This window comes from Physcomitrium patens, chromosome 24, assembly GCF_059467195.1.
Source record: "Physcomitrium patens ecotype Gransden chromosome 24, ASM5946719v1, whole genome shotgun sequence".
Classification (NCBI taxonomy): Eukaryota; Viridiplantae; Streptophyta; class Bryopsida; order Funariales; family Funariaceae; genus Physcomitrium; species Physcomitrium patens.
This window is the reverse complement of record NC_143433.1, coordinates 3664022-3728373: the sequence shown is the minus strand read 5'-3', so window position 1 is coordinate 3728373 and position 64352 is coordinate 3664022. Positions and strand designations below refer to the sequence as shown.

Genomic DNA, 64352 nt, shown 5'->3' with positions numbered 1-64352 from the left:
ACCATCTTTGAGTGATTTCCTAATCTATTTGAGTGAAATAAGAGTATACTGAGGATTTCTTTCTTTGAGATTCATATCTTTGATACTATTATGAGAATAACAAAAATGAACAAAACTTGCCCAATTGTGACTTAATCATAAGTGATGTAAACAAAGTGTAGCTATGTATAAGAGGATCATAAGTAGATGTTGAGATTAAAAATGGTTTCTTAATTAATTATGAATAGGAGAATGTCTTATGTATCAAGATGATAAAGCCTCCAACTATGTGCAGCATTACTTTGGTATCAAAAAATATTTCTTTTGGAGGCTTTGTCCATATAGATCTCTATAGAGTCACTACTTTTTAAGCTTTCTTGCTAATTGGTCAATAGAACCATTGTAGAAGAAACTATTTTCTCTTTGATTTTTTTGCAATTATTTCAAGTATTAATTAAAGTATAGTATTAATATATATATATATATATATATATATATATATTATTATATATATATTCAATAAAAATATTTATAAAAAAGATGTATCAAATTATTGTAAGCAAAATTTTTAAATGGCAAAAAAATTGTTGAATTACCTTGATGATAGTTAATAGTACACCTCAAATGTTGCTCTAGAACTTAATTCACCTATTTTATTTGCCTATTAGTTTGAGTATGAAAAGCCAAAGAAAGCTTTATATCCACTTTTAAAATCTTAAAAAAGATTTTTTAAAATCTTGATACAAATTGAATCCTCATATTTGATATAATAGTTTTGGACAATCTATAATAGCAATAGATGTTATCAATGAAAAGCTTAGCCATTTTTCTACTTGTGATAGATTTTATACATGGTATAAAATGTGCCATCTTGATAAAATAATTTGCTATCATAAGTGTAAAATCATATAAATTTGAAATTAAGAGATTTATAATAAAATCCATAGAAACAAAAGACTATAGTTGTTTCAGGGTAGGTAATGGCTAAAAAAGTCTATAAAGTTAATAACAAGGAGTTTTGGATCTTGAAAAAATATCACATGATTGTAAAAATTCTTTGATTGCCTTTCACATTTGAAGCCTTTTAAAAATCTTTAGATATTAGCTTTAAAGTCTTGTTATATCTAAAATGCCCAGCTACTTAAAAGACATGATGAGCTTGAAAATTATATAATCATACTTTGCTTTCTAAAATGTATAATTATCTTTTACAATGGAATAGATTATTTTTGAACTCAAACTTAAAAGTATCATAAGACTTGGAAGAATTATTTTTGATATCATAAATAAAAAAATCAAAGAACATATTTGATTCAGGTTGCTTGAAAAAGGTTGAATCAACAATTAATATTGATTTTATTTCTCAAAGATAAAAATGCTCTAACTTCAGAAGTAATATTTTTTATTGATAAAAAAATTGCATCTCTTTCTTTTGATGCACGATATGAACATCTAAAAGGACCATTTGATAAATTTTGTTGTTTTTTGAGTTGATAAGAGATCTAAAAATCAAATTTTACTAAGGATATACTCCAATGGACTTGGCAACAATTCAAAATGCATGTTGACATAAAATACTCGAGGTTTTTGTGATCCACATATACGGTGATTGGATTATAGGCGCCTTCTAGATAATGATATCATTCTTGAAATGATTCCACAATTACAAGAAGTTATTTGTCATGGATCTTGTAATTAATCTTGGTTCCTGAAAATTTGTTAGAATAAAAAGCTTTTAGATAGAGCTTGTCATTTTCTCCTATTTGTGACAAAACAACACCAATAGAAAAAATTGATGTATTTTTTTCCATGAAAAATACCTTAATAAAGTCAACATGTTACAAGATTGGAACACAAATAAATGTTGTCTTCAAGGCTTCAAAAGATGGTTTAACTTTTGTATTTCACTCAAGTTTGTCTTTATATATCTAGCCTGAAAGCAAAGCTGCAACTTAAAAAAAGTTCTTGATAAAAATTTCAAAATAATTTGTAAATTTTAAAAAACATTATACATCTCTAATTATTTTTGAAATCTTTCAATCAATGATAGTTTGGACCTTCTTAAGGTCTATTATAAGACCATTGTTTGAAATGATATATCCTAAGAAGTCAACTTAAATAGTATAAAATATACACTTTTTCATCTTTACATATAATCTTATATCTCTAAGTTTTTGTAACACACAACAAACATGAAGTTCATATTTTCTTATATTTTTAGTATAGATTATAATATCATTTAAATAACAAATAATAAAATTATTAAGAAACTCGTGAAAAACATCATTTATGACATGTTGAAAAGCATCTGGTGCATTCATGAGTCTAAAAGGCATGACATTATATTCAAAATATTTATACTTAGTTTGAAAAGTTGTCTTTTATTCGTCTCCTTCTTTAATGTAGAGAAGATTATATCCTCCTAATATATCTATTTTTGTGTAGATCTTTAATTGATTGAATTGGTCAAGAAGTCTTAAAATTAAAAGTAAGAAATATCTATTATTGATAGCAATCTTATTAAGACTTTGATAGTCTATACACATCCATAGAGATCTATCATTTTTCTTCACAAATAAGTTAGAAACTCCTACTAGAGATTTTGAAGGACATATGAAGTTCTTAGCTAAGTTCTCATCAATGTACTCTTCAAGTGCATCGAATTCATTTTGTAATAAGCTATAGATCCATCCAAATAGTAGTTGAACTTCTTCTTGCAAATAAATTGAGTAATCATAAGATCAATGCTTTAGAGGAATATTAATATTTTTTTTCATAAATATCTTAAAAATCTTGATACTGGCTAAGAATACTACTTGATGTCTTTCTACCATCAAAAATAGATATAGCATATACAACAAAAGATAATCCTTCTTTTGTCACATATATAAAAACTCTTGCATCTATCAGTAAGGATTTTGATATACTAGACTTATGTATTTCTACTTAACTAACAAAATTTTGGATCAAACTATAAAAAAAATTAAATTATAAAAAATCCAATTTATTTGAAGGTTATAATTTATTAACTATAATAATTCTAAAATAACTAGATTGAAAGGAGATCTTATCATATTAAATATTATTATGCTATTATAATCTTTAATTACTACATCTTAAGGAAGAATTTCATGTATAACATCTCTAGAAGACAATAAATGATCATCCATGACTTCTATATGTATGGATTTAGTTTTCTTAACTAAAAATATTTCTTATTTTTTTGACAAAATTTATGTCTATAAAACTAGCTGAGGTTCTTAAATCTAACAATGCAAAGACTTTGTGATTTTTAGGTTCTAAAATCACAACTATTGTAAAATAAGATGAGAGATTTGAGAAAAAAAATAGGACCTTTATTTAGTATTGTATATGATTTCAACTACAAAGTCTTTATTGTAGCTGAAGAAATTTATTTTTTGATGTTGTATTTTGTGAAGTTTCACATGACAATAGATCAAGCAATTGGGTATAGAAAGTAAAAGAAAATTGCAATGATAAGTTTAACAACTCTATTAGAATCTAATTTTAATTAAAATTAATAAATATATTAAAATATTGAATAAATTTAATTAAATTTTCAAATAAATTATGAAAAAAATACAAAAAAATCTTAAATAAATCCTAATTGAATCCTAATTGAATTCTAATTAATCTTAAAAAAACATTAATTAAATTCAAAACAAATCCTAATTAAATTCTTAACATATCTTATACAAATTTTAAACAAATCCTAATCAAATCTCAGATGATTTCTAATCAAATCCTAAATAAATCCTAATCAAATCTTAAATCTTGAATAAATTTTCAAACAAATCCTATGGTAGATTGAAACGTCTTTGATCAATAATCAAATCATTGATTTCAACTCAAATTTTGTATATCTTTCAATAATTAAGCTGGCAAAAAATAAAAATATTTTTAAGAAGATCAAACTTATAAATTAGAAGATAAATCCTAAAATCCATTCTAGTATTGGCTAGCCTCCTTTTTCAATCTTAATGCCAATCTCCTCGAGCCAAAATTTATTAATTTTAATATTAAATACCTCTCAAAATTCATATATATATTGAAAGTTAAGTTTATTACTTACATATATAAATTTTATCTCATCTAATTGGAAGATTACTAAAGATCTTAAAAATCCTCATTGATCCTTAAAATCCCATTTTTGAGACCTCAATCCACTTGAACTTCAATAACCTTCAATCTAGCTATTTCATCATACTAAAATTTATAACACAAAATAAGTTTAATAATGATTACAAACCTAAAATTTTTTATTTATAGATCTACTATTAAATTCATTTTTTTTTTAAATATAAATATTTTTTTTATTTTATGAGATAAGATTCATCAAAAATAATCTTGTCTTTGTAAAGCTCTTACAAAGCTATTACAAATCCAAATTATAAAAATCTAATATTCAAATATATCCTATCAAGTCTTCTCTCAAACTCTATTTTTAAATTTGTAAACAAATTCCAAAGTTATTGTAAGTATACAATTTTGTACCTCTGGATCTGATTTCAACCTTAGTTGGTAACTAGTCCTTTTTGGATATCAATTCTTATTTTTTTGAAGTAATTTTTGCTAAAACCAACTCTTTATACCCTTGTACATATACTAATATCCATTATTTTTTTAATCTATCTTATTTTATTTTATTTATGGCCCTATAAAATAAATAGAAGTCCACTTTATAAAAAGGCAACATTTGTACTTTTAGTTTTATTACTTTTTGACTATTATCTATATTTCTAAGATAATTTGCTATAATATTTTGAAAGAAGATCTTCTATAATATAATATTTTCTTTATTCTTTCACATATTAGTAATGTTATATCATGACACCAACACATTATCTTCTTTGGTAATCGTACTCCTCATTTTGTAATTATATTACTTCTTCAGATTGTGTACTTAGTATTTCCACAATATAAGCATAAATCTTCTTGATGATGTCAATTTTTTTCTTGTTTCATGAGGAATTTGAAACATATATATTAATTTATATTGATTTTGGCCTTCATGAATAAGTTTTTGAAAATTTAGAAGTTACCATCATTACTTGACTTATTCTTTTCTAACCAAATCTTTATTCTTGATGTCTTTTAAATAATCAATTGTTATATATAATGCTTGAAGAATAAATTATTTAAAAAAATCTAATTTTTATATTGCTAATAAAAAATCTTTTATATTATCCTTTAATCTATGTTGAAATTGATTGATAAGGTCTTTTTCATTTCAATCTACATCGTAAGTGAGGTTTTAGAATTTAGTAGCATATATGATAGTTGACTCTGATTCTTATTGTATAGATGACAGTTTAATCTTTACTACTTTTTCTTGATCATTTTTTTCAAATATAGCCATAAATACTTTCAAGAATGAATTCAAATCATAAAGGAATTATGAATCATTTTCTATAAATGATGCAAAGCAAAAGAGAATACTTCCCAACAAAAAACCACCTATAAATCCAACTTGAGTAAATCCATCTAAGTATTAGAAAGGATGTAACTTTAGATAGAAATTGATTTGTTGTAGAAATCCTTGAAATTTTGATCTTTTTCTATCAAACTTCTCTAGCATACTAATTCTTCTCTCTATTGTACTTGTAAAAATTAGACTTCTTAGATTTGGTTGTGAAGACGATTTAGTTGCTTCCTTCAACTACACAAATTTTTGATATAAACTCTAGACTTCTTTTATAAGCATAGGATTAGTGTTTTTGTAGTTCACACTGGTGATGCATGAAATTTCTATCCTAAGAATGTTGACAAGCTCGTGAAGATTTAGAATAGTTATAAATCTATTTTTACTTCCACCAGATGTAGGATTTATGATTTTTCCTTCAATTTCAAAATAACTTAATAAATATATAAGTCAAATTAAAAGAGATTAATTTACAATCTCTAATATCAAATGAAAATTTCTACAAAAAGAGATAATTTGCTTTCTTTAAGAAAAAAAATTAATATGAAAAAAATAAACTATTTGTTTAAAGGTGGATAATTTGGAACCTATAAAATACAATAATAGAAGTAAGGTAATCAACTCACTTCTAAAATAAGATAAAAATAATAAGTTAGCACTCTTATCAAACTATCAAAGATGACTTCAAAAAATGAAATCTTTAATATACTCTTATGTGACTTAAAAAGACTAGAAAATCACTTAAAGATGGTTATATATTAAATTAGAATGGCTATTATTAAAGACAAGAAGACTAAAAAGTATTGAAATAAGATTAAGGATTAGAAAGGCATTGATAAGAGTGAAAAAGACTTTATTTTTACCTCTATATATACTATCTAATTAGAAGTTATATAACAATGTTCTATAAGACTTCCAACTCTCAAGAATAAGAACCTAATAAAATCAAATAATCAAATAAAACTTTTTTCAAAGAAATATGATAAAATAGAAATAAAAAATATGTATATTAAAAAAAATTAGAATGGCTATTAATAAAAGACAAAAAAATTAAAATCTCTTGAATCTAAACTAGAACAAGAAAAGAATTGAAAAGAATGAAGTAGGCTTCACTCTTATATCTATATATACTATCCACCTAGGAGCTACTTGGCAAAATTCTATAAAACCTTCAACATGTATTGACTTTGTAAGTTACATGTTTTAACTTGCAAGACAATTTTTCTATGTATGTACCATATAATTAGTTTGTTCTACAAGCTATCTATACATGTGAACATGATTAACTTATTGACCAAGTTTTTAACCTAAAAGTCAATTATAAATACATATAAAGTTAAAATTATATCTATAAAACTTTTAGGAATCTTCTCTAGGAAATATTATAAAATTAATCTACTTTTAATTATTTTTACCTATTTTTATTTTATCATATAAGTAATTACTAGAATAAGTATGTATGTCCATGATATTATCTCTCTTTCTAGAAACAAATTCTATGAGACTTAGTCACTATATATTGAAAAAATCTAAGATGCAATGAATTATATTTGATACATACTTTGATCTTTGTTCTCTTCAAAAATGGTTGATAAGTATTTTTAGAAATTGATAATATTTCATACTACGATAGAAAGACCACCTTGTTATTTATTTATTATTGGGGCCTTCATAACTTCCTTCAAATAAAATATTTAGAATATTATGAAGAGTTATTTTTATTTTTAATAAAATCACTAAATATTGAAAGTCTCTTCTAAGGTTGTAATATCAAATATGTTGTATTCTGCCATCTATTCAAGGAAGAACATGTCATTCTTGAAGATTTTCATCTCAATTATATTGTCTTAAAGGTTGACACAATTTTAATGTCTTATCTAATAAGTTAGTAAATTATGGCTCTTAAATTGAATTTGCTAGTTGTTGGTTCTATATCTCTTTAGCACCACAAATTATTCAAAAGATACAAACAAGAACAAAAGATAGAATATAAACTTTTCTTGATCTTATTTCTTTTATATAAAAGATTTTCTATTCTTGTCACGGATACAGAAATACAGACTCGAGATCTAACAAGAAGTTCAAGAAGAACTGACAAGAGCTAGATTAATCAGATGAATACAAGAACAACACCAGAGACGTGAGCTAGAGCTCCAAGAGATGTGTTGTTGAGACTGAAGAAGTCTTCAACCTCGTTTCCAATATATACTCCTATTTAGGAAGCTTCTCAGGTAACTTCTATCAACTAGGAAGCTTCTAGAAGGTTCCAAAGACTTGCTTCTAGAAGGTTCTAGAAACTTGTGTCTAGAAGGTTCTAAGGACTATGTCCCTAACATCTTCTATCAAGTAAGAAGCTTCTAGAAGGTTCCAGAGACTTGCTTCTAGAAGATTCTAGAAACTTGTCTCTAGAAGGTTCTAAGGACTATGTCCCTAACATCACCCCCTCCTTTAGCTTCGAGGTCTCTGAGAAGCAATGTTGTTAATTAGTACTAATACAAGAAAATGAAGATCTATCGCATAACGTCTGCTATGAACTCCAACTATTGTTCACGAGGTAAGTGGTTCATCGGCCCTTGAAGCCAACGATAGTGGCCCACTCCTTCAACTTCTGACCAAGCATGAACTTTCGTATCTTCATTGTGAAATTGTCCTGTAAATATGCCTTCTGGCTGACCATCGTAAATGAGCTCAAACTCGAATACAATCACTAGTGATCGGTTATTCGGTATCCTCCGTCGTCATGGTGGTGTAGGCGGTTCTTCATCTTGGAGTCGCCTTCGTGAGCTAGTCGATTGAGATAATCTGACTGGCATAGTATCTATCTCTTGGCTATCCATATCAAAAGACCAAACTATGGCTATTGAAGACTTCTGGTGCTTGAAAAGATTCAAGTATGGTATAAACCTCTCTTGAATGAATCTCAATAATCTTATCATTGACCCTAACCCAATAAATGTAATCAATTCCATTGAATCTTCCAGTCCATTTTCTTCATAAACACCTAAAATCCTCTCATCATCTTGCAATGTACCTAATTCTCCTTTAATATCATATAATCTTTTTCTTTCTTTTCTTTTAAAATCATCAACTTTTTTATACATAATATTTCCATTCTCTAAAATACCAATAAAACTTGCATCAAAGGCACCTTCATCTCGCAAGAGTACCTCCTCTTTTGTACCTCCATAATCTCGCTTTACAGTGGTACCTCCCCAAAATCCTTAAATCCTTCAACAATCTTTGGCAATGGTTTCTCCCTCAACTTATCTCGATTCTGTTCATGGTTAGGAGGTACTGTTAGAAATTGTACAGCTTTCCTCCCATCTTCGCTACGTATCCTTGCATAAGCAGAACCATCGTCAAGTACTTTTGTTTCCATCCGTGTTGTCATAATATAAGGTTGTCCTAACATCAACGGATAAGACGTTGTATCTTGAACAAAGAAATGTTGCTCCATCGCAACATCCCCAATCCAAATTTTGACATCTAGACAAGCTCCATATAATTCGTCTGTGTGTTATTAGATGCTCGTATTGCCCATCCATGTTCCATATTAATTGGCTATTTTTGCTTCTTATAAAGATCTTTAGACATGAGATTTATTTCAGAACCATGGTCGACTAAAGCAACAATTGGTTCTTCTATATCTCCTACTTTCACCAATATCTCAGTAGTTGCCCTTGCCCAATGCTTTCGAGTATAATGGCTCAAGGTTTCTATTTCCTTATCACTAAAATCTTCAAAACATACTCGTTGATTATATCTATTCTTTTCATTTGTTGGTTGCTTGTAACCAATATCAACCTCTTCTTCATCTTTATATATTCTAGCATCAATAGCATGACTCATTCCAGTTTCGCCCATTAATTACCTCTTTCGCTTAATGTTGTCAATGATAACATCATGAAACTCCTTCTTTGCAATCTCCAAGACTTCTTTCAATGTGAATTCCACCTTAGCATTTAATATACGTTCTTCCAACACCCCTTTCAAATTTGTTGCCGCTTCAATGTCAGAAAGTAGCTTATAAGCAATTGATTTGCCCTTATCTTTTGTCTCCCTTGTTTTTTCTTCCAATGATGCTGAGGTATCTTTTACAGGTAATTCTTGTGAAGCTGCCTCCTGAGCCTTGTCTCCTCGAGTTTCCCTCTTAGAAGAATTTCCTTCTCTCGTATCATCAAAATTTCCTCATCTCTTTTCTTCCATCAAAGCTTCATGTTGGCTCTTAGCAATATATGCATGAACTGAAAGAGACTCAACAGGATCCTCCCAACCTGTTCTTCCTCGTATTATAGCTGCAGTTCTCAATAACGCTTCTCGAGGTAATTTCCCTTCTTGCATTGTAGAAACGGCAGAAGCCCAAAATTCACTAGTTTCCGTACTTCCACCAATTTCATCATCTACTCTAGCACCATAACTTGCACTTTCTCGTACTACTGTTTCATGCTCTTTTAAGTAATCTTGAACCAATGCTCTCATTCCTCCCTTGCCAAAATTGGTTTGAAGAAGATCTTTCCTATCTTTTAATGCTATCTTCCCATCTTTCCAGCAAATAATTCATTGCCGTATCATATTATTAAATTCATTGCAATCTTTTTTAGTGTATGAAGCGTCATCACACCAAATGCATCTTTGTACATATCTTTGTTTTGAAATATTCTTCAAATTATTTGTAGAAGTATTCTCTTCAAGTCTTGCCAATTTGATTTGAAGATCTCGCATTCCTCGTATAATTTCTTCCATCTCCATATCTACTTTCTTTGATAAGGATGTCGAAGGTTGAAGTGTAGGCATTGTTGGTGGTGTTGTACGTACTGGAGCTTTGGGTGCTTGTATTGTTTTCAAAATATTGCTCATATCCTTCTTCTTTTCTCTTTTTGTAAGCAACTCCACTGCATCTTCAATGTTCTTCCACTTTGTAACATTCATTCTCCCCCCCCCCATTTTTTAACATATCCTCCCTTTTAACCCTAATTCCTCTTCTTTCAAATCTTAGCCTCTGAATTTCTTCAATCTTCCGTCTTGGATCCGGAATTGGCTCCGCCATCAGAGCTTTCTCCTCCATTTTTACCTTTAAGAGATCTTTTTATCGAAAGGACGTTCCCTGAATGGCACAAAGGACGAAACAACCTAAAACGAAATCGGAGCCCCGTAATTGGGACCACATTGAGTCGCCTAACCAATTCAGGTTTCATATTGGCTAAGAGGCCCGTAATAAGACCTGGATGTTCTCGTAATTGGACCGCATTGGATTGCCCAACCAAGTCAATTTTCATATTGGATAAGAGGCCCGTAATAGGACCTGGATTGGATGTCTTGAAATTGGATCCAATTGGCTCTTCAAACTAGGCTCACCCATCGTTGAATTGGTCCTTTCCCTTTCTGGTGACTCCCGCTATTGGAATCGAACGGAGCATTTCAGTATGTCCCGGCTGACTGTAACGGGGTGATTGAACCTAGCCTCTCAATATTTGCACTGGAATTGGTCGTTGCTCCCAATATTCGAGATAACTGAACATTAATAAAAGTCTTCTTTTTTTATATTTTTACAGTATAGTCGTGTTACAATACGACAACGTACTACATCAATTTGCATGTCTTCTATCTTTGAATGTGAATTCATGCTGCTTGTTGACATAGTTGGCGCGTGGTGAATGATATGTTATCTTGAACGTTGGTCTTGGCAGTGTTGGAATAGGCGATTATTGTACTTCACAGCTTGGCTAATAGCTTCATTGAGCGTTTGCAGATCAAGAAGAGTTAACAGCAAATCCTTCACATCGTCCCTTAAACCCCAATAGAATTGACTCATCAACGCTTCTTCATGCCAATTGATGTCGCATGCTAATTGCCTAAAGTCCGATGCATAGACTGATGTAGAGCTCATCTCTTGTCGTAGTGATCGGATCTTTGTTGTAGCCCATCGAGCCTTATCGTGTTCACCAAATGCTTTCCCAAACACCTCCAAAAAGGTTTCAAAGTTGTTTAGTATGGACGATCGTTTCTTAAACAAAGGAGCAAACCATGATAGAGCTTGTCCTATAAATAAGGTTCCAACAAGCCCAACACGTGACTCCTGCGTTCGATAGCGTTCAGGCTGTAAAACTGTTATCAACCTAATTTGGTTGACGAATCCTCAAAACTTGGAACGTGTACCATCAAACTTGTCTGAAAGACTAATTCGGGGCTCCTTATGTTGTAGAATCAGCGGTACATGTCGAACCTGAGGTAAAGTTGCTTCTCCAAGTGCAGAAGTTGGAGACTAGTGCAACCTTGATTGTACCATCCCAGATGCTCCATCATTATGAAGCCTTGCCACAATTCCTTTAATCTCTGCAATTCTTTGCGATAACGTAGCGAGGGCATTCATGATAGCATGCAACTTGGACTCCGAACTTTCTGTCATACTAATGTCTTGGCCTCCGGCCATTCTAAGAGAAGGACACAAATGACTGTACAAAAAGACAATATTGGTTTAGAGGAGGGTACTCCGCATCCTCTAAAATTCCTTAAGAGCTTCAAGAAAAAGAGTAATCCACTCTCTCCAAGAAGAATAAGACTCCAATTTTGTAACAAAAGAAGTATGAGTTTAGAGGAGGGTATTTGCAACCTCTAAAATGCTAGTACACTTTCAAGCAGAGGAATAATCCACACTCTAACGAAGAATAAACTAGCTCTGATATCTGAGGTGAGTGAAGTCTCGACAAACTGTCACGGACATAGAAATACAGACTCGAGATCTAACAAGAAGTTCAAGAAGAACTGACAAGAGCTAGATTAATCAGATGAATACAAGAACAATACCAGAGAGGTGAGCTAGAGCTCCAAGAGATGTGTTGTCGAGACTGAAGAATTCTTCAGCCTCGATTCCAATATATACTCCTATTTAGGAAGCTTCTCAAGTAACTTCTACCAACTAAGAAGCTTCTAGAAGGTTCCAGAGATTTGTTTCTAGAAGATTCTAGGAACTTGTCTCTAGAAGGTTCTAAGGACTATGTCCCTAAAAATTCTTCATCTAGTTTTTGATGGATGTTGTTGATGAAAAGCCTCTACCTTCTTTGCTGTATTTACAAGTTTCTTTCTTTGCTCTTATGTGCATTCACTAATATCATATCCATACAAATCAAAAAGATATTCTAACCTATTTTGGTATCACTTTGAGTCTAAGACTTCTTCCACTTCAAATTCTTCATTATTGTCTATTTCAATAGAAAAAAGTGACACCTATTTTTTCTTTAGTATATTCATTATCTAATATGGTTTAAGAAAAAATATATGGAATACGAGATAGATCTTCTTTGACTCTGGTAGATATAATGAATAAAAATCTAAATTGATTTCTTCACAAATAGGAAAAGGTCTAACCTTATGATTGTCACAAGGGCAAGTAGTCTTAATATTACGACAAAGTAATCATACCTTGTTCCTCATGTTGAATTGTGATTGTTCCTTGCAATATACATCTACATTTATCTTTTTTTATTCTTAACATTCTTTAAATTGTCCCTTCATTGTTGAATATAACTCTAATAAATTATTTACAAAATCTTTTATTGCATGATTATCAATTCTTGAAAAGTCAAAAGCATCAAGTTATAGATAATCATAATTAGAAAAAAAAAGATGTTTAGTGAATAGAAAAATATATCATGTTATTATCAGCAAATTTTGCTTATAGCAAAAGAATTATCCAATTACCTTGTTAGTAGTTGATGGTATATTTCAAATACTGCTTCAAAACTTGATTAACATGCTTCATCTATCCGTCGGTTTAAAGATTAAAAACCAAAGATAACTTTATAACTACTTTTAAAATTTAGAAAAGAAGTTTCTTAAATCTAAGTATAAATTGAATCCTTCTATCTGATATAATATCTTTGAATAATCTATAATAATAATAGATGTTTTTAAGAAAAAGCTTAGTTGTTTTTTCACCTATTATAGATTTTGTATATGATACAAAATATGCCATCTTGGTAAAAATAATTTACTATTACAAATATAAAATCATACAAATCTAAGACGAAAAGCTCGATGATGAAATCTATAGAAGTAGAAGATTATGCTTATTTAAATATGAACAATGGTTGAAAAAGTCGATAAGGTCAATGATAAAGAGTTTTTGTCCTTAAACAAATATCACATGATTAGACAAAGTCTTTCAATTCCTTCTACATTTGCGGCCACTAAAAATCTCTAGATATAAGCTCCAAAGTCTTATTGTATCCAAAATGTCTGACTGTTGGAAAGTCATGATGTGCTTGAAAAATATGTGAATGTGCTTCTCTTTCTGAAATATATAGGTGTTCTTTGAAATAAAGTAGACTGTTTTTAAACTTGAACTTAGAAGCATCATAAGTATAATAAGGTATAAATAAGATATTTATATTGTTAATACATAGAGATAGATAATTGAAGCCATATTTGAAAAGTTTATAGAAGTTTTAAAAATTGGTGCTAAGTTAATGGATTCTATAGAATCTACTGTGGAACTTTCTAAAAAGAGCTTATAGCACTTATCTACATAAAATCTATCATTAAGAATATTCTAAAAAGTTCCAAAATGGTTGAACAAAGAATAAAAAATATTGGCTAGGGCCATTTAGATATCTGGTCAAGTATAGCTTTAAATCTTTTTTTTTTAAAGTTTGATTTTACATCTTTTTATTCAATTTTGTTCTATTTTCTTTTATTGTTGTCTATTTTGTCCTATGTTGAGATAAAATTCATTTTATTATAGATTAGAAGGATCTTAGATTTTTAAGATAATTTGATCATATTTCATTGATATCAAATCAAATGTTAGATTGTTCTTTGATAGCATGTCGATAGCCACTTTTTAATTCAAAGTCCATTGCTGTGATTACACTGAATACTATATTGATGTTATCATGAGCTATTTCAAAGAAATTAGTTAAAATGAGAGAAGGCATTACAATAGTAGAGTCCATCAAGAAAATTGCAGCATGAGAGATATATAAAGCAATCTTGGATGGAGGCTCAAATATAATACCTCCTTAATCAAATAGCTATTCTTTAAAAGCAAATAGAAGTCTCTAAAACAATAGAATCGACATTTGATAGACTAAAATTAAGTAAGCTTGATACATACTTTGAAATTTTAAGGCAAGAAGATGTATGCCAACGTTTCTTTAGTATAGAACAATATTTCTAAATATTTGAGGCAAATACCATCAAAAAAATAATGTATATAGTCAGTTATTTGAAAGATGCAGTAGCTATTTGGTAGTGACATTGAATTCAAAGCTAAGGAATTCAAGGTGGATTTTATAATTACAAGGAATTTTAAACCAAGTTTAGGAATCAATTTTGGCCTAACAATGCGAAGAAGATAGCATGTAATCAATTGACAAATTTTACACAATGCAAGTCAATACAAAATTATGTCTCTTAATTCAAGTCTTTATGTTTTCAAATTAGCAACATTTTAGAGGCAAAGATGATAGATTGGTTTCTACAAGGATTGAAACTTGTGGTCGAGTGAGAGGTGGAACTAAATGAACTATAAACATTTGAAGAAGCAATTATGATTACAAAGAAGATCAATGCTATAGATTTCAAAAATCATAGAATATGACCTATAGCACGAAGTTTTATGCTGCTATCTTATACTATGATACAAAAACCTATGGTAATTGAGATTGATGCTATATAAGGATCATTGACACCAAAAAAGACAACAAATATTGTTGCAGAAAGAATTATATTTCTATTATTGAGAGCTAGGCCATCCGATTGAAGGTTGTTTGAAACATTAAAATTCAAGCACCAACAAATCAAAGTGGGTTTACAATCTCAAGACTCATTAAGTCGATAATGAGATAGAATAAGAAAATGGGACTCTCTAGTAAAGGCACCAAAAATCAATACTAGAGATAGCTGCTATTTCTTAGAGACAAATGGCATAGCCTTGAACAACTATAAAAAAGGTCAATTAGTATATCTAATAAAGCAACTAAAAAGATAGCCATGAGAAATGCTTGTGAATTATGGATCCACAAAAAATTGTATCATAATTAAAATTATCGACAAATTTGGAATTAAAACTAAAGTAATAAAAAAAGGAAGTATATAACTTGCAAATGACCGAAAAAATATATTGAATGAAATATATAAAGAAGAAATCTTGAAATTTAGTGACACCTACATGTAAAGAAAGAAGTTCAAGGTGACAAAGCTAAGATATTATATTATCCTTGGTATGTATTGAGGATATGAATCTCAAAGAAGAAATCCTCAATATATTCTTATTTCACTAAATAAAACTAAAAAATCATTAAAAGATGATATAATATTAAACTAGAATGGCTATTGCCGAAAATAAAAAGACTAAAAAGTCTTGAAATAAGACTAAGGACTAAAAAGGTGTTGACAAGAGAAAAGAAGGCTTCATTCTTACTTTTCCAAGTTGGTAAGTGATCTTGAAATCAAATCTTAACAAAGACTTATTCCAATAGACTTGGCAATAATTTAAATTATATAATAATATAAAATATTTAAGGTTCTTGTGTTTTGAATAAATAGTGATTGGATTAAAAGTACCTTCTAGATAATGGTGCCATTCTTGAAACAAATCTACAATTGTAAAAAATTCTTTATTGTGAATCTTGTACTTAATCTTGGCTATTAAAATATTACTTGAATTAAAAGCTACTAGGTGAAGTTTATCATGTGTTTTCATTTATAATAATACAACATTCAAAGAAAATTCCAATGCATCTATTTTTATAAAAAAATGATTTAAAAAAGTCAACACAATATAAGATTGGTGCAAAAATAAAGATTATCTTTAAAGCTTTAAATGTTGCTTCGACTTCTTGATTCTATTGAAGTTTGTCTTTAAAAGTCAAACATATAAGTGGAATTGCAATTTAGAAAAAGTCTTTGATGAAGATTCAATAGTAGTTGGTAAATTCCAAAAAGCATTAGATATCTCCTATTGTTTTTGGAATCTTCCAATCTATAATAGTTTGAACTTTCTAAGAATCTATCATACGTCCATCATTTGAAATTATATATCCTAAGAATTTGACTTGAGTAGTGTAGAATATACACTTTTCTATCTTGGCATAAAATCTAATATCTCTTAGTTTTTGTAATACAAAACAAACATGAAGTTCATGTTCTTCTATATTCTTAGAATAGATTAAGATGTTGTCTATGTAAAAAATAAAAAAATCATCTAAAATTCTAAAAATACATCATTCATTAGATGTTGGAAAGTTATTAGTACATTTGTAAGTCGAAAAGGTATGACATTGTATTCAAAATATCCATACCTTGTTTGAAACATAGTCTTCCATTCATCTCTTTTTTTGATGCATACCACATTATATGTTCGTTATAGATCTATATTTACATAGATCTTAGCTTGATTTAATTAATCAAATAGTCTAAATATCAAAAGTAGCACGTACTTGTTCTTGATGGTGATTTTGTTGAATCTTTGATAATCAACAAATATTTACAATGTTCCATATTTTTTCTTCACAAATAAAATTGTAGCTCATGCTTGAGATTTGGAATGGTATATGAAGTTTTTAGCTAGATTCTCTTCAATATGCTCCTTTAATTTTGCCAACTTATTTTGTGATAAATTATAAATTGATCCAAATAGAAATTAAGCTCCTTCTTAAAGGTCAATTGAGTAGGCATAGGAATGATGTTTCAAAAGAGTATCTACATTCTTCTTCTCAAATCTATCTTGAAAATCTTAATATTGACTTGAAATACCACTTGAAGTCTTTTTACTATTAGAAACAAGAGTGACATAAATGACACAAGATAATCTTTCTTTTGTAGTATGTAAAAAAAGTTATTGCACTTACAAATACAAGATTAGTTACATTAAACTTTTGACTTTTTATTTGATTAACTACACTTTTAATTATATTTTTAGAAAATTTATGACTATAATAATTCCAATCTATTTTAGGATTATATTTTTTTAACTATGATAAATCTAAAATAAATAGATTAAAAAAAATCTAATGATATTAAATACTACAAAATTATTATGACTATTAGTTATTACTTCTATACAAAGGATTTTATAAATAACATCTCTTGAAAACAATGGCTGACCATTTATAACTTCTACATGAATAGGATTAGTTTTCTTCACAAAAAATATGCTATGTCTTTTAAGAAATTCTTCATCTAAGAAACATGCTAAGGCTCCTAAATCTATTAAGATAGATGCTTTGTAATATTTAGGTCCTAAAACAATAATTATTATAAAAGAAAGAAAATTTTTTAAAGAAATAATAAGACCTTCTTTAGGTATTGCACAAGATTCCAATCGCATGGTCCTTATTGTAGCTAGACAAACTTATTTTTTAACATACTATTTTTTTTGAAAACCATAAATCTCATTTAGTGATTGCATTGGTTCTTTGGACAATGTTAAGTAATGTATTTAAGTTCTCTATAATATAAGAATAATCCTTCTTGATGACGACAAGTCTTTTTTTGCTCAATAAGAGGTTTGAAAATGTACCCCATCAATTTCTATATCCTCTACTTTCAAATGTATGTGTTAACAAGATATTAATTTCACCATCTAATTATAATAACGTTGATGCGCACTTAGACAACTCTCAAATTAAAATTTAAAAATTTAATTATCACACCTCACAACAAGGTTGATTGCTTGATTCAATGTTTGAGGATCAAGTAAATTGAGTATCAATTTTTTACCTTATATTGTAATTTTTAGAAAAATTAGCTAAAAAGTGCAACATCATTCCACTTAATATCAATTGCAAGTTTTCAAAACTATGAAGTATATAATATTATTGATCAATTATTTTATTGCAAAATATAAATCTTGTTGGTTGTAACATAAATTGGATTATGCTCTCCATACATGGATTAAATTTCTATCAATAAAGCCTCGAGAATATTCAATATTGGATCTCATCATTGAAAAAGAGATGAAAACCATGATAATGGTGAACTTGAAAGAAGTGTACCAATGAATCTAACTTGTAATCCAAGAGTTAGATAACTTTGAGGTTGAAGTTCAATCATAAGTTGTACTTGATTAATAAATCCTCAAAATTTGGATCTCATGCCATCAAACTTGTTCAGTAGTACAAATCTTGGTTTTCTAATACTAGAAGGATGTTCCACCATAAGAGAAGGGACATGATTTCATAAAGATTTTGAAATAGCTCCAATCATTTCTATGTCTTTGCTCCTTGCCATTCTTCTTACTCATTGTGGTGGTAAATTGAATTGATGCATGGTATAAATATAAGATGCATCAATTTAATTTACCTTAACTGCTCTTACATTTATACCATTGCACTTTTCATTTGAAAAAGTTGTATCATGATAACACTTAGAAAAGAAAAGATGTCTAATATTATCCAAGAAAAATAGAAGAGAGGATTTGAGAGCAAAGAAAATACTAAGAAAAATATTAGTTTAAAAGAAGGTAATTCATAACTTTTAATATATTTATGTCTTATTAAGAAAAAAGAGTAATCTACTCTTAATCAAGAAAGACAAAGCTTTGATATTATAAGTATATACTTGTCAATCTGTTAAAGATAAGAATCCAGTCAAATCAAATAATCAAATAAATTTTTTTTCAAAGAAATATGATAAAATAGAAATAAAAAAAATATATATTAAAAAAAAAAAAAAAAAACTAAAGTCTCTTGAATCTAGATAGAACAAAAAAAATTAACAAGAGTGAAGTAGGCTTCACTCTTACGTCTATATATACTATCAACTTAAGAACTACATGATAAAGTTCTATAAAATCTTCAACATGTATTGACTTTGCAAGCCACATATCTTAACTTACAAGGCTAGTTTTCTATGTATGTGCTACATAGTTAGCTTATTCCACAAGTTATCCATAAAGGTGATATGTCGTTAATTTTTTGACTAAGTTTTTAATCTAAAAGTCAACTATAAACATGTGTAAAGTCAAGATTGTGTCTATAAAGCTTCTATAAAGCTTTTCTAGAAGATATTATGAAATTAATCTACTTTTACCTATTTTTATGTACTTCTATTTAATCATATAAGTAATTACTAGAATAAATATGTATATCTATGATAGTATGTCTATGATACCAATACGTGTTGACTTTGCTAGACATATGTCTTAAATTATAACAAAAGTTTTTTATATATGTACCACATAGTTAACTTGTTCCACAAGCTACCAACATGTGTGGCATGTGGTTAACTTGGTGATTAAGTTTCTAATCTATCAATTATCTACAAACACGTATAAAGTCATAATCCCATCAATGATGCTTTTAGAAAGCTTCTCTAGAAGATATTATGAAATTAATCTTTATTTATCTACTTCTACATAATTATATAAGTAATTATTGGAATAAATATGTATCTTTGTGATAGATGGCTATAATTGTGGCAGCTAAGGTTGATATAGCACATACTCTTATAATTGCCATAGTGAAGACTCCTACCTCAAGTTTGATTTGTGTTTTTGCTTGTGCCTCATCTTTATGAAGTAGATTTTTGCCTTCTTACTAATATGTGTCATTTACAATGTGGCAATTAGGAACATAGCAAGAGGACTAATTATTTGGGATAAGAAAAATTTTCTTTCCAAGGGCTTTATTCCCAAAGGCCCCTATAAAGATAATGCTCTTTGGTCTTGTTTCTTGACTAGTTAGCAAGACCATTGCAATGGAAGGTATTGCTTTCTTGACTCTCTTGCACTAGTTGTAAATATTAATTAGGATGTAGCAATATTAATTAAGATGTAGTAATATTAATTAGAAATGTAGCATTAATAATTTTCTAATATATTATGTTTGTTAAAATATATATATATATATATATATATATATATTATTAAATTAGTATTTAAAGTATTTAGGAATTATTTATAATTTAAAGATTTTTATATTTTATAAAGTTTATTTTATTTTATTTATATTTATTAATTTTTATATAATTTTTAAATTAAATAAATGATAAAGAAATTATTTATATTAAATAGATGAATATTTGTAAAAAGTCCTATAATTTTGTATTATAATTTTACTTAAAAAAATTCACGATCTTTTATTTACAATCTTCATAAAGGATTATTTATAATCCTTATAAATCTTGATTTGTTTGAGATTTCTAATGGATTTAAAGTTTTAATACATATATATATACTTAATATTTAAACCTTAAATATTACAAAATTAATATTTTTAAAATACATACAATAAATAACATTTAAGTTTATAAATAAAGAATTAAGTAGTCATGCACTGTATCTTTTTATTCATTTTATACATTTTATGACTAATAATTAGAAATATTAATTTTTTAAATTTATTTGTATATAAAATCATTATATTCTTTGCATGATAAATGTTTTTCATATTTTTCATGAACTACAACTAAGTTAACATATCATTATAACTACAATTAAATTGAATATGTAAAAAAAGTATATATTTACATCTGGTTAGGTGGCAAATTCTTAATGTTTGTAGTATAAAAAAATCATAATAAATTTATACATAAACACCACCAAAAACATTGAAAAGCACAAATTTACTATCAAATATTTTCCTTGGTTTTGTATTAGAATATATTGTCCAAATAATTGTGATTTTTAAATAAGAAAGCTATAACATGAATATTTTTCGAAAATATTTATATAAATAGATTATGCAAATTTTATTTATGAATTCAAAGTCTCTCAAAGATATGATGTTTTAAAAAAAAAAAATAGTAAAGATTAATAAAAAAGAAGTAAAAGTCCAATTACTTTATACCATCAATTCCTCAAAGAAGCATCAAAACAAGAACCAAACAAATTTAAATAATCATATGAGACATTTTAAACCATGTTATGATGTGACAACTTTACACTATAAAGAGTTTAACAAAGTCAAATCAAATAAAAAAATGTGACGTGTTCAAACATTTTACAACCACATACCTTACATTGAATTGAAGGTGGTTTTAACAACACACCATTTACTAACATGTTAATCTTCATGCATTTCATTAACATATCAAGATTTTTAAGTATTGTTAGAACTGGTGATCTAACTTTACACCTAACCTTATACAAACCCTTGTGATTCACTAAAAAATTGACAGGTCTTCCTACATACTAAAACTTTGATGAAGAAACAAATAAGTATCCTGATTGATAGTTATAAGATTAACAGTTGAAATGAATTCAACTCCTGGTCTTGTCTACAATAAGTAGTCAACATGTTGACACCTCACCTATTGATTTCAGAGACAGCCAGGTGTGCTACCAAGATTGTACATAGACTTTTTGTCAGTATAATAGTTGTTATTACCCTTTGATATAATGTACCCATGCATAGTAGAATGGATGTCTACCATAAAGAAATTAGCATCCGTCTATACACATGATGTTGTGCACAATTGAGGAACATAAAAACTACCGCACAGAAGTGGGATCTGAATGAACCTCAAATGAGTAAACAAACGTTAGACTATATAGAAATATGTAAAAGCTGGGCAAATATGAGTCCTCCATTTGTCCGATGATCAAGACAAGTACATACATTAATGTTACGGCTTCATATAAAAGAATAATCAGGATATAGATAGATATGGGCACTAGTCCAAGGAAAAATATTTGCAGGATTGGCTCACTGACACTTCGTTTTTAATCATAATGATCATGCACATTTACATTGCAGCTCGGGTAGCAAGCAGCATGATGATCAACAGGTAGACATCGTCAATTAGTAGGAGGCCAGTGCTTGGCTATACGCTCTATTCCATCCAAAGACAATGTATTGTTCACCTGCAATAAAAAGGACGCATTAAAATAAGTGTCGAGCTATCAAAGGATAAGGCATCTCAGCTGGTGCGACACAATTTTCATCCAACACTAAGTGCTATGCCTTGATCTGTACACCTAGTGAGCTCAAAATTAGTTTGAGCTTTGTAAAGAACTGGTGGCTGCCTAGTTCTTAGGAGATTATATTGGACCAGGTTGGTGTGAGCAATATCCTGCACTTGCTCTATTAATGAGGTAAATGCCTGCGCAGGTTGGAGCAACTCACCATTTCGTTGTGACGAGCTCTAAAAGCATCACAAAATTTCTGAGCCGCTTCCGGCAACAACTGTTCAAGTGCACCAAGTCAAAACGATAAAAAGCGCACATGAAAGTTGCCAAAAGGTAATTCACCGAAGGCGTGAGCAGTCTTACGACCCTTATGCAAACTCTCACAAATTAAGTGGTTCGAAAACTTCTTAAAAAAAGTGACGAAATTGTTTTTCTGAATAAAACGCTACCAAAAATCCTGAAACCATTCACCAATGAGCAACATACATAACACAACATCTCAGGGCAATCAGGACAATACGTAGTGCACGTTTACGGTTAAGTATTAAAATAGAAAATTTATCCTTTGTGCCAAACTATTAAAAAAAAATACAAATCTTCATTGTTGGACATAAAAAGTGATGTCGTTTAACTTAACGAAAGCTATCACATACCTGCTGCTCTGCTGCTGCCTTCAACTGATCCCAGAAGTTTCCTACACATTTCAACCGCAACCAACATGTCAAATTCGATGCTCTCTGTTGTTGAAGATACCATATCATCAGGTCAACGAGTGAAACGGGTCTCTGAAACGTATATCTTTTCAAACTGAAGATGGAACATTAAATGCTCTTTTCAGACTTTTGATAGGAGACTACCCCACTGTGATGATCAGTGCTGAGAGGCTGGAACTTGTTATTGAGTCAGAACGCAAACAGAATCCGGAATGCGGAATTTTTCGAAATCACGACGTCAAACAGGAAAAATGAGAAGTAAAATGAGAAGTGTTTTTGCAAAAGCCAACATGGACAATAATGTCAACATTTCTACAAAATATTATCAAGTAAAGCTGTAGTTGACATACACACGCATGTTTAATGAGAACAGTACCTTTACTATGCAAGGATGCAAGTGACATTTGTGGCGTACTCTTGTCTGTATCAGTTTGTTCCCTGTTGCTCTCAGTGTCTACCTGTTCCATTCCAAAGTAGTACTCGAAATGAGATGGACTATTACAACATGTTATTGATGCAACTGCAATCTATTCTCCTGTTCAAAAAAATAGGCAGTACAAGTTTTTCCTGTAGAAGTTTAGGTATATTGGACAATGAATAAGGCCAAGAGACATAATTGATACATGATGACGAATTATAACAGCGGTTGCGGATTATTAGACCCAAAAGGTTCTTTACATATCACTTTAGGTCAGAGCATCCACAACAAGTATTTTCACATATGCCTGCAATAATCAAGTGAATGCCAGGTATCTTAAACAATGTCGTTTTTACTCAGAAAGAGGTGTAACTTAAAAGAACATGGAGCAAGTACCTGTTGCAACTCGACGTTTGAGGAAGCAAGGCTGAATCCTGATGGAACCCGCCTACTAGTACCGACCGCATCATCTGCCTGTTAGGGTCAACAATTCCAAAGTTTAGAAGGAATGTGAAGGATTCGCATGTTTAACAGTACGAGAGAGAACAACACCAAATAAAAGCTCAATCAGAAATGAATACAGAGTAATGCATGCAAAAGAGAAAACCGACAGGGCATTCGGGATCGAAAACTTGGGATGATGAACAAGATTTGACGAATAAAGCAAAGTGCATCTTCCTTTACTGCAATGTAGGAGGTATACACAGTAGGAGCGTGATCGAACGATTGGGAACATCCCCAGCAAACGTTGAAATTGGTCCTCCTCCATAATCCCAAAAAGTCCCTCTCAATGAAGCGCTTTGATCGTTCCTTCTCGCTGCTTTGGATGTTCGAGTCTCTATCGTCTCGCGAATAACCCTTCTAGTTGAACCCCCAAATTAAAATTCCTGAATGAATGGGAAATGGCGAAAACTATGACACTGCTCGCTGCTTTAAGCCTTTGATGTGGCACTGTCAACCCGCTTATCTGCAAGGCAGCTGGGAACATCAAGATGACGTCACATAGAAATGGGCCGAGAAAAGCAGGTGTATGAAGACCTAATTTCAAAGGCGAGCCATTTATGGCATCCACTAATATCGACAAAGTTTGTAAGCATCAATCAACTACAACTTCCCACGAATGATGAATAAAAAAGAAGTAGTAAAATATTCATGTGGCATCACAATCAACAAAACCATTGACTGATAGCTTCAGAGTCAGAAAATACTTGGAGTTAGGCTGAGTGAAACAAATTAACCTGTTTCGCACGTACGATGTTAAGTTCCGTAATGAATAACGAGAAATGACCGGGTCACAACAGGCAGGAGCTAAATTTAACTACAGCGTTGAAGCCTTACTTTTAGTTTGCTTGCAATGAGTCTTTTCTCCTCATGTATCACATGCAAAAGAACACACGAACACTAAAAGAATCTGATAAACGCCTCCTGCACAATCCCAAACACACAACAAGATTTGAATAATCATATTGTCAAACATGCTTCTCAATTTCTTACATGCCAATGTTACAATAACACACGACTTGTGGGATTTAAGACGGTGCTTCCTTTCTCAGTTATTTTCATTAAATCTCATCAGCGAAATTGTACCCATCGACAACTTCGGCGGCACATCATCATTGTGTCATCTCAAGGACAAGGACCAGATCAAAAGACGAAACCAAGACTCTGCATCACAGGGAAGTTCGCTACAACCCTACAACAATGAGGGCTCCAGAAAGCAATTCAACATGCAAAATGCCGTTCTCGGATACGCACAGATTGAACAATCTCCGACAAAGAGCCTACCATTTTATCCGTAACACTACGAAAAACCAACTAGGCGATCTGATCCAGTCAAAGCATACAACAGTTCAACAACTCGTCGACCCATCTAAGAAAACCTCCCGTATCACGTCATCTCCACCACCACCGTCCCGAATTTCTACATTCCTTCCACGTCAACCACTACATAAATTTCCAACCCAGTGCAATCCACCACTGCATTATAAAACTACAAAAAGAACACCCATCACCTCCATACCAAGGCCACCACGCACAATCCCCGACACAATACCTTAATACCCTACCAGCAATTGTAATTCCACCACTTCTGACAGCGCGAATTGAATCATACAGGAATTTCTCTACCTCGCAATTCGATTCCCGACGAACAAAAAAAAATGATCGTGCAAGCAAGATTGCATATATACTTACGTAGAGGTTGAGGTCAAAAAGACATGGTGCTCAAGCGTCGATAACCATACAAGTTAATTGAACACCAACAACAGAGCAATTTGAGTGTGAGAAACGGGAACATGAGCAATCACATTTAGGGTTTTCATACTGGGCAGAATGACCGGGATAGAAAAGATAAAGCACAGTAAAGGTAAAGTAGTTTTACTGTGGTGATCATAAATGCATTGAATATTTGTAGTCTGGAAATAAATAGACAAAAAGAATTATAAAAGAGGAAATAAAAGAAACGAGGATGAAGACGAAGGACCAAGGGAATCTAGATGAGGATAAAAGCAATGGACTGGACATAGCCTCGTTGATGCTTGGCGTAGCCACGTCCATTCCCCATATCCTCAAGTTCTCCCCCCGGCTTTCTCAGCCTGCTAGAGTCAATAGTCTGCAAGCATATTGGATCCTACGCTACAATTGCAATCGTGACTACGTCTAGAGGATTTGTGTTTGTAGAAGAAAGCATTAGCGAGGAATCATGTTGCCATCATCTCAAGCGATGGTGAGCAGGGCGGGAGGCTCACCGTCCGGTCTCTTCAGGAACAATTTCTCGAATGCAGGATATGGGACTTCACGGCAGAATCCGCTGATGGGTAGCGGGAGATTGCAGCGAGTGTCGTGGAAACAACAAGGAAAGACGGGATACGGCGCATTGGAGGCCCAGGTGGGCAAGAGTAACCAGATAATTTCCCCTGCGGGAGTTCGGTGCCAGGTGATCAGCGTCAATCAGGACAATTTCGACGCGGAGGTGCTGCAATCGAAGCTTCCGGTGCTCGTTGATTTCTGGGCTGATTGGTGTGGACCGTGCAAACTCGTTGCCACCAGCATGGAGGAGGTGGACAGTAAGTACGAGGGGAAGTTGAAGGTTGTGAAGATTGAGACTGATCCTAACCCTGAGCTTGTAGCGGAGTATAAGGTTTATGGATTGCCGACGCTTATCATGTTCGTTGATGGCAAAGCCGTTCCTGATGGACGCTACGAAGGCGCGATATCGTTTACGAAAATCGTGTCCATGATTGAGAAATGCCTCCCTTCTCTTGCAGCTGCTTAGGTCAGCACTTGATTGTCACGGCTTTTCGTTACTTTGATTGCCATGATTAGTCGAAACTTTGGGAATACATCCTGCTTAAGGTAATGCCTCAGCTGCAATCAATGTACTATTTACTTGTCAATGCTGCAGTTTGCTTAAGATTCAATTGCTCGCTTCCCATTATCAATTCTGATTGAAATTTTAGAACGAGATTCGTCACTATGGAACTGCCGAACATATTTGATTTTTGAGAAAGGCGTGTCTATTGATTTTTGAAGGGAAATGGTTTGTTGATTAGGTGTACACTGTTCATTCAAATCTCCAAGGATTCAATGCTCAAAGACTCATCGTAGATTCAAATCTCCTGAAGAGTCTCAATGTATCAGTGCATGAGAGTTTCCAAAGTAGTTTGTTCGTTAACGTTGAAGTAGAAGGATTGGGTTCGTTTCAGGGAGAGTGTTGGATTCCATAGTCATTGAGTCGAAAATAGCATTCTACCAAAAGTAACACTTGTTTGTTCAACATTGCGCTCTGCTTGTACAATTCTATGATTGAATCCACCTCAAACACTACTAAAGAACTTTGCATAGTATTCTTTAAAAAATTATTGTAAATACGTTTTATGTATGTTTCTGAACATAATTTTTAACTATGACTTGAGTGATTCTCAGCATTATTGATTTCCAAAAACTACGAATGTTTTGGTGCAATCCGCACGAGGAAGGAACTGTGGATCACTGGATGAAGACTTCGCAATCAACCCCAATGACCATGGTAATGCAGCACACACTCAACAGAATTTCTAAAACATACCCATCTGCTTGTTCTAGTATCACGATTTCCTAGTATCTGTCATCGAAAGATAAGTCTGGTGCTATTGATGTAGTCTATGATTATGGTAAAAGTGGAACAATAGAGGGATAGAAGGCTATGCAGACTCATAACAGATAGAGCACAGAAACAGGAGTACATTGTTGCAAGAAATATTGTTGTGAGTTGATCTGAGCACGTATGGCACAAAAATTGGTGGGCTGTGTAAGTGTATACATCCAGTTATTTCCAGCAAGCGGTAAATCCTGAAACATGAGACTTGTGGCCTCATTGTGCCTTTGTTAGTGTCTATTGCAGACAGTATGGAACACCCCTAAATTAAATGGAAATTTGAAACTTTACGGTAGAAGTTTGAGCCGTCTTGGTGGCCATGCTACTCTTATCTGTGGTTCCTTTCTTCGTCCTGCTTCTGCTCTGCCTTCTCTATGTCTTCGTACAAACCAACCAAAACTCCCAAACGCTCCTTCCTCCACATCCTCAAAATTTCCTCCGGCAGTCTCCTTTCTAAAAGCAATAAGATCCTCGCAGCACGCACCGCAAAAATGTGCTGCGAAAGCGCGAGACCACGACAGACGAATCTCGATAACATCTACACATTAGATGTATCTAGACACCCTCCTGATCGCGATATTAAAATGATATTTATCTAAGAGTCACTTCTGTGCTCGATCTCCTAGTTATCAACTTTCGTACTCTATTGTCTTTATTCAACAGAATACCAAATGATCAAGAATTAAGATTATCAATCTGACGTTTGAAGGCTTGTCGAGATGAGGTTAAAGTGCAAATTTGGTATGTGCAACGATAGAATGTACAAGGACAAAAGAAAGTACGTAAATTTGAAGTGATTCGTATCAAAAACAAATTGTGATTAAATGCGACGTAGGACTGTCACTCGTAGATACGTCTGGTCTGGGTCTTCAGTTAACTTGCTAAAACAGATCTTGAAATTAACATTTTCCAAAAAATATTTTAAAATGTAAATAGTTTTCTTAAACAGCATACTTTAAAATGTAATTTGAAAATGTAGTGATGCAACAGCTGTGCCTGTAGTCGTGATTTGTTACCATTACGTGTTAGGATACATTGCAAAGTGATCGCTTGGTTACTTCATCCATTTTCTAGATCAGATGACGTTCAAACCTTCTAACTTTGATGGTTAAGTCAAGGATATGACGATGGTACAGTAAAATGTAGATTGCGGCAGGTCACTGAAGCTTGGTGGCGAACTTAATTACACCATATAATCAAGCAATAAATATAGAATAATTTAGTGTCAAATTGTGATATCTATATGGAGGATTCTGCTCAGGATGAAGACAAAAGACAGCTCAGACAGCGACTTAAGAAAAATTTCTAAAACACACACTACGAAAGGAGATACTACATGAAGATTTAATGTAGATCATAATCGCGAAACTAAACAAGTAATATCAGAGTACAACCTCTACAGATCATTACATTGCTTAAAATACATTGCAATACTAGATGATAATGGACATAGATTTTGGTTCTGGACAACAGTTGCAACAATTGAATAGTAGATTCTCTTAAACCATCCTGTTAAGCATCACTGATGTATGTAAATACGCATCGTACAATTCACTGGAAACGAAGTGAGAAAAATATTGAAAATCGGGACTCAGAGGGATTACTCAACGAGGATTGGTCGATAGTGCTGAAACACTACAGAGGAGAAAAAATGCAGCAGATCTGGAATACAAAAAGTGTAATCACTTACTAAAGTGTCAAAAGTGAAGGGACTTGCACGTAACGCTACAGGGTCAAACTCGAAAACTATAGAACCTACTGCGAGACCTTGCTTGTGATTGATTGAGAGCCTTCAAGCGTGTTGATGGTGGAGGTGATGATACTGGCTCATCCCCTTCATCAGAGCGCCAGCGACTGCCACCATTCTCGTCAGCCTCTGCATTCCTGATCCCACAAATTACAATGCCACGTCAATTATTTAGCAACAGAAGATAAAGGAAGCTGACAAGAAGGTCGTTACAGAGTGAGATATCCTGAGACCAGAAACGACAAATCGATATCTCGTAAAATAATTCCAGACCACTTAAAAAGACATTGGGCATCCATACGGATACAGAAAGAGAGTGTCGAGATAAACCAACCTCCTGGAGGATTCCCGGGGTAACACACCAGTGTCCTGTAATAGCTCATTTCCACCATTGGTGCCTTTAAAGGTGAAGTCCTTGGATGCTTCCTTCTCTACATCCTTCTGCAACCAGGACCGATCCGATGGGTGTCGTTTCCCATTAGATGGCCAGCTACTCGTCCCCCCCGCATCCATTTCCATTGATTCGCCATTACCTGTTAGCAATTCATCTGTCCGAAATCCGTTCTCCATGGTTAAAAATAATTCATTGCCTGAATGATCAATTCCATTCATCTTCACCGGCATCCGCTTATCCAACCCACTTGCCCAAGAGCCTGGTCCTGCTGCATCCATACCATCACACCTTAGCGAATTTCCCAAGTCAACCGTGGGATAATGAGACTCCCTAGGCTGTTCAGCCTCGTAACCAAGACGCCGCCCTTGCACAGGGCTGTCTCCTAGTGTGGCAAACTCACGGGATGCAGTAGGTCCATTTGTTTTAGGAAACATGTTTGAGAAAATCGGAGATGGAGGTGCAGGTGATCGAAGTCCTAAACGTTCTTGAGCAAAGGAAGGTTGACTAGAACTAGCCCAAGCAGAGGTGGATGGAACATTGTTTTCTTCAAAAGCCACAGGTTCCCTGATCAGGTTCCCAGCAGCAGAACCGAAGAGAGGAGAGGCTAAAGGAGGGAATCTCTGTTGGTCCACGGCCAACATTCTAGATTTAGGTGACTCCACGTTAGGTTCACGAGACTCAACAATAGCGCTGGAAGCCTGTTGCCGCTGCACCTCAGGTAGGAGCTCCATGCACTTTTCCTGTTCACAATCAATCGCTCTTCAATTCAAACTAGAAATCGAATTCGGTTACTAGAAAAGAGTAAAAACTAATTCCGGGAGATAGAACGGACAGTCATTAAGCCTATTGAGCTCCAAGTGCTGAAGTTCATCGCACTGAGATAAGACATTCCGATTTATAGAAGCATGTGTGCTGAAACCTAACGTTGTCATGTTCCACAATTTGGAAATTAAAGCACGAGAGAAAGCACTTACAACAATGCGGAGCCTCTGTTCACTTGCCATACGAACCCGAGAGTTCTTCGCTCCGTCAGTGCATCTTAGTACCCACATATTCTCAAGTTCGCTCAATCTTTTATGCACATCACGTGCTTCAATGTACCGACATCGCTATCAACGAAAACAAGAAAAATCAGTTTGTCATTTCGAAGCAAGAGGCTCAAATAAACTTGCAGCAATAGAAACAGTGACTGGTTTCAAAACTCTAGTGTATCGCATTGCCGCAACCTCAAACATGACGCACTACATGTTTTAAAGCATGTAGATCATATGCTTCACCCCGACTACACATATCTACACAGATAGAAACAATATCGGTACCAAATCATATCCTGCTTTGTATGAAATACCATTTTATCCAAGAATCTAATACAAACCAATTACACAAATCTAGAAGCTCAATAACTTGCACGGAAAATTCGAAACTTTCAAAACTTTCTCATGTTTCTACAAATCACCTCTGTTATGATGAAACACAACCAAACGAGAACTGTTAATCCCCAATTTAAGCTGTATGTATTGCCCCTTGCTTATGATTGAATAATTTGAAATAGATATGTAAGAAAGAAAAAGAAACATGTGTAGCACCTGTACGTAAAAGACAACCAGAAGGTTTCCGGCCGTGCACGACGGGTCTTCTTCAGCACGATTAAGTAAACACTTCCGCACATACTTTTCTTCCTCTTTCCTCCATGGCAAACCTAACATTTTATCCAATAAGCTCATACCCATACACAACCTGGAGATTTCGCTCACCAACACCTCCGTGCTTGTTAACCAATCACCCTCTTCCCGCTTAACACCATCGACATAGGCCCTCTGATATGAATAGCCTTCGGTAAGAAGACCACATTGAAGCCATACCCTAACGGTTGTAAGAGCATCCGAAAGAGGAACAATCCCTGATCCCAGGCCATGGAGTCCACTCGCACGAAGAACGGCAAGCGCTACCTCAGGTTTCCGACGCTCAAGCAGCACAGTGGCGACTTTTGGATGTGTGTTGTGACTAGCAATTTCCGGCAGTAACTGACAAGCCTCCTGAAAATCGTGATACCAAAATTCTTATTACATATCTACCAGCAACAGCACGATAGCCAAATGTATTCAAGAGGGCAAACCCTGAATGAGGATCCAGACGACTCGCGATCATAAGAACACAGATATGAAATAAGTAAACCAAAACAAGAAGTCGAGTTCGTCACTAGAAAACTAACCTCCAGGGCATGATCGCTACTGTCATCGAGAAGGTAAAATACAAGAGATTCCAGCATGAGATGTCTCGGGATGCTGAAAATGCTTGCGTAGTCATCCACCACTTCTCGCCACTTCTCATCAGAAAGTCCCCAGTGACGATCGAATAAAAAGTACAGAAACTTCAGAAGGATTAAAGAATAAAACAAAATGTATACGGAACCATTAGATTATTGCCTCTCAGAAACAACCCAACAATTATTGTCAAAACAAAACATCAACAAAACTACGGTCAGAAGACTGGTGACTTTCGTTCTTTTCACCTAAGATTTTGAACAGTATGAGAAATTAGGTAGGTATTGTGACGCTCGGCCCTAGTATGGAATACCCTATAATAATTGAAAAATGGTCCTATATGTGCCATGGAAAAGTAGGAAGCAGGCACCAGAAAAAATCAAGCATGGACGTTTGGACTTCTAGAGACATAATCAGGGTATTAAGCGATGGGAAAATGAAGGATACAATTGCCTTCTTGGCGAGTACGAGATCACAGGCTCCCTCCAAAAACAAAAGATCCACAGCGGTGCGGACACTTTCAGGCGGGTAGGGTGACGTTGATTGCATTGGCTCGTCACATCTGAACCTAAGGGAAGCTGGAGTGTGAGCAGTAGGTCCCTGACGAAGCCAACCGAGCTCTGGGAGATCTTCCGACCCCATTTCATCTTCATTGTCATCGTCAAGAAGACCAAGGTTGGCTAATGCGTCCTCAATAAAAAGGGTAGCTGGTTGTGAATCTCCTAATTTACTTTTCTTGTCAGTTACTGACCATGCCCTATCCTGAGCCACCAACTTCCGTTCCTTTACAGCTGTATGCCACTGGCTGATACTTTCATAACTTGATCGAATGGTTTCCAGGAACTGATGTCGAGCACACCAAGCCATCACTTCCAAATGCTGCAGAGCACATCTCAAGATGTAAGTCACAACAACGAAAAACTTAAAACTTAACCCATCAAATGCTCTAACAGGCGTAACTATCTGAAAAAGAGAATCGTTATTTTTGGTTCACTCATGGTTAGTTTAAGTATAAGACATACACAAATTCAAAAAACACCCATCTAAAATAAACCATCGAATATGCAAAAGCATATAAATTTAAAATAGTAACACTTCGACATATGTTTAAAGTTAAACAAGAAACAAGTTAGCATTGAAAAAAATTATAATTATGTCGCCTCAACACAAAAATTATCTTTCTTAAACATAGTTGCAAGCTACAATTATACTAACAAACACGCGCATGGAGCGATATATGATTGATCCCTGTAGACATGCTTACCTGGACAACTTTGCGAATAGATTCCAGAAGCTGACGAAGCTCATACAAAGTTGGCGAAAGAGGTTGATCCACAAGTGGTGCCTCAAGAGCTTCTAAAACATGAATAACCCCTCCTAACTTTCTCCCCTTCCACTCTATAGTGTCTAATTTAAATATCATCTGTCTTGGACTGAGATTGTCTATGTTGAGCATGTCAAGGGTGTCACATAATCACCTCCAGCTAGCAACGAAATCAAATACACCGGATTACTAAACAATTGATGACAATTATGGTAATCCATTACAAGCTAGATGAAGAACGCCCACCACTAACAACCAAAACTAAATCAAGGTTACATTGTATGTACAAAAAGCGAGGATGGATACAGATATCTCGTAGTTCCAGAGCTATGTTGTGAAAGGTCCGCTTGCACCAATTTTTCACCACACCTCCATCCAATAATATGGACACCATTGCATTGCTGGAAACAGCACCTTCATCCATACACACCTCTGCAACATCTGATTCCCCAGTATCAAGGTAAAACTTGTCTGTAAAATGAATACAAGCATCAACACTGACGCGCTCTAAGTGCTATGTGCATAACTAACTTCTGCACATATAGCCTAATGATTATATCAAAAAAAAAACAAAAAACAAAAAAACAAAATAACAAAATAAAACAAAACAAAACAAAGATGCGATAGTTCCATATTTATGAAAGCAAAGCATGCATGTTGCTGATAGAGCGATCGCAATATTATAGAAAAAATTAAAGCAGTCTAATTTTATGCAACGTACACCTGACATTATTAATAGAGATGCACAACTCAAGGAGGTAAAGAGGATACAGTGGCAGATCAATGACACAAGACTATTGTCTAATGCCACGTCGAAAAATGAATAAAGGCGACCAACATCTGCACCCTCTGATAACAAATCTGAATTCTTTTGTATAAGTCCTGCATCAACACATTCGTCATAAAGTCGCAACTGGTGTTGCCCAGAACTACCCGTAGGAGTTCTACAAATTGGACAGCTGATAGTGCGTTGAAGACATTCAACACAGAGACAAGCATGGCCACATGTTGAAACGACATGATGAACAGCTCGCCCACAGCTACGTAAATCACGAGTAGCTCTGCAGGTTTCAGTCTTTGCTTCAGCACTTAATTCGCGAGGCTCTAGTAGTGCCAAACGCTCCAGCGCAGCCTGCTTGATCAACATTACAAATTAGTAACTCCAACAATCTGTCCACAAGCTAATCCATACACCACATTGAATGAGGGGTATTTGTCTACGGGTAAGGAATCCAAATGAGGAGCTTAACAAGCTTTGAAATACGCAAAAGATCTAGCAAAACATTGTAAGCAGAGAGTAAAACATCGAATGGGAAGAACGACCCTTTTTGTGCTTCACTGGCTGCTTAACAATTCAACAGTGTTTAAAACTTATCCTTGCACTGCCCTTCAAGTAGTGGCTCTCACGGGTTAATGATCCTTTTACGTATAAACTTGCAAGGACTGAAAGAGAAATGTGAATATATATATATATATATATATATATATATATATATATATATATAACAAGTCGCCATCTACACATAACGAGAATAGGAAAATCTAGCTTCAAGCACTAATGTCAAGGGATTCAAATCGTCATTCTGAATACATTGTAACGCACAACAAAATCACAACTAAGATGAACGACTACACCACTCTAAAACTAAACAACAGAATATGACCTTGTCGATGTGATGCTGAGACCTACAAAATTCAACCATAATGCAAATTATAGCGGAATTTCATGAGTACTTAAAATAACGGGAGCGTGTATCTAATTCTCTGCTACCAAGTTACAAAGAATCGCCGGAAAATTGCATCTCCCAAACCAAGCAAACCCAAGTGCAGCCAGAAATATATGATTGAGATTCAAGCACCCACTGGGGCCACTAATCCTTGCTGCATAGTCCAATGTGAAATTTAGAACATGAGAAATGAAAACTTGTATAGCTTCAGTGTCCAACAAATATAGTGCAGCCAGATGCTAATGGCAAAATGATTCTTAGAAGATAGAGTGCCAACACGATAGTTCCGACAATGGTGCGATATTCATATAGAAATAACGTAGCACGAATCAGGATTTCCATATGGCTCCACAACTCCATACTCTGTCTCAAAACTAAGCGATCAACCTAAACCTAAAAGCTAAACCCCTCATTTTATCAACGTTCTAGATCAAATCCCTAGCTACCAAGCCGCACCACAATCAAAGAGAGACCCCATAAACGAGGGGGTCAGCAACCGCTTGAAGCTAAATGCAGGGCTTTGGATACACGAGGTGTTCAAAACTACTAATTTCGTGCACGAACCGTCTATTTCTAAAATAAGGGACGTAATGCTATTAATGGAAAATCAAGTTTGTTTCTATTGCTGCAGACATGAGTAGGACCACAATTTGCTTCTCCACATAAATCAGCCGCATGCTTGAAATTGGAACTGTCTACACTCCAATACAACAAGAAAAAAATACACTTAGATGACATTACTCTCGAGATGACCTTGTTCCTCACAACAAGTGAGCAAAAAATTATGATGGTTCAGAACACGTAATTAGGGACTAAAATTCACTCTTCCATTAAATAAGTACTATGTTAATATTTCTGAAATTCACACAGCGATGGGCTTCACAACGAATGATTACCACAGACTCCCACTTGAATAAAACGACACTGCTTCAGCGAAACCTGAGCCCTACCGGAAACATTGAGTTTCCACGAATTGAACCAGTTTCCGAAGTAAGATTCGATCATGATCCTAACGAGGACAGCAACACACTATCGACAAAACCTTCACTGTAAAGCTTCTTCCTGAAGATTTTACAGCTAGCAATAATCCCAGGAAGGATCGTGAGGACATACATTACACTAAAAACTTCAAAAAGTATGCAGAACATCATGCTGAGAGTGACAGCGAATTTCCACAGTCCAAGTATTAAAATTCTGAATGTTGATTAAGGTTCGCAGACTGCAGATGATTCAAAACCCAGAATGTGCCGGGGGTAATTTCAAAGCAGGTAAAATAGGATAAACTGCGCAGGAAGCCCACGCTCCTAGGGCGCACGATAAAGAAAGAAAACTTGGGGGCTGATGCCCGAGAGGTTGAAGCATGATCGCAGTAGAGATCAACCGAGGGAGGAAGAGAGAGAGAGAGGGAGAGAGAGAATTAGCACAGTTCTCACTACTCATCCTAACAGCTACAATCCTCAAGACCAGAGTGTTTATTCTCCCCACTCGCGAACTCAAGAGTTCACTCCCTTAAGGTGTGCATAGGTCAAGAGCTCTACATCCAATGGGTAACATACCTCCCGTTTGGGACCACTGCCACTAAATGCCGCAGGAGTATCAACAGGGCCGACCTGAAAGGACTGCGCGAAATTCGAGAACTTATCCGCCATGGTGCTCATCACTCCTCCGCAACCTCACGCAACAAGGAGACCAACAACCAACTCTGTTTGCCCGTCCCACTCCGTTTCCTGCTCCTCCTAACCTCTAATCACCTCACAAAAAATCACACCGAAAAAAAAAAAAAAAAAAAAAAAAAAAAAAAAAACACACACACACACTCTCACTACTCGTCTACACCACTCCAAACCCTTAGACTCACACCAAAACCTCCCGAAGCCTCCGTTCCACGCAGCGACGCTCGTTTGAAACCTCCGACACACACACACGACGACCTAATAAGCACCTCACTGTATACTCCCTGCCCTTCTCATTGCGGAAGATGCAGCCAGCTGCAGCAGCCACGGAAATTGTGCGCAATCCCGTTCCTTAATAATCTGCCCTAAGACTACCATGTCTGGATGGTGTGATTGCTAGGCTTGCCGGTTCAGCCATGAGACAGGCCCCCCCTCCATCGCCCCTTCAAAGCCTTCCAACAACAACGAGGCCCCTCTTCCCCTCGAACTATGAACTCTCTGCCTGCGAGCCTCCATCGCCGGGAAGACACGCCCAGGATGAATGAAAAATGAATGAATGAATAAATTTCCGTCAAGGATCCAGAAGATGAATGAGGATGAATGCGTCCCGAGGGGTGATGAATGCGTCCTCAACGAGTCCTTTCCATTTTCATTTCCGGTCTAATCTAAATCCGTCGAACTTGTCATTCGTTAACATGGATGAAGTTTGGATGGATGAAACGAAGTGAAGTGAAGTGAAGAAATTCGGTGCCGTTAAATCATGTCCGCTTCGCATTCGATTGTGGCTTTGGGTGTTAGAGTGTGTGTGTGCGCGCGCGCTTGCTAGATGTCAAATTTCTGAAGGAAAAAAGTTGTGATCCTTCCTGGCGAGTGTGATCAAACACCCCCTTCATCGATAGCTCTTGGACGAGAGTGGGTCAAGGAGTTCTGGGTTTTCGCGTTGTGAATAATGGTCGTGTCGTTTGCATGGGAGCTGGAATGTGGGATTTGTTATTGCTTAGTTTGTCCGGAGGGCAGAGTTTGTTGAAATCTGATTGGAGAACTGGGTCTGATTGTTGTACATCATTGTGCCTTTATTTCGGAGACAGCATTCTCCTACAGTGGACCTTGTTGTGGTGTGGAGAGCGAGTTTTTAGATCCGCGTGAAGCGTTCGACCGTGTCGCAGGTGAGTGGTTCGCCCAGTGTACAGAACCTCACCACTGGGTGTCTCTCTATTTCTCTCACTCACTCTTCTGTATTTCTGCAGGACACAATTGCTCAACCCAATCTCGCCTCTCGTCGATTGTGGATTAATTTCCTCTCCTGAAGCAGTTGTCATCTGCTATGTGCTGGAAGGTTCAGTAGCCTTGAACTCTTGCATTGAAATCTCTCTCGAGCGTCAGACACGTTCAACATCCGAAGCATGAAGAAGTTTACGTAGCATTAAATCCTCTGCGAAACTCCGGAAGGAGGTTTTTGAACAGCTCACAATCAATAAATTCTTGACGAGCTTGTTGTTTAATCCCCTTCATTGCCTACATCAGCGACAGAATTCAATACGACTATGTGTGTGAGATGTGTACAACACATACAAAACTGTGCGCACGCGGCGTTAATCCTACCCTTGCCACATCTGCTACAGTTGTGCATTTGTTGAACATAAATTTCTATCCTAGAGCAACCCTAAGGCTCTTGTATATTTTCACAGTAAGTTGACTTCATTTGCTTGTGTTTGCTTCTTCTTACCAGTTGATTACGTTGGTTTGTTAAAATTTCAACGTTTTTAATTGTTGCAAATGTGAGCTACACTGGTTTCTTTTCTTGGTTTATTTCTTTTGCGTTTTCTTGCTGTATGCTGTTAGTGATTAACATGTGCCTTTAATATGAAGCAGGTGAAGTTGTATAATTTCCATGCTAAACACGACATTGATTGTGAAGTGATGAGCAGTTTATTTTTTCTTTTTCTTTTTTTTGAGTACGTGAGTATTTGTGTTTTCTGAAATAATTTGACACAGGATATATTCCTTCAAATCTTCTATAGCATGCTTGCTTAGATATAAATCATTAAAATTCCAAATTGGGCATGGTGCACATGGCTGACAGAAAATAACATAGAATAAAAATAAAACAAGTAATGAGATAACTTAGGAACTGAACAATGTTAATGAAGTTTCATTTTCTTTATCTTGGTGATATTTGGAGTGTGTAAGAAGCATGTGTCCAACTCCAATAAAAGCATCTTCGGTCAGTTACCAAAATGATTTGTTGAACAATACGTTTTTGGAATGATTTTACACTCAACTAAAATCAACAGTAAATCCACGTTTCAAGAAATGGTAAAATTCGGTTTTCAACAATTGGCAAGTAGTGTAATGATCCAGTTAAATATGTTTAATGTAAACTCTTCCGAGAATAGAAACGACAAGGCCAAGCACTAATCCTGCATTCATAAATGGGATTTGTATCAAGGCGTCCAAATCCTTCATGTTTTACCCTACAGGTAGATTCACAAAAAACGATATCAAAGTGTCAATATCATGACAACATATTTTGCTCTCAAGAAAGTATGAAATGGTGTTGAGGGAAGTTTACGTCAGCTCTGAGGAAGTTACAAAACGTTTACCGCACTCACATAAAGCCCATCAATAAAATGCGGGGAACAAAAGCAACTAGTGTGACGCCACCGATTCAGTGATCTTCCCCCACGAAGGTCCATCTTCCCACTCTGCACCACACAGTATAAATAGTTTGTGTATTCAGCGACCGAGCAGTATAAGGGACTTGGATCGTAAGCAAAAACAGAAACGAGAAAAATAAAGATAAAATCACCTTTCTCCATTGGAGGCAACAACTGAACACTACAAATACCTACACAGATTGCAAGCTGGAGCTACAGATGAACAATGACTTAGATCTGTTTCAACACTTACTTCTGGCAGCCTCATCTATGTAAGGACCATTCATGATGTTCAGAATAGTGCAGGCGTCAGTATACTCCAAGTTCGGGAGAAGCTTCGGGGTCAAGAGAAAGCATCTGAAACAACAAGTTCAACTTATTATCTACATGTATAATATTGGAGAACACTGATATCTCAGTGGTAATAGAACCTCTAACTTGCACGGACAAACCAGCTCAGGTTTCGGGTTTGACAAGCTGATTGGCTCTCAACTTGTCACAGATGTGTTTATCATGAATAACCCAGGAATGTATTGGTTGAGAACAGTATAAGCTTAGGTTGGCCGTTTCACATGCAAACAGAGAGCTCAACTTACTGCGGAGTGTTCATCTGACTGGCAGCCCTCACAAGCTGTTGAAACATCTTTCGTTCGTTTTGTGGGTCCATACCTACAGGTGTATACAAACCCAAATCAATTCGAACAGTTCCGATGAGCACTTCTCAAACTTCTCAAAATTCGAACAGTTCCGATGAGAACTTCTCAAACTTCACTTGATTGTTTCAAATGAAGCATCCAGCGATTAAGATATACAACTTCTACATACTTTGCGTGCACAACAAATTTTTCATATCACTTGTACCAATAATTGCATTAACATATTCTTCGAATAAACCCAAGTGAGCAGAGTCTGCTGAGAGAAAATTACCCTGATTGATCTCATCCACCACACGAAAGGGGCAGTGTGTCAGATCTTGAAGGGAGACGAGGTACAGTATTGTCGATACTGAGCGTTCCTGATAAAACAAACCGACTTCTCAGCATAACACTCGGATATGCACAATCAGTTACACACAATTTGAGCATTCAAAATACAATCGGTGTTTTACATCATACTTGAAAGTGTGGGTAAGTTTCAAGAAAGTTAAGATCTGCTTAGTAACCGAGAAGTAAGTAGGCGAAACTCGTGCAACTAAATCTGATTACAAAGTAAAAGTACTTACCCCTCCGGATTGGTGGTGAGCACTTAGCACCTGCAGCTCTCCCGTCTCCCTGATCGCGTGAGAAGAGAAATTACCATAATGGGTCAACGTTACATTCGAAAAATTTGAACCATCATGCATGATGAAAGCACTCTACGAAGAGATTGATAAAGCGTATTACCTGAATTTTACTTTGATTAGAATGCCATACTTGTCGAAGTCAGTGCCATGCTCATCTGCAGTAGAGACGAGTGCTTCAGCACGGATAATACTGCCAGATTGAAATGCCGACAATTTCTATCCATTTAACAAACCTCATATCAAAGCTACTAATACTAGACAACAAATTTAAACCGCTGCTGCATACCACAAGCTGTTGTGTCGTAAGCACAGTGGAAACTTACCCAGTGAGACCTCCCCTGCAACGGCCATTTCCCTGAAGTTATGGCCAAAAGTATCATTGATCTTGGTTACGAGGGTGCGAAGTGTTGGGAGCCACTTGGCCTGTCACGTGCAGCCAGAAAATCGGGTTGTTTTCACTTCATACAGTTCCGGAGGACTTTTACAATGAAATGTGCTAACCTAGACCCTTACAGACCAATGACAATGTGAGTAAAGAAATTTACCTTGACGGAGTCAATTTCTGATAAGCAATCTTGAAGTTGTGCCCTTTCAGTGCCTAAATCATCTTCCAAATTTTCAATCTGTTGATTGCATGACATCATTCAGAAACTTCTTGAGAGGATACAAGGAGCTATCAAAAGATCTTTATCTCTAAAATTTATTAAAAACCCAATAAGTGACATGTAAGAAGATTGTGAACCTGCTTGCACCGCCTCTCATATTCCTCGAGAACACCCGGATTGTTACAGAGCACAGCATTTGCCTCAGCTAATGTGTCACTGATTAAGTATTCAAGGTCTTCTACTGTGTCAGGCATCTGCATAAGACCATAGGTTTCCCGACATGACTTTAGACCTCAACCTAGCAACGTAACACCAACTCTTTTTTTTTTTTTTTTTTTTTCTTGTAAACAAGTAATAGTTTCAGACAAACTTAAACAACATGATGAAGAGCGTCACCTTCTGAGTACCACTCAGTAGGTAAGAAATCTGTTAATACTACCAACAAACCTAATAAGCTTCCAAGATAGACTCGAGTAACTCGTAATTCGACTGTAGAGTAAGAAGTACACGAGATCTCCTATGACTTAGGTTGCATACCTCTCTAAACATGTTTTGAAGCTCATTCGTGATTGCAGCGACTTGCTCTGCAGCTCTTTTGGCGTTTTCCAATTGTTGTCGACACCTTCCTGTTTCCATTTTACCTGCAAAACATCTTCACAAGTAAATTGCAAAAACATGAAGCCAGGAGACGTGTCTGGTTTGCGATGATTCCAGAATTATATGTGTAATAGATTTTGAACTATGCGAAAAAATCGTGATTCTCATCTCGATAGAGAACCTGAAAAACCAAGGGACTACACTTTTTACATTCAAAACTGGTTTGTTGATAAATATTGGTGCATGTTGAGATCCATAATAAAATTGATTCATTTTCTTACTGTCGTCATATTCCCTCTGATACTGTAAAGCAAGCTGTTCGTGACTCTTGAGTTCCCTTTCCTGTTCCCTAACCTGTGCCCATCGTCAAAACAAGACTGGTAAGTGAAAGCTCATCACGTCATTCCGCGGAAGGATTAGACATTCATTTTGCAGTCATCAGCTTGTGGACCGCACACTGAAGTCTCGTACTCCTCCACACCAACATAGAATTATGCAGTGGTTCAGAACACTCGATAACACCACAACAAGTGAACAAACCTCTCTACAATCCATTGGAGACATCACTGCATGACCTAAGACATTCCAGATCTTTCAAAGAAGACCAGTTATTTTCTGAAAGAAAAATGAAGGTAACCAAAGCACAATCTAAAATCCATCTTTTTCTCCAATCGATTTTCCAAGAGTAACACAAAGAAGTTCGTTCGAGTTTCTGATGAGAAAGTTAAGAAAAACACCTTCAGGTCTATTTCGGCTGAAGCGAGCTGTTCAAATATAAGTTGAATTTGATTTTTTGCATACTCCTTTACAACGTCCTGCGCAACCGAATCCAGCAATTCTCAGCAATAAAGATGTAATTATGAGGCCTGTACGCTCTCTTAGTTAAGTCAAACATTAAAGCACCAAATCGCCATGGCGATCATCCCCCATGACATGCTTATGTACATTATAATCAGTTACTTATTTACATATTTTTATAGAAAATGAAAGCACAAAACATTAAAAATCCGACAGTGTTTGAAAAAAACTTAATATAGGAGGTAAAGTGAAAGTACCTTTAACTTCAACACATTCTTCTTTCGCTCCTGGTTTAATTTAGTGATTTCCGCACGTAGTTTCTCTTCAGCACTTTTGCAGTCCTCCGCGTGAATGGACTCCAATTTCCTTCTCCGCTGGTCTAAATAAAAGCTCAAAATAGAATGAGATTTAGTAAAGATTAAAGTTCTCGAAACATGCTACCTTCCATGAAGATGATACAGAAAATGACCAGATTTCTGGTGACACATAAACCTGACGTTTGAAAAGAACTGGTAGAAATGCAGTGGTGCTCAAAAGGTACATGCACTAGTGCCGTTATGAACATCTAAACCATCGCGAATCCCCAATCTGAAATTTAATGACTTTTATGTTACGATTTGCTGTTGACAACGGATAAAAGAAAGTAGCTAACCTATTCGAGAAGTCATGTCAGCACGCTTCTTTTTCTCCAGCTTCATTTTGTTGAAGATCTCCTCCTGTTTGCACAATTGATCACACTCTTTAATTAGCAATATGTATCATTTCATGTGATCATCGGTAGTCATTCACTTGAGGAATCTGAGGGGAATACATCATGATTCTCCCCCTAATTCGCAATGTCATCCACCAAAAATTACATGAAGGAATGAACATCCAGGTACTAGAAAAACATGAACAGGTAAATCGTGAAAAGGTTTGAACCATTGACAATTACCAATTCCCACCTCCAAACATTGTCCAACTGAAAAAGCTCCGAAAATTTCTCATCCAAAGTAATTATAAACGACTTGCAACCATGTGACAAGTATTAATGCCGTTGGACAAAGATAATATTCATTACGTTCTAAAACATCTGAATACACAAATTGTGTGAAACTTTCTTACCCGCTGCTTGTGAAGAGCTGCAGCTTCATCTTCAAGAGTACGAATGTCGCTATCGATCTTTCGACCCTCCTGCCCAAGTTGTTCAAGTTCTTTTTCAACAACTTCTAGCTGGCTCTCGAGATCATTCTTTTTCCTCGTGTCAATATCTATGGATCACAAAATCGAAATGGTTCCGAGAAGTCAGCATAACCCACCAAGGCATAACACTTGAGCAGGAAATGCTTTCGCTTGAAAAATCCAATGGAACGTCTCCAAAGCATGGATGAATAGCACTAGGTCACAATACAACGAGCATAGGCGCGTCTACCTCACACATACTAAAGTGGTGTTTATCAATGAGGAAGAAGCAACAGCTAGTTCTTACAGTAGAAACTTTATGCATCATCTTATTACACATGCTAAAAGAAACAAGCACCAATGAGCTCTGGGCAAAAGAGTAACAGGCACGGGAGTGTACTTTGTGAAAACAACCGACTTGCCCGAACTGCAGTGACACTTGCAGAAACTTGAGACCCATACAAAGATCTATTCCATCGATAGTGATTCTCAGGAGTCCACAAATCGTTCACTCCCAAGGCATTTGCTTCGTCTGCTCTGGCATTCGCTTGTGACGTTCCAATGAACTGGATTGAACAACAAAATAGAAAATATAAAGATTAACAGCATATTTTAGTCCATCATCTTTTAAATGTTAACATAGTGAAAAATATTCAATAAGTCGTGAAGACACTTTCTCCAGTAGATCAGAACTTGAAAATTGGCCAAATGAGAACATGCGGTTTACTCACAGAATAGTCAAGAGCAGCCTGTCCATTGAGAACATGCTTGATAACTGGGGGAGCAGATACAACCTCATCAAGCCGTGCGGTAATACCCATTTCTTGCATCTGATGCCTCAAGGGGCAGTACAAATGTCAGAAACATTGAAAGTGTCAACAAAATGTGTATGAATGTGTATGCCACATAAGGTGTATATAACAACAGAGAGGAAAACGCCTATTATCATACATTGCAACAAATTAAAACTGCACACAGCAATCAAAAAATCCATTCAACGGAAAGATGATCAGCAAATTCTAAATTATTGCTGAAGTACACAGGGTTACGCTTCCAAGTATACTAGTACTAGAGGCTAACATTCATCATCAGCTACAATATCAAGTGCGACAACAATGTACGCAGAACGTAATTCACTTCACATACGTAAAGCAGATCATGTCTACTCAATGCGCTTCATTCGGTCCGAGTGCCAAGTTGCATTTTAGAAATGATGTCTCACGACAACGTGGCTTACACTGTAATTACAGTTCACCTAATACTAAGATCTAAAGAAACTACACACGAAACCATAACATGAATATCCCTTCACCCATACTCTACTTTTCATAATACAGTTATGCATCACGACAGCCATCTCGACTTGTTAAATAGTAACCTCACCTGGGGTGTAACAGCAGGTGCATTACGTTGACTGAGATCTTTTGCATTGATAATAGGAACCTCCATACCCTCGAGATTCTTTTGAAGGTAATCTCTATCACGATCATCTTGAGATATAAATGCCTGCAAACGTTGTCGTCAGCTTCGAAACAAATGCCAATAAAAACGAAAGATCAGAACATAGAACTTCTTCAAACACGCGTTAAAACCACACGAAGAACGTTACCTTCCAAATGTATCTAGGAACATGATTTTCCACGTACTTTGCATGCTCCATGTTTGCTATATTTATCTGGATGTATTCATATCAACCAGTCCAACATTATGTTTGGTCCATACAGCAACCAAGATCATCAAAACAAGAGTTCATGTATCTAATATAAAATACGAACTGAACCAGGACTTTCAGGTCCAGAATTCTGTTGTATGCAGAAAAGACCAAAAACTTTGAGCGAGATACTTTCGAAATTACTAATATATACTACATTGAGGTATGAAATCCAAGAGACAACATTCTGACGAGCCCACTTAGTAACATTAAATTAAGGTAGATATATGTATTCAAAGAATCGATATACCTCAAGTAGAACAGGGCCATAAACGTCATTTTGGAATTCGTTGCGATGACTCTGGACCCAATTGTGAGCATCAACCACCCCTCGAGCACCAGAATCTTTTAAAGCTTGGAGAAGACGGTTCTTTACATTGTCTATTTCTGCTATTCTGTCGTTCAAAAGCATTTCTCATGCCACAACTTACTCCCATTAGAACTTCAGACATCACGCAACACTCACAAAGGTCAAAGAGACCTCAAGAAACACCTCGAATTTAACAGTGACTGGTAACACAAAAAGTAAAACTCTCTTAAGTTCCAAGCTTTTGAATCAATCAACATGTAGGTGAAAACCACCTGCGAGTAATTTGATCACGTTGTTGTTGTTTCTGAGAGTAAAGTTGTTGTTTTTCCCCTCTCTGATTCTTCCTCTCTATCATCCCAAGTTCAAACTCCCGGATTCGGTTCCCGATTTCTTGCTGCAACATCAAGAAAAAATTGCAGAAGTGAAGAAATCAGTGGTTCATCCGCTCAACATAAATGGCCACTCATAATTGCTTACTTGCACCATAATGTCTTCCTGATTAAACAAACAGTACAATCACAGTATGTATACACCAAGAACAATATATCATGATTCCCAAGGTCCTGTTGGCAATGAACTTTGCTTAGACTATCAGGTGATAACCCAACATGACTACCGCCAAACTCATCGTCGTGCGAATGGGATCTGATCATGTACTAAATAACTTTTACAAATCCAGAAAATCCCGGAGGCAACGCATCAACTCATTGGAAAAAGTGATGATTCAATGGACTTAAAAACCGTGCGAGACGGACAAAGATATCATAACTTTACGAATACACAACAACAATCTATTTCAAAATTCTGCGAAATGCTTACGAGTTCTTGTTTTGGAGGTTCATAATCAGGCAGATCAGCTAGCTCTGCTTCAGCAGTTGCAAGGTCTCTGGTAGCTGCAACAATTTTTTCTTTCCGAATGCTCTCTCTTTTGTTAACTTCCACAATTTCCCTATTCTTCGCTCGAACTTGTTCTCCCTGCAGATTGTAGCAGGCCGAAGCCATGTCTAAATTTTAGCATTTCGGTAGATAATAGCAACAGGATGTTAACTGAACCAACTTCTTAAAAACAAGATCATTCTGATAGGTGTACCATTTTACTCTCATTCTCTATCATCTGCCGTCTATGAGACTCCAATCGATCATGTTGTTGTTGTAACTTCCTTATGGTTGATTCAATATCAGACCTCTTCTTCCTCCATTCCCTGTAAAATACAAACAGGACATCTCAAATTGTCACCACTGAAGGAGTAAAAGCCTGTTGATACTGAACAGAAAATTTAAATCGATCTGACGTGGAAAAGTGAATAGTATTTGCAGTCCTTAGTAATGGTTGTGTCAAGAACAGATAGCAGATGCACAGATCTTGATAACAGCTTTCCAGCCACCGTAAACATTCTGTTATGTGCAAGATCCTTTTCAAAATTTGAAATTGAAAGGGCATACTCCAAAGTAAGATCGAATCAAGAAACAAAGAGGAAAAGTCTTACTCCGCTGGTTTCTTTAGACGATTTGTTGTCTCAGCTGCTTCATTAAGCAGACGCTTGGCGTTTCGCTCCTTGTCTTTTGCCTCCAATAAAAGCGCTTTCTTCTGCTCGTACTTCAACCAAGGTAGCTTTTTCTTGAGGTTCTCAGCCTGAACAGCGAGAAAGATTACTTAATGTAAATACGGAACAAAGGTGTAATATGAGAAATTAATGCGACTGAATAATAGTGTAACCCGTGTTGGGACTTCCATCCATATCTGTAGAAGGAACGAATGTCCCTTGCCCACAGAACTAAGCAGGAACTTCACATAAAGACCATTAGATCAGTGTTATGAAACTAACTTTTTCCAATAAGCTTTTGCGCTCTTGAAGGCGTCGCACGTCCTTCTCCAAGTCTGCGTTATTTGCTTTCAGATTGGCCAAAACTGATTCGCGCTGTTTCAAACTCTGAGAAAAGATTCGACCAGATTATCACGCATGCAACTCTTTATATACAGCAAAAGCTGTAACAATTTACCATGAGCGTATGTGACATCTAGAGCCAAGGACAAAAAGTACCTATCCAAAGTCTAGGATTCCTTTCGAAAGCAGTCTTAAGGACTGACAAGGTTTACAATACCGCTAACCACAAGCAAAACAAAACTTCTCTAAGTGAAGATCTGACGCTCAGCAGAAGATGCCTACTTTAAAGGATACTCACTGTCTCAATTTTTTTCAAGTCAGCATTTTTCTTAATAAGAGTCAGATGTTGTGTCGACAATTCCGGATCTCCAACTGCTTTCTCAGTTTCCTCCAAAAGTTGAATGGGGGTCATCTTAGCAAATTCACACACCCTGTCCTGAGGAAGAAACTGGAAGACAATCAACACAAAATAGAAACATGAAATCAGAAAATCTTAAATACCGAAATCAATGATAAAAATAAATACTTAAGACCCCAGAACGCTAGTATTTTAAAGTGAACCATGAAAAATAATTGACTTCCTTACTCCCCTGAGTACAGTCACTACATCCGTCTTAGATCAGCACCGAGCTCACATCAACATAAAAGAAGGTAAGGTAATTTACAGAATTAACATACATTGATAGAGAAACATTGAGATGCTGCAGATCAATAAAGTGGTTCAAAACCTGAGTAAGATTGTTGACTTGAATGTTGAATCTAGCAACAACCTCCTGAATTTCTTTCTTTGTGACCGAGTGGATGCTCTTATTCTCTGCAGTAGCAAAAGTGCAATCCCATAACAAACTTAAATTCTCAGAAAATTGACTTCAAATGATTTCACGAATGTTGAACAGACACTAAAGCATTAACACAAACTTGAGAGACGAGACGATACCTTCAAGAAGCCATTCAGACTTGTTTTGTTTGTTGATTTTGCGAGTGATGGAGATCTTTTTATCAGGATTCTGATCCTGCAAGGTAATTTTAATCGACCCTGACACCTCTCCTCGCTTCACATAATCCCCAATACTTGTAGCACGGCCAAGCAGCTGCACAGGGAGGAAACATCATCAATCGTCCGCTTCATTCTTAACACGACCGAACTGACCTGTCAAGTATCTCTGAGTTTTCTTTTACTGCAAACAGTCCAGTATCCAGAAGGTTCTATACGAGGAACGAGTATTGCACATTAGCTTTTATGAAGCAAAAAATATCAATGTAGCTTTGAAACTGGAATGGAAGTATGAATGATTTTAATCCATACAGCAGCATAAGAGGGATAGGAAGGAGACAAGACCATACCGAAGGTTCTCCAGCGAGACCGATACCAATTGCACAGACCAGAGAACTTTTGCCTGTGCCATTGGGACCTATGACAAGATTCAAACGCGCCCCTGGTTTTGATTTCAAATACGTATATGTCATGAAATTGTGAACCTCAATTTCTGTGATGTTCCCAGGAAGGAACTCATCTCCAGCTCTGTTCCAAGTACACAATGCATGAATCGACTGATACAGTAAGCAGCCAAAATACTGGATGCATCAAGGACAAAGCCCAGGAACCAGCAAGGGACAGGAAATTACAAGCTATGAAGAGCAAAATCTTTTAACACGAGATGGGGTTCACTAGAACAAGGAACGTCAGCTAAGAAGTCAGAACGTAACTCAGAAAGGAAAAAAGATGATTATGTGCTATGGTTGATTTAAAGTTATATCCTGATATAATCAGAAATTGTCACACGAAGATTTAAACAATCAGTTTCCACGTTGACGGACTAAAATTTCTGCTTAAGTGCTGCAAATGTACTGATAAGAAGTTCTAAACCTTCGAATTATCCAGAACAGAAACCAATCAGAAAAAAATGAACCAATTGGATTCCACAATAATTACAAATTCTTCGGACATTGCATTTCTCCACCTCTCACTGCGTCGACATGCTCTCAAAGAACTCCCGGTAACCGCAGGAATCTATAATTCAACTCACTCGCACCTCTCTACCATATAAATATAAATGTGAATAGATGGATCAACCAGACGAAATTGTGGCTCCTATCAACAGATGCATCTCCGTTTAACTCCCATATCACTTCCCCTTGCTTCAAGCTATTTCTGGAAAGTTCGGAGCATGTTAAGATTGCCTGTGGCTCGAGTAATGTGTCCCGCCACTCAGTCATTACCCTCGAAAATCATAACTGTCCGAAATTTCTGTCCCACCAGTAGCAAACCCTCTCTCGAGTAATGTGGTTCTCTTCCCCGGCACAAATCGATTTATCATATATGCCACAAAAGCATGTAGAATCTAATTACAGCTGAAACGCTAATCCAACGAACTGACACAAATGCCACCAAATACTACAATCTCCACATGCACAACTCGACAACAAACTGAACTGAACCTGATAGCGCTCGTCCTCGCCCGCTTCGAACTTCGTGAATCCAACGGAATTGGCCGCTTGCGATCCGACGACATCGTACCCGCTCGACCCGACACAAAAGGGCGTAGAATTTGTAGCCGCAGCTCCAAATGGCTCTCAATTCATCGCACGAACATCCACTTCGACGTATTCAACTCATAGCGACACAAAATTCTGCAAAAAATTGCCTCACCCTGTCCTCTTCCAATTACAGCCATCTACGGCAGGATGCAATGACTCCCTCTACACACTTCAAAAACAACCTAAGTTTCTCAAAAAGAAATGTCACCAAATAAACAATAAAAAACAGACCAAAATGACAGACCAAAAAAATAAAAAATTACATAAAAAATAAAACCTAGGCTCTCTCTAAGAAACTTGGAAGAGACAACAGGCCTCGTGCAGAAGCACAAGTATGATCATTCAATAACGCCATGGCGACAATTGAGAAACCTCCTAGTCACGCAACAGCAATTCATCACGAGAGCATTGAAAGCTTGCGCTGGAAATTTTCGTCGCATTGTTTATCGTTCGCCTTCTTAAAAGCTTAAACGAACTTCTACAAATGGACGACGTTCCGATTTCACCGTCGAGTCCTTCAGAGCTTCGTCGGATCTTACAGTTTGTCGTTCCAATCGAGGCTCGCCGCCCACTGAAGTCCAAGGGCGAATTGCCTTTGAGGTATGAACCTGAAGGTGCGCGGGGGTATCGATACAGGGTAGCTTAGCACGGAAAGGTTATCAAGGGGTATCAATAGTACCTACGTATAAAATCTCTCGTGTGAGTTGTGATTAACATTTCCCTAGTTGAGGATACATTCGGACTGAATGTCTTGTTTAACTTTGCAATATAGCTACTTAAATGATTTTTTTGTGTATGAACTTTGACAGGTATGAAAAAAGTAGAACAGGTATATTAAATTTTTATTTTTTAAAACTCATTGCTAATAAAAATTAAAAATAAAGGATATGTAAAAGTAACACTAGTAACAATCTAAAGACAAATTATCAGCTATGAAGCAACCAATGCAAATTTGAGTATCTACATAATAAAACAACTTAGGTATAAGACAAAGATAAAAAAGCCGTATCATTGGTTGAAACAAAGAAGTCTTCTTATTGGCCAAATTTTAAGATCTTACAGGGCAAATAAATATGTGTCGAGTATTAGAAGAAGGAGGTGTGTGTTGATAGAGCACAATACCTATTCCACCACCACTAGGCAACAACATCCGCCCTTGATTTCTTTGCATAGGGAGGTTGTTCCAAAGCTAACAATAATGAAATCATGGGTGAGTATTAGAGAAAACAAAAGTTGTAGTGGGCAGCATATAAGGTGACTATCAATGGATTGCCACATGAAATCCAATTGCAGATCACTGTTTCCAACATTTATTAATGAGCAAAGAATATTGGAGTAAGTGCTTGAATCTAATATGATATTGAATTGTTAATAATTAGAATATTAGATAAGTGATTGAATCTACTAGAAACAAAGAGAAAGTGGTGAATATGTAATTTTATTACATATAAGTTGGTAAGATGATTTAATTTGTGATTGTGGTTATATATTTTATTTTATTTTATTTTAATATTATTTTTAGATAATTTTTTAGAATTTGAAAATTTAAAGTTTATTATGTATATTTAGGATGCATTTTAATTAATTAGAATGAAGGCTTGGAAGTTGTAAGAATTTCTTACAATTATCATAAAGATTATTATAAAAGCATTTTGTGGATTTTTTTTAAAATGAAGGCTTAGGATTATATTAGAGTTTTTCATAGTTTATGATATGTTTTGGATTAGTTAGAATTTCGAAAATGCTTAAGATTTTTTGGATTAGCATTTGTTATCTTAGGATTTGCTTATGCTCTTCTCACCATTTGACAATTTTTAGGATTTGATAGTATTGTTAAAGATGTTTTAGATTATAGTTAGCATTGTTCAAAACAAATCAAATATGAGATAGTGAATTTATACTAATAAGATGCAATATGAATATGTGCAAGTAATTCATTATTATATTCTTTTAGAAATCAATCAAGAAATATGTATTTATAATTTAAAAATTTATACTATATGTTTAGAAGTAAACATTTATAATCAAGATAAAGTAAAATAATAATTATTTGCAAGATTTTGTTGCAAGACTAAACATGCAAGATATTGATGAAGATATGTGGAGGTACTGTCAAATGTATATTGAACTATTGAAGCTTTTATTAAGAAAAGAAAAGATATTGAACAAAAACCAATGTGCTAATCTATGCAACAAATTCAAATATGTTATGAAGGTATTTGACTATTTAATATCTTATAGAAACAAAAGAATAGAGTAATAACCTTCTATTAAGTGAATTATTTCTAATATTGAAGGAAGTTATTTTACTTTTGAAAAATTATACAAAACCAATTTACAACAAAGTTATTATCTTTTAAGTAAAGACCAAAAAGACTTTTTAGAGAACTACTTTGATATTTGAAGTATTGTTATGATGTAAAAAGTGATACGTTTTTAAAGAATTTAAAAAATAAAAATAAAAAATGAAGATAATATGTTGATTATTTTTTATATAACAATCCATAATATAGTAGAAGGTGATAATAAATATCCACATGAAAAGTTGATCCTTGCAAATGAATAAAATCATTTTCAAAATTATAGATTAGTAAAGAATCTATTACAAAGATTGAAAGACTTGTATTCCACGGAAGATGGAGAATTAGAAGATTTGAAATTATGATCAAATACAAAAAGTCTTGAAATTATTAAACTCTTGAACAAACAGCCTTATAGAAAGGTCTACGAGACAAAGTGGTTGGGACTTGTATGTGCAACTAAACAAATAAACATTGAATTTGAAAAACTTTTTATCAAAGAAGTAAGAATTCTAGCAAGTCTAAGCCATAGAAACTTGGTAAAATATTATTTTATAATGAAAGGTATTGCAAATAAAAGAAGACAATCTCATATAACTATGAAGAAAAAAATACTTATATATGGCAATGGAATTGATGCAAATAAACTTAACCGAGAAGCTTAAAGAAAATAGGCAAGAATCTTATTTTTTTCTTATTGATATTATGTCTCAAATTGCAAAAGAAATGTATCACTTGCATGATCTGCACATTGTGATCTGAAACTTGACAACATCTTGTTTGATATAATAGAAGAAAATATTTGGATAAGATAGTTTGACATAAAATTATTAAATTGATTGATTTTAGAATGTCTAAGATTGAAGTTGGAAGCAAACCAAAAGCTACAAAGAATAAGCATGTTTATGGTATTGTAAGATTCATGGCTTCTAAGATAATTAAGAAATAATTTCAACCAATAACAATGTGCTTTAAAAGCAAGTGTTCATTCATTTTCAATAGTATGTTGTAAGCTTCTTTCTTAAAAAGATTCATTTCATGATGTTAACACAACAAAAGAGATATTAGGAAGAATAGGAAAAAGTGATAAACCATACTTATCTTCAAATTATGATGAATTGACTGAACTCATTTAAGAGTGTTGGAGCTTGAATCCTTTGCGATGGCCAAACTTTACAAGTATTTGTGAAAGATTGATTAAGTTGAAGAAAAGTTTTTAGCTAGAATTATTATAGAAAAGACATTATATTTTTGTACAACAATAAACAAAAGTCATTAAACTATAGAATTATAGTACACACATAATAAATTATCATGGTGCTCAAGCTTGATATTGTTGCCAAAGGAACTTAACAACCTCACATCTTTAACTACCTTAGACATGTCAAGGTGCTTAAGAATGAATTCACTGCCAAATAAATTTGGCAACCTCACAACCTTGACTACATTGAAAATGTCATGGTGCTCAAGTTTGATATTTTTGTCAAATGAATTGGAGAATTTCACATCTTTGACTACCTTAAATATGTCAAAGTACTCAAACTTGACATCATTGCCTAAGAAATTAGGCAACCTCACATTTTTGAATACCTTGGACATATCAAGGTGCTTAAGCTTGACATCATTGCCAAATGAATGGAGCCACCTCACATCTTACACAATTACACAATTTATGGGATATACACAATTTATGGGATAGAGAGGACAAAAATTAAAGGAAAGATGAACAAAGAGATATACAAATCAATACCAAAGGTGGAAGCCCGCATGATACTTGCAAAATCTTTGACCTCTGTCAAATCCCAGAGGAACATGAAGTAGAACAATCAATTCAGCAGGTAGCTCTTATGCAAACCAAGTTAAGACCATGCTAGACCAGCAAAATGGGGAGAGGTTCCTCTTAAAACAGTATTAAAGTTTCCTGTATTCATCATATGTTGGTTTCCTAAATACTGAAAATACATGAACCTGGGAGCTAATCCATGATCCAGTGACTGAGGGTATCATCCTCTCAAAGCTCAGATCTACATGGAAAAGCAAAGACCAATTAAATTCAGCAGTAACCCAATGCATGCCCAAGAAGACATGAAAAAAACACTGCCTCATTCTACAGAATAGTAGTAAATTTCTATCTTCTTCCTATATTTGAGAACCATTCCTGTATATGCGATCCTGCACCATGCCGAGTGTATTCAAAATTAGTTATGCTGTAAGAAGTCTACTCATGAACATTCCCAATCAAACCTTATTGACCTGTGAATTATGCAGGAATACAAACAAAATGAGAAGAATTTATAATCCAAGCAGTCGATGACAGTCAATATATCCATATCAAATGAATGCAGAAAGTTTTCCAAACAGCGCAAGCTTACCCTCTTTCTTAGCAGCCCCTTCCTTTGCTTGCTCAACAACAGCAAACAGGCGTTTCAAACCTGTGCTGGATGCTGCAGCAGCAGCCGCTGCAGACTGGGATATTGCACCTCTTCCGAGAGCCCCTACGCGGGACATCATAGCTTCTTTACTTTGAAGTCCGGAGTTAGCAAACGTGGGAGTGGGAGGTGCCGCATTTCCATGATTAGACCCTCCTATTTGCAAAATTGGTAAACCTTCTATGTTACGGTTCGTAAACCGGTCAATCAATGGCTGTGAATCTGTACGCTTCACCCCCTGTAATGAGAAAATCAATACAATATATTAAGCAGACATATATTTTATAGCACATTGTGGGCTTGAATTTTCCCGAAAAATTCATTAGTGCCGGAGCTATGTTCACGTAACACAAGCTAGATGCATTAGGCACTCAACGCAGAAATTGCAATTTCCACAAAATAACAAACAATGACAAGTAAATATTTCTGAAATACAGCAAAAGCTTGAGAAGCAAGAGACAGTTAACTGACCTTGAGATCAAGAATTCGTTGAAAATCAGCCCCAGAACCTTCAGGTAGTAAAGCACGATAAGTGTCTGCAATAGCCTCCATTGGAGACAATATGACCTGCAATCCATAACGTAAGTTACAGAAGTGACTATAAAAAGAACATTAATAATATTACATGGTACAGTTGCCTAGCACCTTAGTGTTGACTCAAATATTCTCCATAAAATATACCATGTTATCAATTCCACCAAAAGGAAGTTTCACACATGCAGACTTCCACATCAACGCGACAACCCACTTCTGACCTTTAACAAGTGCTCTGCTTTGCCCATTTCACGCGCCACGTACTTAGTGTAGCTCGCTGGAGTATTAGCCTGGACAAGAACAAAATTTAATGAAATCACTTCTTTCTTGATAAGAGCCCACAGATTGTAACCTCCACAGCACACAATTGGCTCTGGACAAAAACATGAGGCCGCCTATTATTACTTTAATAATAGGCACATCAAAATTAGAACACACCTGACCGCCTAACGAAGGGACCTCCAGAAGCAACGTTTTGACAGCATGTGTATCCAATAACATCTGCGGATCACCAACCGAAACACATTCACATTCTTCAGCACAGAAATATATCATATACTTCACTGAGAAACCTGATTAATTTATCAATAAATTGTTCCCCCGGCAACAACACTAGACAAAAATGTAAAATCAAAGAGTTCTCACAAATAAGCCCGTGGGAGGGACATTAGTGCAGTTATGATAGTCATAGAGTTATCCACATCCACTGAACCACAACTATTTTGATCCCCTTCTATTCAATGTACGAATGAAATCCATCCCTCGATTAAAAAATGAGACCACAAAAAAAAAATTGTACTAAGTTTGGTCAAAGTGCAGATCAAAGAATGACGAGCATACAAAAACTCAGACCAATCCAGGCCATATGAGCGCTTTCGGATTCTAGATTTGCAGAAAGCGTGCCAGGTCTTCAGAAAGAAACTGATCAATTTCACTTTTGAAAACGAATGTTTAATTAGAGTAAATTAATTCACCTGCTGTGCTCCAGTTTCAGAGATGCGTTTGCATTTGAAGATGTTATTGTGGAATCGTGGGGCAAATGACGCTGCTAGCTGCACATAAATTACCATGTAAGTAGAGGATTGAAGAACCTGCGATATGATATCCATGTTCAGACTTCAACAGGAATATATAATGTTATTATGTAGAATTAACATACCTTATCTATGAAATACTGAAAGTAGAGAGATGATAGAAGACCCGCAATAACCGGAACACTACTGGAAAGGATGGCACTGATTCCATTAACATAACTGAAAAATGACACAGAGAATTAAATAAAAGTGTGAATCCTTGCAACAATACAGACAAATGAAGTCTGCCCATCATCCAGAAATCTATCCCAACCAAAACACCATCAGAAGTACAAAAATAATATTGAACTTCAAATAAACTCTTCAAAATAATATGAAAAAAACTCAAGTGTCAAAAGTTAGCTTCAAATGGCATACTCAGACTGATCTCCAACACTTTCAAGTGTAGCCCATGGAAGACGAGCCATATTGGCCAACTCATTCTCAAGCCGTGTCTCCAAACCTAGCACTAACGTTGACAAAGCTTTTGTAATTACTCCCGAAAATTCATCCTGTACAAAGAGCTCTTGTAAGTAAAAGAAAAATAGTCCACACACGCAAATCATGTAGATTTAGCAGGCTCCAATACGGCAAACATACCTGCTCTTCAGACATGTCTATACTTTCTGAAAAATGCGAATCAATAAGTTTAGCAATGTTTTCGCCCATATTTGCAGCCTGCCAGTAGATGAAGCCAGAAAAATTAATCAAGAATCAAGACGGGTGGCTCTACTCTTTACTCTTCGGTGTTCTGCAAATGGATGTATGATATTTGAGACTAGAATAAATGTACATCTCATACAGTCCTCACAATCGAACTCTACACTGCACAGCATCATAAATTATACTTTGCACACTTGCAATATTGGACAAGTGATCAGTGCACGGTTCCTTACATCCTGCAGAAGAGCAGATCTACAATTAAATCCCCATAGACACTAGAAGATTGCTAAATCGAACTAAGAATTACAATGACTGCAAAAGTAAGAAAAAAATGAGAGATTAAAACATACCGTCTCATGGCAGTACTCTGCCGTATTGACAATGTAGCAGATGACTCTCTCATCTTTGTCTGATACCTGGGTTTACAAATCAACAGAACGTCATCACCAATCTATAAATATTAAGCAATGTTTCTACAAGTCCATTGCAATGCCCTAGTACTTTACTAATTCCGAAAGCACTTGAGTAGCACCTTCACTTGTCCCTCTGTGCCAGATACAAGTCCAGGTTGACCTCTAGGCAGCCTTGCGACAAGCTTCCCAGCATAAGCTCGAAGCACTCGCTGAAACACCTGTTTCGAAAAGAGATAGGATTTGTTTAAGGTAAGCAAAATGGAATCTTAATATTCGATATGGTACAGAAGCGTAGTAACGTGATCGACCAGCATACACAAACCACAAATACACAATGGGTGAAACAAGACACGATTCGGGAAATACATGTGAAACAATTAATTACATTGAAATAGAATTCTACTTCAAAAGTAACAGACTAAAATGATCCAGGTACTCATAACACTCTTCTAAAGACTGTAAATATGCTGATGATAGGTACCAAGAGGAGTTAAGAAAAGTACCTTATACAAATTAAAAAGTGTTTGGTTGCGGGTAAGGGTACTGCAGCGTTTTAAGCTTCTCTTGATGATCAAAAACACCTGAACATAATGGTCTTTAAGTTACACACACGTGCACAAATGGTAACCACAACTGCCAAAAGCTATAATATTGTAAGCACAAAAATCAAGTTTCTGCTGGAAAATTTTGTACTGGAGTGGATATTTCCGCGATAACAGAGGCATCCATTACCTTATGCTAAAATTTACACCCAGACATATAAATGTACATTGGTGAACGTGTAAATTATGTCATAAAAGGGATGAAACAGTAAAAATCAAGTTCAATTAATTTTCGCTTCAAATACTGCAAACTTGTCTAGCTAATAAGTAGAAAAGAAAAACAAACAAACCTGCGTGCCACTGGATAAGATACTTGTCTGTGTTCCTTCTTCAGCATCCCATGTTTCTTCCTGTTGATGGAAGCGATGAATATGTAAAGATCATGTCTCTCCACAACAGATCAATCGATTGAATCACTGTTTACCATTCAAACAAAGGTGCAGCTTAAATGACGACATAAATAGGTACCTGAATCAGCTTGTCCAACGCCTCCGTCAATGTCTTCTCCTCAAGCTCCACGTATATTGACAAGTGCGGCTCAAAGCATGAGGATATTGTGCCTCGAAAGTTAAAGGCCGCTGCAGCCTATAATTATGCAACTTGAGACAATCAGAGTCCTTAAATGCATAGAGTGCTGAAGCAAAATCATAAAAATTGCATTTGGATACAAAGAAGGTGAACAATGTATCTGTGATTAGATCGCACAGCTTATTCACAGTAACACCGTTAGTACTAAAGCAAGACATTTTAAAAGCTCGAGCATTCAATTATAAAACACAGAAATATACCCGGCTACACTTTTAGCACGAATAACTGAGGCATTGACATTACCCTTTCATTAGCAGCGCCTTGATTGGTCTTCTTCTCTCCGTGCATTTCCTGTTCAAGAAGGACCTCATAAGAAGTGGCACTAAGTGATGCGCTTAAAAGCCAAATTAAGTAAGATGTAAACATACCCAAAAAAACAGGTATTCATCCCCCCTACTAGCTCATGCAGTTAGCACCATCACAGTAGGCAGATCAGATAACTTGCACAATGACAACCGTGTCTGTATGCTTGTAAAATTACCTGTTTCAGCTGCTTTTGATATTTCTTACGTATAGCAGAAGCAGTGAGCTCTCCATCTTTTGTGTCAAATCCTTCGTCATCACTTTCCTCTTCTTGTTTCTTGCCCTCACTTCCACCAAAACGTTCAGCGAGCTCTTCTTCAAATTCTAGAGTTCTTTGTAAAGCCTGGAGGTGCGTGGCATGTAAATGAACGAAGATCAGACATGAATTACTTCAAGAACAACGTTATGTGGTAATGTTAGAGTTACGATTACAATCAATAGATTGGTTGTGAACACTGTGTTTTAAGGATATTATTTCATCAAATTACATTTACAGTTCTTTTGAATGTTGTCTTACAATGAAGTAGATTGCTGTGAACCATCTTGAGTTCACATGATACGAAGATAAATCTGAGCAGACTTTCTCAGAAAAGTCGTCATAATTTTGCAAGTCTAAGCAGAGCGACTGTTTTGATGTAGAAATTTCAAACTCTTGGTTATATTGGTCACCTGTAAAAGAGTTCCAACTTCGGGCTTAGGTTGAGCTGTATCGAGAATTTCCATCAACTGTGCCCTGTAAAATCAAATTCCATACGCAAAATTGCTTGAAATCAGATACAACAGAATGTGAGACAATTCTACACCAAAATTAATCAGGCAAGACTAAAAACGCCCATGTAATCAAAGGGCGACCATTAAAAGCATATTGCGGATTGCACACCGGAAGTCATCAGATTCGTAGGAAATAAACCAAGAAAATCTTATTCATATGTCTGCTGAGAGAATTTGTTGAGCAGCCAGCCAATTTACCTCGTTACTTTACAGAACTGCATGCACAGAGTGTGTGCAACCCGCCAGCTTGGAGGGAAGATAGACCAAACTTCTTCATTCGACCTCAATTGACGTTTAATCCAAGCATACCTACGCTCAGCTTTCTCCAACTTGGCTACCTCTATAATGAGACATTGAATGGAAAGTTAATGAACTTGGAAAATAAATGGAAAACAAATATACTCGGCCCATTTGATTTAGCTTGACTAGTATTTATCCTTTAAGGTCGATTATGACTTCTTGCATTCAGGTTCAGTACATCATGACATTCAGAAGTAATCATGTAACTAGAAATCACATCACAGTGTTGATGAGTTTTACTTACAAAAATCTTCACTTCTGTTAACAAAGGAACAAAGTAAAGAACTGACAAAAGAGGGTGGACACATCCCGGTAAGCAAACATCCAAACATACCAGTTCCTTGAAAGATCTGCTGATATGCTGTAAGCTCTTTACTACAAACATTGCGAACGAGTTCTTCTTTCGCAGATAGATCCAAGGAGTCAATAACCAAACAAGCGTCTGCAAGCAGCTGCATCTGCTGACCATCTTCATTCAGACCAGCTGACCCCAAACTGAACCATCCAAATTATTCAGAAAAAATCAAAAAGAAGTCACAAAACTCTTATAGAAGACTGAAAAATGCATCCAGTGCACAATCAATCCATGTCACTTAATAATACAAAAACCATAACATTTGTGTTGACAGTTATAAACTGTAGGTTAAAATTTCCATAATTTGCAAGTTGGTTTCTCAAAATACACAGAGACCAATATTCAAGTTTGACCGTAACCTGGCAAAATCAGAGAAGACGTGGGACTTCAGCATTTCTTTGATGCCTTTGAACTTCTCCCTCAGCTCTGTGATTTTTGGGATGTCACTGTAAGCTTCAAAGTGACTACAAAGCTGATTAACTGCCTGCATAAATCGCATGTAAATTCAGTCCCTCTGCTTTGGAGCCATGAAAATATCTTTCAAAGCGTTACTAGGATGATTTTCCTTGACATTAATGGAAGGAAAGTACTTGATATTGTGATAGTTCTTTCTATCTTTGAAAGATATTTTGCCTTCCAAATCTCCTCAACCGCATGGTATGTCAGGAACATGATAAGATAATAGCAGAAAATTATTTGATATCAAACTAGTTCAAATAATAGAAAAATGATCTTCTGTCACTACCCAGAACAAAAACCCGATTATATACAGTGCAGGAGTTCAGTGCCAACCTCAAGTTGTCCAGCTGCTTCCTTGTACTGCCGTTTGACAGCCATAGCTTGCAATTGTTCCACAGCTGACACTGCATTCAAAATTCATCACAATATGATAGTCAGTGACTAGCCCATATCATTTCATTAACAAAATATTCGGTCTTCAATGTTTCGAAAAATCTTAGTGTTGGTAAACGTAAAATAGGCTTACTTTAAGAAGATTATGACTTCTTCATCATAAAGTACAACATGGAGGAACATCAACACATTAAGAATTTCAAAACTGTAAACCAAGTACTTCAGAAAATCCACTGCTACTGAGAGAATTTATTTAAAATAGTGAAGCAAGAGCCAAAAAACTCCATGCTTAAGGAACGACTGCAGCAAGCACCAACCACTAAGAACAGTCCCCTACTGTCGAGAAACAAGAACCGGATTCCTACAGCGTAATATAAACATCCACAAGAGAGCCATGAACAGACCCAGCATTGCAAGACGATGAAGAGCAGTAATAGTAGTTGTGATATTCTTTTTTGCGAAATCCAGCTTCTTTATGTCACGACAGATTTCCTGAACCATCACCTCACTTTGCTCTGCTTTTTCTTTCATTTCACTGATTTTCAGAGTCAACTCCTGCAGCAAATAATTAGAGTTTTGAAATCAGACTGCCGAAGAGAATTAGTCACCTAGTTCTTCATGCATCTCAAAGAAATCCATACATATGTAAACGATGATGATTGAGACACCACCTCACATTCATACTGTCAATTCGTATTGACATCTTGAAACTCTGAAGTTTTAGAGACTTCATGACTCATGTCAGAAGAGCCGGTCACGTTATCAGCAAAAACAAATCTCCAAGTTATGCGAGAGAACACTAGTGATGACGAATGTGATGATGATGATGATGATGATGATGGTTAAGTAATCACAAATACACAGAGAGAATGCTCTACCTGAATGGCACGCATTGCAGCTGCAAGGTCCTCCTTAGCTTTAGAACCTGAGGTGCTCTGCATATTACCAACTTGTCAATAAAATGAAAGAGGGAATTTCAACACTAAATCAAAATGATAATTTATTTTTTTTTTAAATAATTTCAATGCAGATTAGTCTTAGAATTGAATATAGAGGACAAGGATAGAAAGGGGAAACAATCAATAATTAGAAGAGAGCAGATGGATCTGAAATTGAATAAAGCATGAAGTGTGCAGGAAGATAATACCTGCTGCCTGATTGCAGAAATTATGTCAGAATCCACATGCCGAATCTTATTGCGCAGCTTTCCAAGAAGAGGATCTACCGCCACTAATGACGATTCTGCAGCACATCACAAAATGCACCTTGAACACCTTGAACAAAGGTACATTAAGTATGGGGGTACATCTCCAAGTCCCAGAGTACGGTTGAAAAAAGTTTATTTTCGTATATCAATAAATATATATATTTATACACACACACACAGAGAGAGAGAGAGAGAGAGAGAGAGAGAGAGAGAGAGAGATATGCAAGCACAATAGAACTGAATCTATGGACATTAGATTGGGCATTACGATGCCTACAAGAGGTGAATGAAATCGTAGAATTTTGAAAGAAATTGCAGATTTTCGATTAGGACTAAGCTGGGCCAAATTGCATAATGGGAACACTTACGATCGACTAGATTGATTTCAAAGAGTCTAGGTCAGCTGAGTATATTAGTGTGCAGCTACCAGAGAATTCATTCTTTAGTAGCAACGCGAACACATCCATCGCCCGGATCAGCTAAGCACACAAAATGATAAATACATCGAAGATTCCCAGAACTCTTGAAATTTGAATCCTTCAGGTTACGTAACAAAAACAGCGACCAGTGCTGGAATCCGACCTTAAGTTATCTTGCAACTGTAATACTACTAAAACCAAGCAAAATTGCTCGTGATCAAGCGTTATCAACACAGAACCTTCAAGTCTCTGAAAAAATTTAGAGACCCTAACCAACCTTTCAAACTATATTACAATCTTGTATGAATGAGGTGTCCTGGCTTCAATAGTATCACGTTCCATACTAAAACTATGTAGCAATGAGGTGAAGAGTGTCAACAAAACACCTATCTGAAAAGGCAGTGCCTCCTCTGACCTAGCACAAAGATTTAAAAAAAAAAAAAAAAAAAAAAAAAAATCCGCGAAATTGTCGACTTAGTTCTAAAGCAACAAATAACCCTTCCGACATGATTTTCGTTGTACAAACATATATCAGAAAGAGGAGGGGATAATTGAAAGGTTACCAAATATACAGTGCATTTGCCAGAAACTCCAGACAATGTGCGTATGTGCGTACCTGTCGGGAAATTTTCATTGATGAACTCTAGAGTGCTCCCTTTAGTCCTCGCCATGGCGACCTCCAACCAGAGACCACTCTGACGATACCTAATTAGCTACAGGGCTCAAATTTTAAACTCATCTCCCATTGAACCTTGTCCCTCTACCATCGACACCCAAACGCGTCAGCATCCTGATCACTCCCTCGTGCAGATCCGAAATAGCACAATTGCTCCTCTCCTTTCAACGTGAGCAGATCTCTACTTCCTTCTTCTGCACAAATCGCCTTCGGCTCCCCAATCCCTACAGCTTCACAATGTCTCCAAACACAATCCTCCTAGAAATTCCAATAGCACAATAAGGGTTCACACAAATGGGAGTTGATCCTGCAGCTCTTACATTCAAACCCGCCGAAACACTTTACTAAAAACTCTCAAAACAAACCACCAAACGGCGAACAAAAGCATCTCGAAATCATCAAAGAAGACACCACCGGATCGCAGAAACGTCCTCCAGACGCACTGAATGTGGCTGCGAGATGCAAAATTTGTCGCAGTTGCGAAGGTAGCTTCAGATCTTGTGAGAAGGAGAGGTGATGGATTCCGACTCAGAACGGTCGTGTCGGAAGACGCTATTCCATTCATGGAACTGTTCTTCTGACTCTGCCAATGACCAACCGACGACGATGGAGGCACTACTTTTAATTGAACACTCTGTTCAGAAAGCAGAAATCAT

The 64352-nt window shown here is 35.5% G+C and overlaps 5 protein-coding genes and 1 long non-coding RNA gene across 9 annotated transcripts; 2 read left to right on the top strand and 4 right to left on the bottom strand.

The window, feature by feature from the left end:
- Positions 1 to 21890: 21890 nt before the first annotated feature.
- Positions 21891 to 25732, bottom strand: LOC112276922 (uncharacterized). 3 transcript variants are annotated; one of them, XM_024508740.3, is made up of 8 exons: positions 25596 to 25732; positions 24741 to 24827; positions 24106 to 24380; positions 23799 to 23876; positions 23361 to 23442; positions 22925 to 22965; positions 22489 to 22548; positions 21891 to 22226 (listed from the first exon to the last, which is right to left on the bottom strand). In XM_024508740.3, exons 3-8 carry the CDS (start codon positions 24169 to 24171, stop codon positions 22161 to 22163), a joined length of 393 nt encoding a protein of 130 aa, XP_024364508.1. In that variant the 5' UTR covers positions 24172 to 24380; positions 24741 to 24827; positions 25596 to 25732; the 3' UTR covers positions 21891 to 22160. The 3 variants fall into 3 exon arrangements, with proteins under 3 accessions (XP_024364508.1, XP_024364507.1, XP_024364510.1); XM_024508739.3 differs by having other exon boundaries at positions 24106 to 24369; XM_024508742.3 differs by lacking the exon at positions 25596 to 25732 and adding an exon at positions 25469 to 25539 and having other exon boundaries at positions 24106 to 24369.
- A 207-nt stretch (positions 25733 to 25939) lies between these two features.
- LOC112276921 (uncharacterized) lies at positions 25940 to 26821 on the top strand. The gene has a single exon (XM_073530789.2). The coding sequence runs from the start codon at positions 26104 to 26106 to the stop codon at positions 26674 to 26676; it is 573 nt and encodes a 190-aa protein (XP_073386890.1). The 5' UTR covers positions 25940 to 26103; the 3' UTR covers positions 26677 to 26821.
- Positions 26822 to 29010: 2189 nt separating this feature from the next.
- Positions 29011 to 37118, bottom strand: LOC112276920 (E3 ubiquitin-protein ligase HOS1). The gene is made up of 10 exons (XM_024508737.3): positions 36550 to 37118; positions 34038 to 34398; positions 33573 to 33707; positions 33207 to 33385; positions 32390 to 32821; positions 31891 to 32049; positions 31265 to 31714; positions 30653 to 30787; positions 29619 to 30418; positions 29011 to 29421 (listed from the first exon to the last, which is right to left on the bottom strand). The coding sequence occupies exons 1-10, from the start codon at positions 36649 to 36651 to the stop codon at positions 29271 to 29273; spliced, it is 2904 nt and encodes a 967-aa protein (XP_024364505.1). The 5' UTR covers positions 36652 to 37118; the 3' UTR covers positions 29011 to 29270.
- A 317-nt stretch (positions 37119 to 37435) lies between these two features.
- Positions 37436 to 38391, top strand: LOC149986358 (uncharacterized). The gene is made up of 2 exons (XR_016500472.1): positions 37436 to 37832; positions 37914 to 38391. It is a non-coding gene; the product is annotated as an uncharacterized LOC149986358 (long non-coding RNA).
- A 620-nt stretch (positions 38392 to 39011) lies between these two features.
- LOC112276820 (structural maintenance of chromosomes protein 5) lies at positions 39012 to 50640 on the bottom strand. 2 transcript variants are annotated; one of them, XM_024508548.2, is made up of 31 exons: positions 50113 to 50640; positions 49018 to 49195; positions 48611 to 48764; positions 48402 to 48487; positions 47972 to 48121; positions 47614 to 47718; positions 47275 to 47420; positions 46878 to 46989; positions 46607 to 46762; positions 46060 to 46181; positions 45728 to 45872; positions 45376 to 45441; positions 45150 to 45272; positions 44498 to 44596; positions 44167 to 44332; positions 43710 to 43855; positions 43258 to 43321; positions 42863 to 42984; positions 42545 to 42622; positions 42089 to 42161; positions 41748 to 41851; positions 41348 to 41464; positions 41151 to 41228; positions 40929 to 41028; positions 40706 to 40760; positions 40546 to 40594; positions 40251 to 40338; positions 39920 to 39992; positions 39577 to 39680; positions 39279 to 39371; positions 39012 to 39140 (listed from the first exon to the last, which is right to left on the bottom strand). In XM_024508548.2, exons 1-30 carry the CDS (start codon positions 50184 to 50186, stop codon positions 39316 to 39318), a joined length of 3189 nt encoding a protein of 1062 aa, XP_024364316.1. In that variant the 5' UTR covers positions 50187 to 50640; the 3' UTR covers positions 39012 to 39140; positions 39279 to 39315. The 2 variants fall into 2 exon arrangements, with proteins under 2 accessions (XP_024364316.1, XP_024364315.1); XM_024508547.2 differs by having other exon boundaries at positions 39012 to 39371.
- A 3765-nt stretch (positions 50641 to 54405) lies between these two features.
- On the bottom strand, positions 54406 to 64156 carry LOC112276959 (vacuolar protein sorting-associated protein 53 A). Its single transcript, XM_024508809.3, has 25 exons — positions 63637 to 64156; positions 62542 to 62636; positions 62273 to 62329; positions 61799 to 61949; positions 61335 to 61405; positions 60902 to 61026; positions 60522 to 60682; positions 60086 to 60227; positions 59786 to 59849; positions 59295 to 59459; positions 59057 to 59104; positions 58694 to 58810; positions 58516 to 58575; positions 58127 to 58204; positions 57743 to 57841; positions 57561 to 57626; positions 57148 to 57225; positions 56926 to 57059; positions 56634 to 56727; positions 56449 to 56526; positions 55913 to 55975; positions 55696 to 55764; positions 55412 to 55507; positions 54884 to 55178; positions 54406 to 54683 (listed from the first exon to the last, which is right to left on the bottom strand). Exons 1-25 carry the CDS (start codon positions 63689 to 63691, stop codon positions 54640 to 54642), a joined length of 2505 nt encoding a protein of 834 aa, XP_024364577.1. The 5' UTR covers positions 63692 to 64156; the 3' UTR covers positions 54406 to 54639.
- Positions 64157 to 64352: the final 196 nt, after the last annotated feature.

Excerpts from the sequence above, each read along its gene's own strand:
- LOC112276921 (XM_073530789.2), top strand. The coding sequence starts at position 26,104 with ATGTTGCCATCATCTCAAGCGATGGTGAGCAGGGCGGGAGGCTCACCG.
- LOC112276922 (XM_024508740.3), bottom strand. The coding sequence starts at position 24,171 with ATGGAGGAGGACCAATTTCAACGTTTGCTGGGGATGTTCCCAATCGTT. Across the intron at positions 23,877-24,105 it reads TTCGATCACGCTCCTACTGT|GCAGATGATGCGGTCGGTAC; the intron begins GTATACCTCCTA and ends TGACCCTAACAG. Across the intron at positions 23,443-23,798 it reads CAAACGTCGAGTTGCAACAG|GTAGACACTGAGAGCAACAG; the intron begins GTACTTGCTCCA and ends GGAATGGAACAG.
- LOC112276920 (XM_024508737.3), bottom strand. The coding sequence starts at position 36,651 with ATGAGCACCATGGCGGATAAGTTCTCGAATTTCGCGCAGTCCTTTCAG. Across the intron at positions 33,708-34,037 it reads TGTGTCATTGATCTGCCACT|ATGTTGCAGAGGTGTGTATG; the intron begins GTATCCTCTTTA and ends CTGGGGAATCAG. Across the intron at positions 29,422-29,618 it reads CCCCGGGAATCCTCCAGGAG|GAATGCAGAGGCTGACGAGA; the intron begins GTTGGTTTATCT and ends TTGTGGGATCAG.
- LOC112276959 (XM_024508809.3), bottom strand. The coding sequence starts at position 63,691 with ATGGCGAGGACTAAAGGGAGCACTCTAGAGTTCATCAATGAAAATTTC. Across the intron at positions 61,406-61,798 it reads TCATCGTCTTGCAATGCTGG|TGTCAGCTGTGGAACAATTG; the intron begins GTCTGTTCATGG and ends TTTTGAATGCAG. Across the intron at positions 57,226-57,560 it reads CAGAGTACTGCCATGAGACG|GCTGCAAATATGGGCGAAAA; the intron begins GTATGTTTTAAT and ends ATCTACTGGCAG.
- LOC112276820 (XM_024508547.2), bottom strand. The coding sequence starts at position 50,186 with ATGTCGTCGGATCGCAAGCGGCCAATTCCGTTGGATTCACGAAGTTCG. Across the intron at positions 42,985-43,257 it reads TGACATGACTTCTCGAATAG|ACCAGCGGAGAAGGAAATTG; the intron begins GTTAGCTACTTT and ends GCTTTTATTTAG. Across the intron at positions 40,339-40,545 it reads CTCACCACCAATCCGGAGGG|GAACGCTCAGTATCGACAAT; the intron begins GTAAGTACTTTT and ends TTGTTTTATCAG.